A 65496-nucleotide genomic window follows, 5' to 3' on the forward strand; every position below is an offset into this window, starting at 1 on the left:
CGGCAGCCTCTCTGTTCATGACACACAGACTTGTCCATAGCTGCTTCTATACTGAAAATGTAAATTAACTACACATTGTCTATTTTAATTTTAAGATGATTTCTTTGATTATTTTTTTATAACCTGTTCAGATATCATTTGCAATGGAAATCGATAATATATATTCGGTGCGTGAGTACTTTTACTTTTAATACTTTAAGTACAGTTTAAAGTAAGTACTTAAGACTTTTACTTAAGTAGGATTGTTAATGTAGCACTTCTACTTTTACTTAAGTATATATTTTGCTGGGTAATTGTACTTTTACTTAAGCTTAAGCTTCAGTACCTCCACCACTGTTACTAAATAAAATGTAAATCAGTTTGTTATGGCATTACATGTAAAAGTACCGTGTGCTGTAAATCATGAGGAGCGTTGGGGAGGGGAAAAAAAGTTTGGGAGTCCCTACTGCCTCAGCAAACCACGCCTGTTACCGGGCGGGGTTTGCTGAGGCAGGAGTGCGCCCTCACCTCCCTCCTTCTCTATATTTACTGGCTGCCTGTCACAGCCGCGGCTATAGCAGAAGCAAATCCACTCTCTGCAGCAGCGCTTCACCTTTCTCCGCTATACCGTCTCCATCCCGCAGACATGGACCTGGAAGTGCTGATGTGCACGGAGCTTTCCACCCTCCACGCGTTTGCGCTCTAGCCGTGCGCTCTCCTCCCTCTGCCCGGCTCGAGACACGTATACGTCCCGCTGCTGACTAGAAAAAGGGGGACTGTTATTATTATTGTGTCGTCCGCTGAGACATCAAGAGGAGGACAGTAGAGACGGAGAGGAAACCACACACAGTCGTGACAGCAGAGGCCGTTTCAGGATATCGGTCAACTGAGAGCGGCTTTTTTTTGTCTCCTCCATCATGGCGAGTGACTCCCCAGCTCGGAGTCTGGATGAAATCGACCTATCCGCTTTGAGGGTAAGATGATGAGACCTATAATTTGTGTAAAAATGTTGAAGGGTGCATGTGCGCCTTCCTCCTCCTCCTCCTCCTGCTTTTTGCACCTGACACTGCTCCCTGAATAACAACCGGCGGCTGGAGAGCAGGGAAGGCTGCGAAAGGCGGATGTGTGGGAGCCGGGCCGCCACAATGTGTCAAATTATAGATCCAATTATATATATAGACTTTAACTAACATGACAGCTGGCTGAAGCCTTATCGGTAACAGGAAGGTGGGTGGTGTGTGTGTGATGCTGAATCGAGATTGTGGCTGTGATTTTTTTTTTTTTTTGCTGACCTGGATAAAGGGGTTTGTGAATCTCCAGCCTATTATAGCCTCATCAGCTTTGATTCAGAGGGGAATTTAACCTTTTTTGCCACACACTGCTGTTTCACATGACTTATGCTTTAAAGAGTAAAGTTAAAGTTATTTATCCACAATTTCCACCTCATAAACTTCTTTCCCCTTTTTCTAGTGTTATTTCCTGTGTGTGTGTTTTTGTGTGTGTACCTGAAGTCACTGTAGGCAGGCTACTCTCAATCCAAGCTGAACCCTTACATGCTGCAGTAATAGCCAGTTCTTTTGTTCATCCGGTGTGTGTGTGTTGTGGTTTGCAGCCTGCTTCGTTTGTGTTTATGCGTGGATACCCATGTTTTCACTTCACTGGGCATTATGTGTGGGTGTCTGCCAGGCTGATAAGTCACAAGAATAGAGGATGCTTGCACATGAGACAGACCTGTTTGCTGCTTTGAGAAACAAAACCACATCCCTCGCTTTGAGCCTGACACAGACACATAATGCAGCTGTTGTACGTCTGTCTGTATTTACCTGGGTTCACGTCTCTTCGGTTATATCGGCGTGTCTCATCTTCTCTGCCGTTGCCTGCTTCTCTTCTCTTTCATCTAATCCATCGTTTCTTCCTTTTTCTATAAATTTTCTCTCCAGTTTTTCCCCCCCTCGTCTAACTGTCTGACCAAGTGCATGTCTCCGTCTATCTGCCAGCCACTCTGTCTCTCAGCATTATCTCTCTGTGCCCTCCCTGTACGAAAAGTAATGAATCAAGCGTAAAAAAAAAACCCAGAGATTTCTATGATTAAGGTGAGTTTACACCAGAATGGAGGAGGGGAGAATGTGGAGGAGGACATGTCTGTACACAGGGAGTCTGCTCCTGTTCTTTCAGGGGCTTGATGTTCAGTGCTGGTGAGACAGAGAAAAAAAGGTCTATGAAAAGGTAATTCACTAGAAATGTGTCTTCGCTTTACATAATAATTAAGATGGGGAACAAGGAAAATTAGAATATGATTCATAACTTCCAGGTAAAAGTTTTCCAATAAACACACTTTGCCGGAGGTGTCTTGAGGAAACTTAAATTAATCCCTCAACATGTCTGAACAAGGCTCGCCTATTTACAGCAGATAGATGTACACACACACACACACACACACAGAGTCCAAGATGAGTGTACAGTCAACCACTGGACTGGCTAGACAGGAAGTAGGTCAGCTGGCTGTGATGAGGTTGGGGGGGGGGTGATTATAATACTGGCATTGGTGTTGGGGACGATGGAGCATTGTATTTGTGTGTGTCTGTATGGTTGGGGGGAGGTCGAGGGCCAGAGCTTGGTCTCAGACAGACACACACACACACAGAGTTGCACAAAGAGACAGACAGAACTGAGTGGGAAGTAGAGTGGAGAGAGAAGTGGCTTTTCATGTTTGCTGTCTCTGCACTTTTCACGTTACCTCTCCCACTCTTTTCATGTGCCTTGTCTGCGACATTTGCTGCTGTTGTGCGTCAACCCGCCAGCCCCCGTCAGCCGCAGCACCTGTATAGAAGCAGCGTGTCTCACTTGAGTGGGAAAGGCCATGCTTGCTAGAGGCAGGCTGTCAGTGTGAGCCGCTGTGAGACTGACAATGACAGCCAAAAGACCACACAAGGTCGAAAATGCTGCGGTTATTACACAGACAGTGGTTTTTATGTAAAGTGATGAGTACATACGTAGGTCAGAGGCGTCAAAGGCACGAGCTCATCCAGTCAGCTGACGGGAGCAACAGATGGTAAACCAGCAGGAAGTACAGCCACAGCACTGCACACACACACACATGCACATACACATACACATACTGGCATGAATGCGCTGTGCAGGGACTCAGGTGTGAGATGTGAGATAAAAGCGAGTGAGCAGGTGAGGATGAAGGGATAGTGACATGGTCAGAGAAGGACACAGTGGGAGGAAGCTGGAGCGATGGCTTCAGAAAGGTGTGAAGATAAATGTAGCTTTGAGAGACAGAGAGAAGAAGAAGAAGAAGAAGAAATCGACAGAGGCTGAGCTCCCGGGCTAAAGGTGGGGATGTGACCAGTGACTAAAGTAGTCAGAGGCGAAGACCCATCTCTGGAGCTTTCTCCCTCCCTCCCTTTCTATCGCTGTTGCCCAGTAAGGCCACATTCCTCGGCCCCTCACCATGGACGCCATAGTAACGGGGCCACAGCAGTGCCCAAGGCTTACACAGAGCTTATTCATGAATAGTCTATATACTGTATGGCAGTCTGTCGCTGAGAAATGCCCCTCTCCCTCCCACCCTCCCTTCCACTCTGCCTGCCTGCTTCAAGTTGACCTATTTTTTCCCCCCCAAGTCACTGATGGAGTTGCATTAAGACTTTAATTCTCTGAACTCCAGTGTATAAGTTGGTCTGGTGTACAGAAATAATTTAAACCCCAATTTAGCTTTTATTAGAAACTTGAGTTATTAGAGATTTTGGTTGTAGGCGGCAAGGAAGTACAGTATTTGTTAAAGGCACAATTTGTAAAGTAATGTGTGGCACATGCACATTGGAGCTTTTTTCGTCCACTATCCACCATGTAAACACTGATGTTAGGAAGAAGGTTTTTCTTGGAAATTTCTTGTATGCTTGCAGCAATGACTTATGCAAGCAAATGAAATTAATTCAAAGAAAAATTTCACTGTACCGGCCACATTGTTTGCCTTCTTGGAAGTGTATACACACCAAAGTAATCAAATCAAACGGTGATAATGCATTATATTCCAGCTTGCTTTAAAGGGCTTTAAGTAAGAGTATGCACAATGCCACACTCACTATGAGAGGAGAGGAAAAAAAGAAAGCCACACTTGATCTGAAGTGCTTGAAGGAATCATGTGCATGTAAACAACTCCATAGTAGGAGCTGAATCCCTCCATTGTGTGTGCGACTCACGTGGCGCTGTGCAACGAGGGAAGAAAGATGGATTGAAATGACAGAGAGGGAGAGAGAGTGACGGTCAGAAATCGAGAAGAAAAGATGAACGATGAGGGCGACTGAGGCATGGGCGCTGAGATGACGGGGAAAGGTGTGAGATGACAAGTTGGCAGAGATGGATGAGGCGAGAGGAGCGGATGGGTTCTCCGGCGTCGCAGGACAAATCCTGCAGCCTGTATCGTCTTCAGCGAGCTGTAAATCTGTGATTAAGAGTTGACTCGTGTTAATGTACTGTACATGTCTGGGGTGAGACGTACTGGGAATTAGGCTACCACTGCGTCAGGCAGTGCTGGTGAGCTATGTTGTTAAGTGTAAGTGGTTTTATAAGAGGCAGACTCGGCCCCAGCATGACTCCTATCATCCTCTTAGGGTCTCTAATTCAATCCACCTCATTTCTTTAAAACTCACTTTCTATATAGACACTAGCTGCACTCACCTGGCTGCTGTCTAATGAAACTATAAAATGATAATGGTACTATAGATACACTGCAGCCATATAGGATCATGATAGAGCTCTACAGTGATTAAGCCCAGATTATCTGCATAAAGTGGGTGAGAATAAACTGACAAGGCAACATGAATAGATTTTATGTGGGTACATGGACATAATATACCATAAACTATCAATAACAAGAATACTTTTTGAATGTTTGTCCTCCAGACCAGAGGGTTGTTTTCAGACATCAGGGGAAACTTAATTTTAAATATTCTCTGTCTCTATATTTAAAAAGCCAGCTGTCTAATGACGCACAATGTCAGCTCTAACTTTGTTTGTTGTTTGGAACTTGGCAGGTAGCATTCAGTTGATTATGTGTTTTCTCCCAAAAAGACTGAAGATTCCAAAGGTTTTATTTGTCATTTGTTGTTGCTCAAAAAGTCAGTTATATGAAAAAGTTATTTCATTATAGAAACACACCATAAAACACTATACAATAATAATAAAATGAGAGAATACTCAGCGGGACTGAATTGAAGATTAGAAACAATGAGCTGAAAGGAGCTAAAACACTGCAGAGGTGTGGCATCATTCTCTGTAAATTTAAGCATGTTTAGATCCCTCATTCTAAAAATCTAAGCTCAATGTATGTTGTTTGTGTTTTGTCTTCTTTGTGCGTGACATAGGTGCAAAATGTTCTTTTCATGAACGCACCAAGAACAAACTGCTCGGTCTTTTGTCTGTAATGAGTGCAGTTTGTTCTGAGATTACAGTTTATCCCTTCAGCATTTTGTGCCGCTGTGTAAATAAAATCTCACAGATTAGATCAGTGCCCGTTTTTTTTTTATCTGTGCCTGGGAAAATTCAATATTCACTATAAATTCCTTGTAAATGTATTCACACAAACACATGTGCTGTTCTTTTCTGTTTCATTTCATATTTTCTCCCAATTTCTTCATGTCACATGGGGATGATTTTGAAGGAAGTGATCCTGTGTACGAGTGTCTGCAGCATATGAATATCATGTTCCTGGTTATAAACTACCTTTGATCAGGAGGTTATGACCAACGTGACATTTGATCTGAGTGTGCCATTTAAAAGGATTTCTATGGCTCCTGGAGCTCAGACGGTGTGATTGGGTTTGGTTGTATTTTACATATTTGTCCTTCTGTGGAATCTCTTTGAAATGTTATCTGGTAAACATTAGCAGTGGTGACACACAAATGGTGCAGGATAGATATGTTTGTGTTCCTGCTAGGATATAATTATAAAGTTGACTGTTGGCCAAACAAACAGGAGTGCAGAGTGCTGCTTACTGTGCTTCTTAAAAAGATACGAGTTTAATAATTAACAGCAAATTCTTTCAGTCCGCCAGTAAGATCTTTGAGACACACTATGATTTACAGTGATGTAGATTTTTGGTTGTGAGTCTCAGTTGTGATGTTTCAATTAGAACCTCCCAACAAGTGTGTTTAAATGGGACAAAGTAGAGACATCTATCAACAGATAACATTATCACTTTGTTTTGTTGATCAGAAGATGCCTCTGTAACTGTGATGTATTGTGTTATTGAAATTCAGATGTGCAGATGTTACGATAGGTCGTGTTTACACTTGTGAGTCACGCACCTGATTTGAATGTCTGTTGTTGGTTGGTTAGATAAGAGTTTTATGTTAGGAATGTAAAGGAGAGGATTGAGGGTTAGGTTGCGGAACGGGAGAATGAACACAGCCAGTAAAAGTCCTCACACATGTTGTAAAGTGGCTTTCACAGAAGCGGCTGGCCAGCACTCTAAAATTCATTATTAATGTTGTATAAAGCTCATGGACCAATATTCACTGTTTGAAGAAAATAGCAGATTCACTGCTGGCTAAAGTTAGACGTACCCACGAAGAAGACCCAGAAGTCCAGAAGAAAGGAGGCGCACCATGTTTGATCAGTCAGAAAAAAACATGGTGCATGGTGTGTGTATATATATATATATATATATATATATATATATATATATATATATATATATATATATATATATATATATATACACCATGCATGCATGTGTGTGTGTGTGTGTGTTTTATTCTTCAGTCACTCAGCACTTTTTTTTAGTTGTATTACAAGCTATATTTAATGTGTTATTCAGCAGCATCATGCAGACACGCACTGTGATTCATCTGCCACCAGTGAGGTCACATGGCTGTCATGTGACCCTGGCAGAAAAACAAAATGAGAAAAGAGAAGGGGGGGGGGGATCTGAACTCTGAACCACACACACACACACACACACACTCATGCCGATGCACTGACAAAGCCTGGCGCATGCTGAGAGCTCATTCTGCAAGTGGCCTATAAAATATGAATGATATCGTGCTATATTTTTTATCAGCGAGCCTAAGGACATGTATGAACTGGAGCAGCAAAAAACGCTCTGTTTCTCTGTAGCCACAGCACTCATTCTGTGTGCCAGGCATTTAGCAGACCCTCGTGCATGCCGGTATCATGTGCTTGTGGTTTCTATATGCATATACATTTAAAGCATGACTTGTTTTCTTGGGTGCATGATTTTTTTTTCTTTACTGTTTCTGTCTGAATGTATAAACAGAAAGGCAGAGTGCATCCTTAGATGTGTCTTGGGAGTTGCTGTCAGAACTTTGTATGCACCTCTGAAAGTTAATTCACACAGCTGCCAACTCAACTGCAACACTCACTGCAACACAGAGAAAAAGGAAGTGAGTGTAGGAAAAAAAAATGCACCTGCTTGAGCTGAAGGCCTGGTAGCAATAATAATAGTCGCTCTCACTTTCTCTTTTGCTGGTGTAGATATACACACACTTATCTTCTCGTGCCCACTCATACTGGTTAGAACATTTGAACACTAGCCCTCATGTAGGAGTGTGTTTTTGGCACAGTGTGTGAGAGAGCGAGACAGCGGGAGGATGTACTTGAGACAGAGAGCGAGAGAGTTTGTTGACGTGTTTGTATGTGAGGGGAAAGTGCATGTGTGTCAGTGACTGCAGAACACAGCAGAGAACGAAGGATGAGAGGGGGGGAAAGGGAAGGAGAGAGCAAGAAAAGCGCAAGGCCCTGTCTTCAGAAGCAGCTGACAGGTTGACAGGTCTGCTGAGACCAACAAAAACAAACATTTAGAGACAGAGAGGGGGAGAGAAGCTGGGAAACTAAAAAGAGGGGCATGAACATTCAAACATGAATACAGAATTCAAAATGCACTTTTTCTGTTTGGCCATAATGATGTGTTATTTCAGGGTGAGGTGCAGCACGCAAAGATTTGCATGGTATGCCAGCATAGAAGGCTGAAAGTTCAACTGGAAATTTTCAAAGACGTGCCATGAATGTCGAGTTCAGAATGTGAGAAAGCGTCAGTGAAAAAGCGACTGACAGACTGTGAGTGAATGAGAGGTGCAAGGGGAGAGAATGGAGATGGAAACAGAGTGCATTTGTGGCTTCTCAGAACGGAGAGAAGAAATGAGATGAGGGTGTGAGAAGTGGGTATCATGTAATATCACCTCTTCTTCTGCTTTGCATGGGTCCCAGTGAAGGTCTACACATTAATGCAGCTTATTTAGGTGAATCAATGAAATTAGCCTCTGGCTTTGCTCAAAGGGCTTCCCTTTTTTTACAAGTCGGAAACAGAAAAATTCTTTTGATAATGGCATATTTTCAGCTCTGAAGTATTGACTCTAGGATATAGTAGAGTAATCTGCATTCCAAGCAAGCGGCAACCTTCGGGGCTCAAAGTGGAAGCCCATGCGGAAGTGTCAAAACTTGTAATTCACGCTGCAACAGCTGGGGGTTGGCTCCAAAAGCGAGTAATTTCCCATAGACTCCCATGTTAAAATGGCCGATTTCACAGCAGAAAAGAACATGTTTACAGCCTGGTACAAAAAATCGCTGTGGTCTCAGATGATAGGTTCTCTTCTAGTGTCAATTGTACGGGGGGTGAATTTTTTTACAACTCACTCGTTTCAATTGTATTCGGACTTAAAATTACGCCTAATTATGGGCGTTGCCGCTTGAGTGACAGACAGTTGACATATCACAGCGTGATTTTCCTGCTTCCACGATCGCCCGCCCCCCTAAACCCCGCTCGTGCTCCCCCTCTTTGTCCATATTCGGAATTTTAGTTGACGTGACGCTGCCAACATGGCGGCGGTCATCACGTCCCGGAACCTCCCACTGAGACAAAACCGCTCTTCAGAAACAAACGGGTGACGTCACGGAAGCTCTGTCCATAGTTTTTACTGTCAATGATTCCAAGCGGTTTGTTGTGCAGAGGTTTAAGCAGTCACGCTACAAAATCACATACTTGATTTTGCAGAAACCTAGCAAAGTAGTTTAGTTGCCTAAAACCACACATTGACTCACAGGGACAGAAAAATGAACATAAACAAGGAAGTAGTCATACGAGGCAGCAGACTAATGGAGAAGAATATAAAGATTAACACATATAAACGTGAAACTGAAGATTTTGCCGTGGATCCATGTAGCCATCACACATTTTGATGTATGATTTCCTGTATGAATGTTTTCAGCTCTGATAATATTCCTTATTGGCAGGTGTATAAATGTGAGGACACAAACGAATGAAAGTGACATTTACAAAACAGTGAGGATGTACAGAGAGAGAGAGAGAGAAGCAGCAGGACCTGGAAAAGAAGAGGGCCTCAGTGGTTCTGGGACTCATTCACTGTTGGAATGAAAGGAGTGCTGGAAGGAAGGACTCGTCCTGGACACTGTCAGCAGTGAAAGAGGGAAAGTGTAGATAAAAGAGTGTAAGAGAGAGAGAGAGAGAGACATAGATGGACTTGAAAAACAGAAGCTGGTGGAGCAGCAAGAGAGAGAGAGAGAGAGAGAGAGAGAAGGAAGGAGAGGGTGAATACCAGCTATTGTTGGAATGCCGTAGCAACATGCGGCAAAGAGGAAGGGGGAGGTGTGTGTTTGTGGGGGTCAATGGGTTTTATACTCTGTTTGAGCTGCTTCTTGTCAGAGATGCGTTGAGATCTGCGTTGGCAACCTAGCGACTGTGGGCTTAAATTATTAGTTTGGTTGGATGCAGGCCTAAAACAATCCAGCACTGCATTTCAGACCAGCGTATCAACACTTGGAGAACTCAGTAGATGGAGAAGTACATTATGACCGAGCTTAACAACCAGCAGTATTCAGAAAACATGCCGGATGTTGGAATCGTAGCTCGTTAGGAGGCTTAATATCCTTAATAGGAGGTTTACCATGTGTTTTAGCATTGCAGAGAAAGTCAATAGAAACCATGACAGAACCTCAGGAGTGCCTTGTGTATAACAAACTGTCATGCTTTTGTAGTGTTTGTCTAAACCTCGTTAAATGTCCATTGTGTCTTCTTGACCCTCTTCTTTTCTTTTACTTCTCCAGGACCCCGCTGGCATATTTGAGCTGGTTGAGCTGGTGGGAAATGGCACCTATGGGCAGGTGTACAAGGTAAGATTATGATTATTAGTATGTCATTCTGACAGCCTGCTCCTCCATCTTATCAGGGTTTTGTTTGTGCTTTTCAAGCAGCCCATATGGAGTAAAACACACTGAGACTGATGGAAACACAGGAGTACATTACAGGAGATAAAAGCAGCCCACAAGCTTAAAAGAAATGGAGCGAATGTAAAAGAGAGTAGAAGCAGAATCTGGGGCACATAAAACTACTTTTAGGAAATCTTGACTGTGTTTACACTTCTTTCTGTGTATCTGTGTTGGCTTTTGTACCCTCACCCCTCTAAATGACTGTGTGTATTTTAAGAGGAAGTGTTTCTCCGGGACACAGGAAGTGCATGTGCTAAATTAGTCTGCTGTGGTGACACAACAGCGGTTTTGGCTCCTTGCTGTCAGATGGACTCAGCTGCTTCCCCCACTTGTTTGAACAGTATCTCTCAGTCCACGTTACTGTCTTGGTTTCCCTTTCCCTTTGGTCATCCTCCTCTGGTCCCTGCTTCCTTTTCTCAGAGTGCAGGATGTTGATCGGGCCTGTGTCGCTCTGTTTAGTCACCTCTGGCGTGTTTAAACATATGTATAGCATGGACCGCATGAAAGCCCCCAGCGAGTGCACATTTTCTGTCTGAAAATGTGTGTGATGGACCAGAAAGTCAAGGTCAGGTGCTGATGGAGTGAAGCTGTTCTTACAGCTGATTGGACCAGAAAAAAATTCAGGCAGACGCCAGACATGCTTCTCCACGCTTCTAGAAATAACCTGACATCCTTGTGTGTGTGTGTGCTTATTTGTAAGGGACAGAAAGGAGGAAAATACACAGAAGGAACAGAGAACAGGAGAGTTATGCCTAGCCATTTATTGCTGACTTGGCTCTCTGCTGTCTTGGTGAAAGTCACGGCTCATTTACTGGCTGACATTCAGCCGGTCCTATACATTACAGAGCCATGGAATTCCTGTAGCAACAGCACTGGCCTGTTGGGTTTGAAGCCTATACAGCTGATCCCCCACTGCTTTGTGATTGAATGTAATACATACATACATATTTCCTCCATTTTTTTTCTCCATAAATATCCATATTTAACCCTCTTAATTTGCCTTTTCTGCTTTTGTTTGTCAAGAAAAATACATACCTTTGAATTTTGTGAGCTTTTTGAAGACCTAACACATATTTTCTGCCCCGACAGAAACACACATCAGGCTTAAAAGGTAGAAATCGTGGTAAAAATGTTAGCAGGTTCCCCCCGGGGATCAATAAAGGATTTCTGAAAAATGCTTTAAAAAGCTGCACGCTCAGTGCTGTAGAAATACAGTGATACGCAAGAAAATATCGGACTCACACATACAGATAAGAAGCAGAGCCACTTGTGCAAAAAAAATGCCATCTATTTTTTAAATTTCTCATGCGGTTGAAATCCCTCGCCTAAAGAGCATCAGCGTCTTGCGAGCAGGTGAGCCTGTGACTCAGTGAGATGATAAATTGACCTTCAGCCTCCTGGTGGGTATTAGGGAAGTGAAATTGCTCTGTCTGTCCCTGAATCATTTTTAAACACTTGTTATATCAGACAAATAGCACACCAGAATATGATTGTGTGTGTATAGCTGTGGAAATGTGCAGTATTCCCGTGTGTGGATCCGTCTGTGCGCCGTGCAGTTAGCACAGGTGGAGTTTGAATTTTTTTTTTTTTTTTTTGCTCAGATGTAAAGATTAGAGGCAGGCAGGCTGCAAACAGGAGTTTTACTGCTCGCTTTGATTCCAAAAATAAATTCAAGTTGCTCACTCTTCTGTGATCACACACTGCGAGTTAACAAGTGAATGCCTTGATATGGTTTTTTTTCCACACCGTTTTTTTTTTACGGACATTTACACATCGTTATGAAATAAACACAATTTTAATTTTAGAGATAAAAATGAAGCCCTAAATGTGCAGAAGTGTTACTCCTCTGGTCTGCTTAGTTACATCAAATGATTTCAGATCCGTCACCTGTGCTTGCTCAAGAACTCCCACCCTCCATGTCTGACTGCCTTCACAGAGTGAAGGTGTTCAGTGACATGCTTCATCATAAATGTCTCCTGATTACTCATTATCAGTGGTGGAATGTAACTAAGTATTTGTACTTTGTTACTGTACTTAAGTACATTTTTATGTATTTGTATGTTACTTAAGTAAAAATAATAGTGTGCACTTTATACTTTTACTCAATTACATTTTGCAGCTGTTATCTGTACTACAAATTTTAAAACGTCTGTAGTTACAAGTACATTTATGAATATAGTTGTGTTCATACAGCTGTGCTGGACTCTACTGCTGGACTTCTCTTGTAACTTCTCTTTACAATCTGATCCGCAACCAATTAGTTCGGCAGTTTCGCATTAAAACGAAGAATATGAATCATCTTTGGAAGCTATAAAACGCTAAAAGCATCAGCCAATCCTCCGGGTGGAGCCTGCGCGGAGTATTGGCTGGTTGTCGCTCTCTTCCTGCTCTGCGCTCACCAGAGAGGTACGTGCATGATGGCCGAAGTCACAGACCGCAGCTCGTCTTCAGCTAATGCGTGTCCATGTGATTGGAGGTGTGGCTTCGGGGTGAGCTCCGAGAGAAAGGGGCGTGTGTTTACTTTGGAAATCTGGCCGACTCTCACTGAGTACCTTTAAGATGATTTCTTTGATTATTTTAACCTGTTCATGTATCCTTTGCAATGGAATTTGTACTTTAATTAAGTACCAAGCTTCAGTACTTCCTCCACCACTGCTCATTATGTTAATTAGATATCAGATCAGATTAGATCAGATCGCCACCCTAACCTTTACAGGTTTCAGTGTTGGTCGAGACTCCCATTTAAGTGGTTAAACTCGTTTTGCTTCCTGTTTGTCAGGTTGCAGGTCATACATCAGCTGCCACAGGAAGTAAACAAAGTGCAGATGTGTTCATATTAATATAAGCTCAGTCATTCTGAACGCTCTGTTTTAAAGAATTTAACTTTAACTGAAAGAAGGAAGAGCGTTTGTGTGTGTGTGTAAATATATTTCGGCTACCTTTGAGCTTACTGCAACTTTTATGAGCTTGTTGGATGGAGTTAAAAATGCATCAGCTACAAGTGAAAAATGGCAGCCTTTCCTTAGCTGTTTGCATGTTTGACATTTCATTTTTGATTAAATGAACAGATTTCCTTTAAAACAACAACAAAAACAACATGGTTTTTTTTTCCTGATGCAGAAACATGACTTTAATACCCACCCCTGTTCTGCTGCAGTAGGTTTTACACTGTGTACTGAAGCCAGTGATATGTAGCTTTGTGTGTATCCATGCATGCTTTTGTGTGTGTGTGTGATATTAATGGTCCACACAGTGTTTTATGTTATTGGTGCTAGAAGGCCAGTAATGTCTGCCTGGTAGCCAGAGATAACAGGTTTATCAACAATTCCATTACCCCGTCTAGTTAAATGATACAGATCTACTCCTCTGTGCTCTTTCCTCTCTCACCATCTCTGTTTTTTTTTCCTTTCCTAAAATCTCATCTCAATTAAAAAGAAATGTCATAAAAAGTTGTTTCATGATGTTTGTGTTGTTGCTGCAGTTTCCCTGTCAGCAGAGGAAAAAAAAAAGACGAAGTGATAGATGAATAGCCACCAAAGTGAAAAGATAAATTTAGCTCTCAGCCTCCCTCTCTCATCTAACATATCAATGGCGGTTCTGTTTCATGTTTTCATTCCTCTTGTCTGTTCATCCCACCTCACTTTTTCATCCTTTTGCTTTTCTGGATTTCTCTTATCAATATATAATCACGTTAATCTGGTTTCCCCTGTTTTTTGGGTTGAAACTTCCCCTGCGAGCTGTACTTAAGGGAGCAGCCCGTGCCTACAGTATGTGTATATATAGCTGCTACTGGCTGCTTTAAAAGGGCCATAAATAGAGAACACGGGTAATGCTGAATAATTAAACACATTCTCTCTCCACTTCCCTCCCTCTTCATCTTCCACTCTCTTGCCCTCCCTCTCCATTTCCTCCTTTAGCTTTGTGTTGTCACTCTTTTATCATCTGCTCCTCCATCAGTATTTCCACTCTTTTATTTGTCTCTCTCCTACACTCACTATTTTTTTTATCATGTTTTTGCTTTTGTTCTACCCCCCCCCCCTTTTTCTCTCTCTTTTGCTCTGATGCCTGTGAATATTTGATGGGGCTTGTGGGAATTGCACTTCTCCGAACTGAGGAAGCTCTCCTCGCTTCACACGGTACCACAGCGAAAGAAAGGAACGATCACCATCCCTGCTCAGCCATTGGCTGAAATGCTGACAGACAGGACACCTTATTGACTGACAGGCGTATTGATTGGCTAATTGATTAATCACAGCTCCTTGTCATTCCCATGGGAGAAGTAATTTTTCTGCCTGATGAATGCAAGGACATGTTGAGAGGGCAACTAATCATATCTCGGTCACAGGAACACTAACGCGCGCACACACACATCCACAAACCTGTGAACGATGGCACATTCTGCTCATTGTCGCCTTGGCTTTGTAGGCAATAAACCATTTCCTGTGTTTGTGTAGATTCTTGTGTTTCACATACACTTTGTGAATTTGCAGGGAAGAAGGAAAGCAATCTTTGATGACAGAAACCATCCACTCTGCTCCTCTTCGGGCAAAGTGCTTTATACACTCTTTAAATATTCACTACTCTGAAAGACACACACACACATGCACGCTCACACACACAGTGGAGCAGAAGTGACAGTTGGGGACCTGGGCTGTATGGGCTTTTTATACTATATGCTCACCCACTGTGACAGCAACTCTGCACAATGAGCAGCTGTGAGGTTTCCATTTAATGCACTGCTGTACAAATGAATGTGTGCAGAATCATGTCCTTGTTTCGCTGTGTATGTTTTTCAATGCATGTTTCAGTTATTTTAACACTGAACAGAGTGCACCATGTAAGCAGAGGCCGTTACAACCTCACTTGACAACTTCTCCGATGTCATGATAATCTTGTTACCCCGTGGCAATCCGGGATCGAGGAATGTAAACAAACAGTCGGGGATGTAGATTAGGATTAGAGCTCAAAGACATCCTTCATCCTATTAACCATTCACACCTGTATCTAGTCTCTTCATCTTTTTTCTCTCTGTCTCTGCATCATATTGTTTTACCTGCAGTTCCCTGCTCTCCTCTCCTCCTCCTCGTCTTCATCCTCCTCCCTCCCTCCCTCCCTCCCTCCCTCCCTCCTCTGCCCTCTTAAGAACTGAATAAAACTTCAAAGTTGTTTTTTTTATCTTCGTTATCTGCTGGAAGTCATGGTGCAAAGGACCATGGGAGATTTTTCTCTCTGCATGCTTGCCACAGCCATCCCTTTACCACACATATGGACATGTGCGCACACACACACAGCATATACACCTCAAAGCTTGGCTTAAAAGACTCTGCAAAGGGTTGGTTAGATGGAGTGACTTCATTTATTCCTCTTGTTTGATGTTCCAAACTCCTTCGGCTAGTGTTACACAGCAGGAAAAAGAGAGCAAGCAAGCATGCATAAACAGTTTGTATCTCTTTGAAAATAGTCGTGATAGATTAAATTAGTGGCAGCTTCACAAGTCAGTGGTTGGTACTTTATACAGATTTTTTTACCATAAATACTCGACATACTACTGTGATTATTACCTACATAGCTCACTAACCTAATGCATAGATTGATTCAGTTCGCATATCTCCGCAGTTGCAGATGTTGATAGCATTAAGTGTGATATTGCCAAGCTTTCTATTCCTATTCAAGTCATAGTTCTGCAAATCTGTATTTTTAGAGGAATCAAATAAGCTGCTGAAAAGTCAAAAGTAGTGTTTAATATTCATTAAAAGTTTGCACAGTGTGAGGAATTCGATGAGTAATCTGATAATCTGGACTAAATATATTTCAGAAATACATATTCTTTAATATTAAATATCTGTATAAATGGCCAATTTAAAATGTTTTACATACATGCATTCTGCACTTCATCCATATGGACTGAAGAAGCATGATATTTTCCTTCAACTCTTTAGTGTTAGTGTAAGGACAGGAAGCAATCTCTTCGCAATTTATATAATGACAGTGACAATTATGTGCAAATTACACTCCAGCTTCATCTCAGTCTGCATAACAAGAGAGGACTACTCATCCCCTAAAAATATATGCATTATTAGCACTAATATGAATGCTGTGTGAAGCTGGAAGTGCCTGCAGGCTGCAAGGCTCATGTAGGATTTGTGTTGATCTGTATGTACAAAAAGTGTTTTTGTGTGTGTGTGTGTGTGTGTGTGTATATACTACGTGTCCCTAGTGTAGGAGCATTCGTTTACGGTGCAACTCGGTGTCATTGGCCCTCTTTATTGCTGGATTTTTGTTGTTTGTCTACACATTTTAATCTCTGGAGTCCTTATAAATGAACTGCGAACCGTGACTGAGGTGATGTTGCTCGTTACCGTGGGAACAGCAGATGTGCTCGTGCTGCCCATGTGCATATACACACACACGCATTCACACCTGGCAGTGTGTTCATTAGCCTACATTAGCCTCTCACTCTCTCTGTCTGTCTTCCCCAAGGCCACACGCCCCACTTACCCACAATGCACTCCTGCCACCCAGGCCAGAGTCAATTAGCCATGCCTGATGTCAATAACAATCTCTCATTCTCTTTGTTTCTTTCTCATTCTGTCTCCATGATTTCCTGTCAGATCCAACACATTGATAATGTGCACTGTACAGAACCATTTAGGTTTTTCCCTACCGCATAAATTACTGTTCGTCAATAGTTAAATCAATAATCTATACCAGCCCTGACTCTCTTCTTTCCCTTGTCGTATACTTTTTCCACAGCCTTGTTCCTTGTTTTTGTTTGCTGCTCTCTTTATATTCATGTTTTCTGTCCTCCTCCCATATCTGCACTCAGCTGTTTCTTCCCATCTCCCCCCCTCTCTCTCTCTCACCTTCAGTCTGTACAGTAAATCAGCTCGCCTGTTCATTTGACCTCCAGAGCTGCTGGAGCATGATGCCGTTGTGCTGAACCTGCCGCTTTGCCTTCTCAATGCAACCCTCCTCCTTTTCCTCCTCTCTTGCTGCCTCCTCCTTCTCCTGTTGTTATTGCATGTCTGCTTATTCTGGAGAAATTGTCGCATTCATGAGAACAAAAAAGAAAAGCTGGGAGGTTAACAACTTTTATAAATGCTTCCATGTGGTTGGATACAAATACCATTTCATAGACAGGATCATCAGGCTAACCATTTGTATATTTGTTTATATGCGAGGTTGTGCTTCAGTTAATCTGGGTCAACCCTACAATAAACAAGTGCACATCCATCCAGCGAGTGTTGATTCTGCCCCATCACTTTAGGGGTTGTATGATAATGATGAAGACAAGCTGTTTTTCTATTTTCTCACCTCACACACATATCCACTTCACAAATATCATATTAAAATTAATCATGAGTGAGTCTCCCACTGATTTATTAATAAAGGCAGTGTTTGCAGAGTTTTAATGTGGCCGCATTTGTGATTATTTAGCATTCTAAATCCTTTTCCCAAAACCAGATTAGTCTGTTTCCTTCACATTTGTCTTTCTGCCTGCTTGGTAATTAGCTTGTTGTGCTGTAAGCAGGCAGGTTAATGAGCAGCTAGATTTCAGACTGCTGATAGATTATTGTTTTAATAGGCTTTCGCTGATAACACCAGTTCATTCAGAGTGGAATCAAAACTCGCCGGCTGGCTGGCTGACGCAAAATTCCAGTTTCTCCTCCCTGCAACACATCAATAAAAGCCCTTTGGACTATTCTACAGATCATTGCCCTCATCTTTCTTCCTCTCATCTTTCTTTCATCACCTCCGCCTCACTTTTTTAACTACCTTCTTTTACCACAGCTCTCTGCTTGTATATGTTTCTCTCATCTCCTCTGCCTCTTGTTGTAGTACAGTACGTTTTCTCTCTCTCTCTTTTTTACAACTCTTCCTGTCTTAATCATTCTCTCCTCTTTCTCGGTTGAGTGTGAGAGCGGCCCCGGGGTGCTTCTGTATTTCCTGTGTAGTGCGGTGGTAGATTGGAATGGAGGCCTTTGTCACTTTTATTTACTGCCTCGCTGATTCCACAACAGTATGTGTGGGTGCGCGCTTGCTTTGTGTGTGTTTGGTGCGCGTGAGCATGTGTGAATGCAGAGCGATTGCAGGTGTTTGAACTGCAATGAGGTGTGTCTGGGTGTATTGCCCCCTGTATTTCCTTCCAGCAGAATTGTGTTTGTAATGTTTGTTAGCCGATAGTAGCTTTTATTCTGCATCACAGCTCGCACAGGCTTTCTGTGTCTACAGACTAGAACTGGTGATACGATGGATTGAAACACCCGTTGTTTGAAATCCTTAAACCCTGAAACAGCTGAACTTCAGTTTGTGTGTGTGTGTGATGCTAGCCTCCCTTAAGGATCTGCCTGTCAGAGAGAACTGACAAAAAGAAAAATGTGTAGGGTAAAGGCCCGGGGGCACATCCCATAGCTCACTTCTTTTTTATGATGCTTGTTACTATGCCGACAGTTTCAATTTCAACGCCAGGAGACGATGCTTAGATGACAATGAGTCCTTTGCTGATGTGTGTGTGTGTGTATGTTTATGTGGATTACCAGGATGATGCAGATTAGGATTATGGTGTGACCCATTTCTTTTTTCTTTTTTTTTTTTACGAGGATTTGGCAACACAATCTGGCATGGTTTAGTGAAAGTGTGTTTGTTGTTGTCTTCCTGAACGCTTAGAAGAAACAGACATTTTGTGATCTTTCTCTTGACAAATTGCTACTCTTGAAGATTATTATGTCCATGCTAATGATTCAAGTGGAATCAAATATGCATGCAGGGCTGAACTGGCATCAAAGTAGGCATGACATGCCTACATGTAATTTGCACATGACATGTCATTGCCAGAATGTTCTACTTGAACACATCACATATTACTACAGCCAGCAGCCAGCTGGTATTTACATTCTATACCTACATAGCCTGAATCTTGTATAGTGGAAACTAAAAAGTAGCCATGTGGTAGTGAATACATCTGCTCATTGAGAAGTAAGATTTGAATACCAATTCAAATTCAGACCATCAGGCTACAGAAAGACATCAGTCTTTTGATGAAAGTCCCAAGTTTCTACTTACTGGACTGAAACCTGCAGACTCACCCAATCAATTCATTTGTCATGAATGAAAATTTGGATGGCTCCCTCTGACCTTGCAGCTGTACCACTCTCTCACTTCTTCCTCCTCTCTCTCTCTTCACCCTGTGCCTCTTCTTCCAAATAAAACCTCTCACATAGCAGAACAATAGTTACTTATTCCCTGTCCTCTCCCTCTGTGTGTGCGTGTGCACAAGATGCGTTGTCTATATATTTAAGCGTCGTGCCCACTGTAGAAGACTGTCGCTATGCTACGACAGGAAGTGTCCTGCATAGTAAATGCGTCCGAGCGGGGTTGGGGGGGGGGGGTCTGTGTAATTGACTTGGCAAGGGCATGGATGCACACACAAACAAGCTAAATACACACAAGCTGCAGCAGTATTACTTTCTCACATGCACACGGATGCCTTGGGTATTACGATGTATGCCAGCAGGTTGCATTACGGAAGTGATACAGTAGCAGCTTTGTCTCTCCAAGCTGAGAGTGATGGTGGAGGCTTCCCTCCACAGCCTGGAGTGCGATATGTGTGTGTTTGCTTCCATTAACAATGAGCTCCATATACACCCTCCATATCATCATCACACATGGCCTCCTTTTCTACATCCCACATCATCTCACACATCTAAGCACTGTGGGTACCTTTTATTTTCTACAGCCTGCAAGTGCTTCACAGTGTTTTACCTTAACTTGGCAGGCGCTATTAATCATAATTATGTGGCGATGATAATTAGTGAAGTTGTGTCAGCTTCCCTGTTCTTGGTGCACACGGAAAATGGAAAATGAGAGATGAAAAGGTCTGCGTTATCAGACCGTGAAGCAGTTTTGCATATCAAAAGCATGATGTATTATCTAAAGAGGAAAGGAAGGCATTGTATTAAATTTGAGGTGCATTATGCACTTAGTGTATCATCACAAAGTTGGACCAGTCATCACTAATTTCTGGAGTAACCAGAAGCATGAATTCCACAGATGTGTTTTTAAAGATTTCTCATTGCTCTTATTTTGTTTGGAGTATCCATCAAAAAAAAAAGACGCGCTCTCCATTTTACCAGCTTATACAGTACTGGCACCTGCAGCGATGATGCCAAGTAATAACTTCTTCATGATGTGGATGCCTGAAGGCTGATTGGAGATCAGTTAGCTATCAGTTTGCTGTCTCCATCACAGCACGGCCATCCAAGCGGAACAAACATAGTCAATTTGGTCCGTTATCACTCAAACACACCTGGCCTGGCAGCATCACAGCTCCTTGTGTATATGTGTGTGTGACTGACAGATGCTTTGCTATCGTATTTGGTCAATATACTTCCACAGGATTAAATAAAGCAAAAAAAAAATGTTGTTTGGACACATGAAGATGTTTTCCTTAATTGAAGCTCCCAGTACAGTCGTGATTTGTGTGATACTCGGGCTCCTGTCAACACACCGTGGTTTGCAGAAGCTGAGTGAGAGTGCTGCATGAAGTCCTGTGTTTGTGTCATATTTGCTTGTCGTATCGGCATTAGCGTTCAGCTCAGTCATGTTCATGTAGGACCTGCTTTTCACAGGCCACTGGGCTGAGCTGCCAGGCATGAGCGTGAGAGACGGATACAGAAAATACATGAGACAGGCAGAGGAAAAGTAAGCGAGACATTTGGAGTGAGGAAGGGAGAAATAATGAAAGGGCATAAAGAGGAGATTGTGAGAAGTTAAGAGGGTTAGATAATGAGCCAGAGAATCAGAGGGATGAGAGAGAGAGAGAGAGAGAAACAGATCTAGGTCAGAGTGGCAAAGCAGTCAACAAACGAGTGGAGGAAGGGATGAACACGCCTGTGAGGCTCAGAGCTTCTGAATGGGAAGGATCAGAGAGAGAGAGGGAGAGGGCTATGCCTATCAAAAGGAGAGAGGGGGGGATAACAACATTATTTGAATCCTTCTTCCATTATTTATCATCATCTTTGCTGCAGCTATCAATGATTCTTATTTTTGCTTAGAGCAGTTGTTTTGGGAAATGTGCTTATTTGACTTCTATTGGACAGATCAATAAGAGTGACACTTATTGGAGCCAGATAAGGTGACGATGGAGCATAAACATCATTGACATCAATTTCCAAGTGGCCAACAGGGGGCGACACAAGTGGTTTTATGAAAGTCTGGCAATTTCCTAATGAGATTATGGTCTCAATAGCTAGTTCTAATCTTTAGGCATGATTCCATCTCGTAAATCATAGTCAGATTTAGATTAAAAAGGTATGATAACGTGAGATTACAATGTGATTGACAAGTCACTATTGTATGGGCATATTGTCTGTGGGTTCCCAGTAATATCCTACATTATAGCAGCTTATTCACTAAGGGTTACTTAGTGACCCTTCTTTTTTCACTTATTCCAACATCACATGAAAGCAAACACTGACTGAACATGTTAAACCAAGCTTTCTCCTTGCTTCAGACTCATGACTTATTGAGGAAAAGGCAGATTTATGAGAAATATGATGACATGTTCACATAACACACTAAAATACAACTGAGGGAAGAATACATGGTTTAAGTTTTTACTATTTTATCACACATTCTTTTCAAATTTGCCCTTAAAATATGGTTATGACATGCGATTTTATTCCATCCTAAATGCCATCTTTGAATTTGCAAATCAAGAGAGGACACAAACGTGAGCAGAGATGAAGATGAGCAGACTGTGGTAATTCCTTTCTGTGGTCATTTACTTTATTTGACATTACTGCTCCCACAGTAAAGGAGAGATGGAGGGAGGGAGGCTGTCAGGTGCTTGGGAGTAATGAATCTTTATTCAGCTCTGATGATATCCATGTCCAATATCTATTTGACACAGTCTCCCTCTCACTCTCTGATTCCTTCAATCATCCTCTCTCCCTCCCTCTTGGTGCCTTTGTGTGCACATGTGTGGGTGTTTGCAAGACGTCTTATGTCTGTGTGAATAGTAGAAAAAAGGGAGATCTTTTTTGTATTTTCTGTGTGTGTGTCTGTAAGTGTGCATGTGAGAGTTTCTGGTTTGTAAGTGGCTGTAATTCCTTTGTTGGTCTTGAACAAAGCCGGTCCTTGTGCTTGTTGGAATTGGGGCAGTCTGATCCTAATGAGAAATCCCTGGTCAATCTTTGCAGCTCTTTTACTCTCACAGAATCTAAACTGTGTTTTTATGTGTGTGTGTGTGTGTGTGTGTGAGAGAGAGGCTGAGCACAGTGTTCAACCTTCCAGTGGTGCTTAGTTTGCATTGTGTGCTGCTGGATTGTGACACAATGAATTATCATATTAAAACTCAAACTTTCTTTTAGCAATAAATCAGCAAGTTTAAAAAGTTCTTTCATTCCAAAGCAGCTGCTTAATGAGAAATTCAATGATAGTATTAAAGTTGCTTTATTCAGGGACCTCCGTTGTTGCCATTCATCTTGTGGGAATATACTAAGTTTACTAGAACTCATATTTAAAGACTGCTGATTCATATACAGCACTCAACCTGTTCTGTCATTCATATGTGAAGAGGTGATATTTGTAAAACACGAGTGCAAAAGGGCCAAGCTGCTCTGCGTTGTACTGTAATTTCACAGTCCATAAAGGCATGTGCACCCTCACGAGCTATTCATCAGGTTAAGTGTGTTTTGGCAAGCCTGTTGTTGCAAATGATCTGCTTAAACAACATCAAAACACAACGTGAAGCAGTGATAATGATATAGTGCAGAGGCTGTTCTCTTAAACCACAAGGCAGACCAACTTTAAGCCATCATTTGGTCCCATTCCTAGCATTGCATTCCATGCCTGCGCATTGGCTGCAACACTTGTTATCAGAACGACCCTTCAATTAAAGCCCTCAGGAGGTGCTTTAGAGCCAGACCCTTAATGCCATCTGGTTTATAACAATTCCACCAGGAAAACAGTCCTGCCCTTGTTTTGAGTTTGAGTGTGTGTGTGTGTTGTGTCTTTGCTTGTGTGTGCATGCATTTGTTTGTTTGTGCCACCGCTGCTAAGCTGCACTGCTCAGACTATAACATGCTAATCAGTCGAGTCCAGACAGGTGGAAGTAATAGCCGTCAGTGGTTTTAGCATCTCCGGCCCTGTTAGCTTCATTAGTTAATCACAGCCACAGATGCTCTGTTGCAAATGAAACACTCGGGCCTTCCATTTGCCCCTGAGCTTCCAATCTCCTGGCTCTTCGCCTCGTAGCTCCCCCAGGCACCTGCATAGCCTCAATATTACACAACAGTCTGCTCTGTGAATTGGTATCTGTTTTTGCTTCTTGTCCCACTCCTGTGAAATATTTCTCTATAATAAATGATGTTTAACAGATGTAAAATAACCTGAAACAATAAGACACTTACATCCAAGAATGTGTCTCTGACATTGCTCTGTCCTCTCTCTTTTTTTGTCTCCGTCTGTGCCTCTCCTTCTCTCCTTCCACCAGGGTCGCCATGTTAAGACGGGGCAGCTGGCAGCCATCAAGGTCATGGATGTCACCGGGGTAAGACACGCACATACGTGCACTCTGGCATTCACTCACACTCACACACACATACCCATGCAAAGAAAATCATCTCAAGTGATTATTCCACCGTTGACCATGTCATCTAATTACGAGTGATGAGTCAGTGCTGGTGTGTGTGTGTGTGATGTGGCAGAAAGGAAATGAGGACAGGCCTATTGCCATGGTAATATTAGCTGGAGGTATTAGGACAACAGTGTGGTCTCAGGCGTGTCTGTAAAGCAGGAGGGAATCTCAGCTATATTTAGAGATTCTCTCACCCTACGCCTCTCCGTTAGTGCTCAGCTGCCAGCAAAACAATGAAGGACTGCAGGAATTAATGCAGCGAAGGAGTGCTAATGAATGAATGAATCAATAGGAGCATGAATGAATGAAAGAAGCTGAGCATGTGCAGGGTGCAGGGTGTATGAGCAAAAGAACAGCTGTGATTAGCAATTCATTAGTGAATTGAAATGAGTGTATTAATTAAAAAAGTCTTTTATGCAAAATTGCTAACTTAATGAGTCGCTACTGTAAAAAAAATTAATTTACTAAAAATGAAACTTTCAAAATTCAATTAATCAAAGCACAATTTTCTGATATTGACAAATGAGAAATATAACATTTTTAAGTAATCAGCTGCTACCGTAACAACTTGTTTGCAGCAGTAACCACCCCAAAAAAGCAAGTAATTAAAAAGTAATGGTGCTGTTGTGGATAATTTAGGGCCCAGCTGTGTGCATTGACACAAGTGTTTTCAGAATTTCAATGGACTGGATTCTTTTTTGCACTATCAACATCCCATTAACATTTTAGCAAGGGCACAGACAGTGTGTGTGTGTGTGTGTGTGTGTGTGTCTCATGCCTGTTGATCTCTCCGTTTTGTCAGGATGAGGAAGAGGAGATTAAAGCAGAAATTAACATGCTGAAGAAGTACAGTCACCATCGCAACATCGCCACCTACTACGGAGCTTTCATCAAGAAAAACCCTCCCGGCATGGATGACCAGCTTTGGGTATGCCATATTTTATATAATCTGCGTGCATGTTTTTTTTTCTTTTTTTCTCTGTGTGAGTGTCACCGGAATATTAAAAAAAAGTGAGTGTTGCATGCAAAGATAGCGTTGCATACTCATGCACACTGCAATGGAATATGTATATATACTCAAAGTGTATAAAAGATGTGAATCAATGCGTGGCTGACTGCAATAAATCATGTGTTAACGTGATCTAAGGGAGCTCTCTCCTCTCTGAACCTGCAGCATTCATCACACAACAATAGACGGAGGACACGCACAAACATATGCATACACATACACACACAGTAGCCAGATCTACTGCCTGCATAATTCCCCTTGACTCAACAGCTGCTGCGGCTGAACGTTAACTGTATGTTAGTGCGTCCTCTTTGCTTGTGTGAGCATACATACACAGCCTGGATGAGAGGAGTTTGGCTGCTATGTGCCAACTTCCCCTCTCTTTTTAATCCAGAGCGATGATTAAGGAAACTTGAAGCAGAGCCAGAGCTGACCAGCTGAACTTTTGACCTCCGATTTCCATGGATGAGGAGGAAAAAGGACACAAGAGGTGGCCTTGATTCATTCATGTGATCTCATGACGATGTCGAGTCACCTGATGCCAGTAGTTTCTGTGGTCTCTGTGGAGTGCGGTTTCATAAAGCGTAGCAGGATCAGCAGCATGGCTGTCTGTTCATGTGTGCTGCTTGTGTTTTGCTCTCTGTATGTGCCGTTTGTTTCCATCACAATGTTTATAATCGTGCTGAAAGATCTCAGCGTCATAACCGCTGCATAAAAAATTTTGCAGGACAGTGATTTTGACAGTCAAGCATTATTGGATGGAGAGTTCTAGCTACAAACACAAAAATGTTGCAGATACCTAATAGACTGTACTATGAAAATAAATAGAAGGATTCCTGCATACTCTATGTATAGATTAATATAGATTTGTTGTCACAGGAGTTGTTTCCTTTTGTTTGAACAGTCATTAATCTGCCTTGTTCGTGTGCATGTAGCTCGTCATGGAGTTCTGTGGAGCTGGCTCAGTGACGGACTTGATAAAGAACACAAAGGGCAACTCTCTGAAAGAGGAATGGACCGCTTACATCTGCAGAGAGATTCTCAGGGTGAGTAGCATGAAACAAACAAAAAAAGGAAAAAGAAAAAGCACCTACAACAGTTTCGTTCCGGCAACCTGCTTGTTGTTACATCCTTGATAGCAAAAACGAACAAAAGCTATTGTTGTAACCAGAAGCAGAGGTTAATCAAAGCAAGCGTACACTTGTCGAGCCAAATTTTCTAGATGTACATATAGATAAGTGGATCTGTTATTTTTTAAGGTCAAGGAGGATTTACACCTGTTAAGAGTGCACTTATTATTATTGGCACAAGCATTTTGCTTGATAGCAAGATACTGAATCTTCATGGGAAATTGTACTCCATTCCCTCACACCTTATCTCTGTTATCTGTTATGGTGGATTTTGGATGCTAAAGGGCTGCGGCGGCAAGCAGAGAAGTGGCAATATCACTGCATCTTGTCAGTTACATGCAGCACCGCCTGAACCATGCCAAACAGTGATTTCTTTTCAACCCTTTTTTTCTTTTTCTTTTTTGTTTTGTTTTTTTTTGTGTGCCCTGCATCTCTTGTCTCATTTAGTTTTTTCTGCTTTGTCTCTTCTGGCAGCCTTTGCCTCTGTCCTTCACATTAGCATACTGTCTCTGTGTTGTTTTCTCTGTTTCTAAACATTTTTGTTTGTATCATTTCTCTTTGTCTTTTAAAATGTTTCTCCACAAAATAAGTTCAAAAGTGTGATGTGCTAATCATCAATGCTTAGTGAGGGAGGTCAAGGTCAGGTGCATATATGCAACCTTGGAGCAGCTAGTTTTGGAAATGAACTCTTCATGTCCTAATAATAATATTCATCCCTTTTTTGGCTCATTGCTGCAGTGGCTTTCTTTCACGTCTTGTCTCTGTCACTGTCTGCAGGGTCTGACTCATCTCCATCAGCACAAGGTCATCCACAGAGACATCAAGGGACAGAACGTCCTGCTGACTGAGAACGCAGAGGTCAAACTAGGTCAGTCTGTCATCTAACCCCACTTGATAAAATGGCTTTAGGATTGGGAGGGCAGCAGGAGGTATAAAGTTTCAGATGGCTCAGAAGTGTGTGTGTGTGGCTTCTTTTATGCTGAATACCAGCCTGCTCATCTCTTTCTGTCACTGGTCATGACGCAGACTGCTGAAGATGGGACTCTGTCCCTGTTCCCTCAAAGCCCAGTGAGGAGGGGATTAGTGTGTGTGTCTGTGTGTGTCTGTGTGTGTGTGTAGGTGGGGATTCAGTTTTTTTGTCTTTTGTTTTTTTCGTGGAACTTATTAAACCCCCTGTCCCCTTCTTTGTGTGGTTGTGCATTTGGTGTGTAGTGGACTTTGGAGTCTCGGCTCAGTTGGACAGAACTGTAGGAAGGAGGAACACATTTATTGGGACCCCGTATTGGATGGCACCCGAGGTTATCGCCTGTGACGAGAACCCAGACGCCACATATGACTTCAAGGTAGATTTTCGTTCCTCTGAAAGCGCATACCCCACCTCTTACTTTTCTTTCCCATAACCCTGAGAAATGATGCTTGTTTTCTTTCAGAGTGATTTATGGTCACTGGGAATCACAGCAATAGAGATGGCAGAAGGAGCTCCACGTATGTACCCAGTCAATAACCTACACCTCTGTTGCACATCAATCAGATCACTGTAATCAGCAGGCGGATCATTTTTCAGTCCCGGTTCCTGCAACTTATCTTAAGCCATCATTTTAATGAAGGAGTGGATAGAAAATTGGTTGTCAAATAGCTGGGCTGCTGCCCGGTCTATAGTCTTTTATTCATTATCTTATTCCTGGAGGTGCTTGCACACAAGTTGAACCTCACAACTTTATTTCATATTTTACTCCAGCACTGTGCGACATGCACCCAATGAGAGCCCTCTTCCTTATTCCACGCAACCCTGCCCCCAGACTCAAGTCAAAGAAGTGGTGAGTGTGTGTTCTTATAACCGGCGTTCTTGGTGTTTTTGCTGATTTTCAGAATGCATTTCTAGTATGCAAAATGTGTTTTTAGGTCAAAGAAGTTCCAGTCATTCATAGAGAGCTGTCTGGTGAAGAGCCACAGCCAGAGACCCAGCACAGAGCAGCTCCTCAAGCACCCGTTCATCAGAGAGCTGCCCAACGAGCGGCAGATCCGCATCCAGCTGAAGGACCACATCGACCGCACCAAGAAGAAGAGAGGAGAGAGGGGTGAGTGTGTGTGGCGGGTTCATTGAGGGTTTATATATATTGACAGACAGGAGTTGGCTGCAGTAGCTGCAATGATCTACTGCCATATACAGTATTAGTGGTTTTTAATCATTGAAGTAAAGTTAGTCACATTGTGCATTTTACCACAGCAAAGAGCTCATTACTGCTTCTTGCTCGTTTTAATGTGAAGCAGCATCATTAAAAGTTTGATTTACATTACGTTCACTATTTCATGATAAAAGCAATAACATCTACTGGTACTACACCATCTGAATTATTATAACTGATAACCAACGCCTGCTCAGTGCGGTTCTGCCATGATTTCTCACACACACAAACACTGTAAACACACTTAACTGCATGAAAAAAGACCTGCAGCGAGGGCGAGATGTAGCACACCTACTCTCTCACGCGCACAGCCCCCGTCACATTCGTGGTTCTCTGTGAAGCAGGAAATAAAAGTGACAGACTTCCATTAAACTCCACATACCCACACTGAGTGATAGACTGACACACTCGTACAGAACAGCGCCAGTAAGAAGCGCATTAGCCGCTTCAAGAAACAACACTCTGCAGGGCGAACGTCACAGTGATGTATAGAAATGTCTTGTCATTGTAGAGACTTTTTCCAGCTGTCACTTCGTCACATTCAGAGGACAGGTCCGTGTGTGTGGATGTGTCTCAGGAAAAAAAAGCTTCTGTGCTTTAAGCCCTGTTTGAAAGAACTCTAAGCTAATGTTCTCCACCTCGCTACACACAGTAAAATTACAATTTATTCTCAAAGTGGCTAAAAGAAAGTGCCTTGAAGGAATAAGGATCTGGAAATGCCACAATCGTGAACAGATTGGTAATGAATAGAGGTAGCTCAAGTGAAAAATTTAAAATGCTCACTTGGGTTTTATGTTTTATTCCTTCCCCTCATCCTTCTGTTTATCCACGTCAGATGAGACTGAGTATGAGTACAGTGGCAGTGAAGAGGAGGATGAAGAAAGAGACATGGGTGAACCGAGGTCAGTGTTTTCACAAATTTACAAATATTAATCCAACACATAGTTGACACCCTAACTAACTGATGCACTGTTTTTCTCTTCTTTTCATTGGCACATTCTAGCTCCATCATCAACATCCCTGGGGAGTCAACCTTGAGGCGAGACTTCCTGCGCCTACAGCTGGCAAATAAGGAGCGTTCGGAGGCGCAACGGCGGCAACAGCTGGAGCAGCAGCAGAATGAGGAGCACAAGCGCTTACTGCTGGCTGAGAGACAGAAACGCATCGAGGAGCAGAAGGAGCAGAGGAGGCGGCTGGAAGAGGTCAGAGGGAATGAAGGGTTAAAGGGAAATATCCAGCACGAGTAAATATATATATGGCATTTACATATTTCCTGTGGGAAATACACCACACATATTCTCCCACCCCCTGCACATACGGCACATTTGGCAATAAACCTCAAAATAAAAAAAGAATCTTTCTAGTTGTAGATGTTTAAACTTCCAAGGCTGGACATTTCTTTAGAGGGGAGAGAGATCGACACACACACGCACACACACACACACACACACACACACAGCCTTTTCCTCCTGTGACCCTCTCTTAGTTCCAGAGAGCAGGTTTACAGAAGGAAATCCTTAGCCTATAATCTGTGCGCTCTCTCTGGGTTCCCACCAGGGTTTGCTTCCCAACGCACAGCTAAGCACCATGACTCGACTCGACTAACATGACCCTGCCACTGTGGGCCAAGTGTGTGTCTATGAACCTGTGCGGTTGTGAAAATTCATACATGACCATTAGAACATGAATATATAACGTGTTTCAGAAGATGTGAAAAATAAAAAGGAAGGAGATTATTAATAGGCAAACGTGTTAAAATCAGAGCATTTTTCTAAGATCGCTGTTGATGTCTTAATTGGTGTGGAAGCAGTGTTTTCGTCGTGGGGTGATTGTGATCTTCTTCTGTTTTCCTGACAACAGCAGCAGCAGCGTGAGCGTGAGCTGAGGAAACAGCAAGAGAGGGAACAGAGGAGACGCTACGAGGAAATGGAGCAGCTCCGCAGAGAGGAGGAGAGGAGGCACGCAGAGAGAGAACAGGTTCAGACATTTGCTAATATATTATCTTCAAACTCATATTATGTAGACAGGCAGTATGGTGTGATGCCACAGAATGGTGTTCTATGGTGACAGCTCGAGTCCTCAAACTCCGGTTTGTGTTTGTCTGCTTAAATCACCTTCAGGGCATTTTTTGCTTAGTGTTTTTTAGGGCCACAGTTTTAGACACACAAAAACTAATCTTATAATTTTCCCCATTCTTCTTACTGTCATGGAACGTTATTATTTTCAGCTCTAGCGTTATGCCTGGAGAGGTCCCCTGGTGCATTGTACACAGTGTTTACACATGAGTGCAGATGATCAGATCAGAATCAACCTTTCATAGGTTCTATAATGGCCCCTTTTCTTGAATCCTTTTTTATACTTGGTCCCACACTTGTACTTGTTTTGTTTCTTTCCGTGTGTGTCTCTGCTCCTCTCTTTTAACAACCCTCTGTCTTGACCTCTCAGTGAACTCGAACTCCTCTCCTGTTCTCGCTTTGTCGCTCTGCTGTCTCCCTCCCACACGTTTCAAGTGTTTTGGAAAGATATCCTCAAACCTTTTTGTCTGTCATTTTAACCTATTCCAGTGGATTTAGAATTTGGTCTTATTCACTTCTACTTTCTTCTTACTATCATCTCTCTTTATTCACAGCCACCTCGAGAGATTATCTTTTCTGTTTCTGTCTGTGTCATTCTCACTCTGTCTGTGAGAGGGTGTCAGATTTTTCTCTCAATCTATTTCTATCTATCTCTCTGTGCCGACATGCTGCTCAGGAGTATATCCGTAGACAGCTGGAAGAGGAACAGAGGCAGTTAGAGATCCTCCAGCAGCAGCTACTACAGGAACAGGCATTATTGCTGGTAATGGCAGCCCTCCCACGTGCTACTACTGCTCCCCATCTGTGCTGTGTGGTCCCTATCCCCCAACTGCATGCACCCAAGTGGCAGTTGTACCGAGGTATAGAAATCCACAGTTGGAGCCTCTCAGCCTGTTGGTGACAAAAAACAATGAAGCTGAAATGATGAATTGCTTCTTCTTCTAATGCCTGTGTTGTGAATTTATTCATATCACTGATTGCATGTACAGTGCCATTAAGTTGGCTGGATCTCAAAAGATTCCCTGAGGATGCGGATATATACTGTTTTGGCAGAGGCATCATGTTGACCCAGACAAATAAAAAATATTAATTGTGTGATTTTCTCAGGGCTTCAGTCTTGTCAAGGGAAACAGTTGTGCTTTGTAAGTGCAGAGAATAACACCATGTGCCGCGTTGTATGCTCATTGCATCCAGAAATAGCCCAAAGCAGAGTTTGCTAAGAAACCTTTTGAGATCCAGCATCCATGTCCCTCAAGCCCTCAGTCACCTGAACTTAGGCTCCCCCACTTTAAACTACCCCCCCTTCCCACACCTCCCTTACTCTTCCCTGTCTCATATTATTTGCCTTTCTCGCCATCATCAGACTCACATTTTCGATCGTATGTGTCCTGTATCTCCATTCACACGTCACCATTCCTTCCACCAGGAATACAAGCGTAAGCAGATTGAGGAGCAGCGGCAGGCGGAGAGACTACAGAGGCAGCTCCAGCAGGAGAGAGCCTACCTGGTGTCTCTACAACAGCAGCAACAGCAGCAGCAGCAGCAGCAGCAGCAGGAGGGAAGGCAAGCGGAGAAGAAACAGCTTTACCACTACAAGGACGTCATTAATCCAAATGACAAGCCTGCCTGGGCCAAGGAGGCAAGTCCCAACATGCATGACATACAAAGACGTGCATGCTCGTGTTTGATAATATATATTTTATAAGATGGATGCATGTTTTGGTGATGTTCTGCAGTAATGTTTTGAAAGTCATCCTCAACCAGTGGCCTTTTTGTGTTGTGGATATCTAATTCAACAGGTCTTACAAGAACCAGCAAGGAAACTAATGCAGAAAACTGGACTCTTTAAAACACTTGTTTTGATAATCACAGTGTGACCTCTGCTTTGTGTGTGTTTGTTCTACTGCTTACCCTCCTCTGACTCTGATTTCTAGGTTCTGAAGCAGCAGCATGCTCATGGTAACTCACCCCGCTCCCAACTTCGACATCACCAGTCATTCAACCAACCAGCTTCATCCTCTAGCCCTCAAGGCCAACCCAGAGCTCAGGCCCCTAAGCGAACACCATCCCATGGTGCCCAGCTCCTCTCCACCCACCTCCCACATATATGTATTTCATTAGAACCTGGGGAGCACCTAGATCCAGGGTTGAAGCAAGAGATAAGTCAGCAAGTCAGAGAGCTCAGAGCTCAGAAACTCAGTCAGAGGGGTCGTAGTCCAGGTCCCATTCAGGAGCACAAGGCTCCTGAAAAGGGGGCTAATGTGGAGCCAAATAAGGAGGGTTCTGTTCCGGTGCCAGTCAGCCAGTCTAATCAAGTACTAAACCCCTATCTTGCTGGGCCTAGTAAGCAAAAGGAGAAGCCTCGAGACAGACCTCTATCTGCCCCAAATCAGGCAGCCATTCAGGGGCTGCTGTCTTCTGACCCACAGCTTCAGCCTCTTCCTCAGTCTTCAGGACAGGCTCAGAAACGCAAGTCTGCATCTAAGCCCATTTCCAACCCCATGGTCAAACTGGTTAGTGGCCGTCCTCGTGGAAAATCACACTCACCCTGTCGTAGAATAGATGTAGACATAGAACCTGACTTTCAGGGGGGGTGGCACAAAGGGATGAAGCCAGCTGTCAGCCAGGAGTGCCTTATGGTGCCCTCGGACATGGAGACTTTTGAAGACACTGACCCCTTTTCTCAATCCTTCCCTGTAAACTCTCTTTTTAGACAAACAAACTCCTACTCACCTAACCCCTTTCTCCAAGTTCCTAACAATACCTTCCTGTACCCTCCTTCTGACAGGCAGAGGAGAGGTCAAAGACATGAGCAGAATGGAATTAGAGGTAGCACTTCTATGTGTGACCTAAGTATGTCTGCCCCTGCAGACTTTCTCAGATCACACCTGGCTAGTTCTGGTCTGAAGAACAGCTGCTCAACTGAACACTTGGCAGCCCACCATCCAAGCAACCTACCCCCTTGGTTGGGCCTTTCTCCTCGCACCTCTCCACAAAGTTCACCCTCACCTTCCCCAGTATCCTCCAGATCAGAGTCCAGCGGCATCTTCTCCCCTCCATTCTCTCCTGACAGCCCTTGGTCCCCCTTGGCCACCGAGTCTTCCCCAACTTTCTACGCCACCCTCATCCTGCCTGACCAGACCCCCATGCCCATCATCATCTCACCTGCCACCACACCTCACTGTTCCCCGCATGGTTCTCCTTTTGGATCCCAGATTCAGATCAGATCTGTTGGAGCGGAGTGCTAGACTCTCCCTCCAAAGCACATGTATATAAGAACACACATACTTTTGTACTTCTATTTTTGTAATTGTAATAATACATTTCCTAGACATTAAATTACAGATTGAGTCCCAACTGCTGATTACTGGTTGATGTCAAATGAAGGTCTTACCACCAAATTCAAATTAAATATGTTCTTATTTCTCAGAGATACATTCTTTTTCAAGATTTCCTTCACAAATGTAGAAGTACAAGATGATGCGTAGTGTACATACTGCTTATAGTAAATATACAATTTACATTCATATTTATCACCTAAAATTACATGTGTTTTGTCATAAGTTGCATTTTACCATATGTTTTCCATATGTTCTACTGGGATCCAAAAAAGTGCCCATGTACAGTGATAGTTTTACATAGATTTACAGGTAGCTTAGGTTACAACAACCTTACCCCAATGCCCTACCCTGCCAGCCCCTTTATGACCCTTTTCACCCAGTGCCCCACAATCCACCATGGTGAGCCTGCTCCTAGGCATATTGGGTACCATGGGATCAAGGAACTTCCCACCTTTCTTTTAGGTCAGTCAACCTGCTGAGAGAAAATTCCAGCTTGCTGGTGATGGGTGCTGGCCAGGTGGTGGTGGTGGTGGTGGTGCTGGTGGGATCCTCCTAAAAAAAAACCTTCGTCATCCATTGCTTCTTCTTCCTTATCCTCTTCTTCATCTGTTCACAATTAACTCTTTTTTTCCTTCTGTAGTAGAAAGAGTTTTTGGGTGCTGCTGGTGGTAAACACAAAATGAAGAGCTACCCAAAAGGTTTTTCTTTAGTCTACCTGTAGTAATCTCTGTATTTCTTGTAGGTCATTTATGCTTACCTTGTTTTCAAACTGCCTCCACAGATCAATGCAGCAGTACTTCTCCTGAATCACCCACATTTTCTTTTAAATTGACCTATAGCTGCCTTCAATGGTTTTTCCATGTAAATAACTAACAAAGTATTTGGGAACCTTTCTGCTGCCGTAGCTGTCAGAGCAGTAGTTGACCTCCTGGCAGGAGGAGTAACACAGATTTGAGAAATGACACAGTATTGCATAGTTGTTTGAGCCCAGGTCATAATCTTGAATAATCCTGCTAGATTATGAGCTCGTGTGGAATTACAGAAATGCCTCCAAGGGGGGATAGTTCTTGCTGCAAACACATTTGGGCTATTGAAACTATGTCCTGATGAGCCATGACTCAACCCTCAACCTACCACTGAGAAGATTTTTTGGAAAGAAAAAGTGTGATGTTGGCAGCTGAGAGCGATTTCTTGGAGCCTTCTCTTACTGCACAGCAGATAATCTGATAATCAGATTACACTGGGCAAGAGGAGCATTCTGCCTTGTTTAGTGTGTTTTTGCATTGACACATTCCTACAATTTTAGCAGAAACATACACAAATAATGAAATGTGGTTTTGTATGTGTCCACGCTGCCTTTGCATGTACTAACAAATCTATTATTTCAATTATTGCAAGTGGTGTCTGCAGAAGAAGATCGGGGCTCATTTTCGTACAGTGCAGCCATTACACACTCTTACTCATCAGCTGTTTGTGGGACAAAGAGAGACATATATACAACAATTGGAGGGTAGGAAAACAGTCAGATGGTGATAAGGAGTCAAAACTGCCTACGTGCTGTGCCACATATCTTCAACTTGTCAGTTAAGAGCGTCTGACACAATTTCTGTGGAAATCTGGATTCAGTTCAAGTGTGTATTTGCTCACACCGTTAAAACAGGTTACAACAAGAAAGACAGGACTACCACAGAATCTGCCAGCAGCAGTGTTGACATGAGACGGATAAGAAAACGGGTTCATTAATTAAACAGTCACATTGTTGTCCCACAGAGCTGAGTGATGTATAAGGGCTTGCAGCAATGCATGAGATGGGAGATCTAGCTTGGTGATTGGTTGTGCTGTGTGCTGGGCTGTGAGTGACAGTGGTATGTGACCTGTCTCAGGTGGAGGAGCGATCTAAGCTGAACAGACAGAGCTCCCCAGCGCTGCAACACAAAGTGTCCAACCGCATCTCCGACCCCTCCCTCCCTCCCCGCTCCGAGTCCTTCAGCAGCGGCGGCATGCAGCCCGCCCGCACCCCACCCATCCACCGCTCCATCGAACCACAGGTGTGTGTGGGTGTTTGTGTGTGGATGTGTGGTGTGTTTCCTAGAGACCTGTTTTTACAAAGAAATAATCACAAACCTCTTGCTCCTGGTGCCTTGCCTTTAAAAGTTCAAGCCAATATATCGATCAGTCTGTGTTTTTTGTCTGTCTCCTTTCTCTCTTTCTGTGCTATCTCTGTTTTTCTCCTGAATCAATTTCCTACCATTGTCCTTTCTTTCTCTCCATATATAAATTTGTGACTTTGCATTAACCTCACTCCATCTTTCCCTCTTTCATCCTTCTCATCTTCTTCCTCAACCTCTTTGCTTTCTTCAAACCATACGCCATCAATCACTGTAACTCTCTTGTTTTTCTCTCTCCCATCCATTCATCTTCTTCCTCTCCTCCCTCTACCTCTGTCCTTCCCCCTTCACAGATGGCTCACCTTGTTCCAGTAAAGACTCACACCAGCTCCATGTCTGGCTCTCAGTCTCTGCAGGATCAGACAGGCTCAGCTCTGAGTGAGAATGTCAGTGTGGGCTCCCCCAGGCCCGAGATGCCCCGTCAGAACTCAGACCCCACCTCTGACACCCAGGGACCTCCACTGCGGGTTGGTGTCAGGGAAGAACGTGATCGGGAGAGGGACAGGGACAGGGATCGGGACAGAACTGCTTGGCTGAGAGAGGAGGACATCCCACCCAAGGTTGAGAATCACAATGAAAACAAAGGACTAAATATCATATAACTTAACAGCTGGCAATTACACAATTAAAGATTAATTAATAAAAAAGCTGACTTGCCCCATCACAGTTGGTGTTAACTGTTAACCAGTGTAACCTTAATTCCATCACACCCACAAATAACCAATCTTGTGTGTCCAGGTCCCCCAGAGGACTACTTCCATCTCCCCTGCCCTGGTTAGGAAGAACTCTCCTAATGGAGGAGTGGGTCTGGGTCCTCGTGCAGGTTCTCAGCTCATACGTGCCAGGTAAAGCCTCAAGTAGATAAGTTCTCACAAAATGCATGGTTTTATGTAATTAAATTTGACCAATAGAATATGGTGATTGCAACAGAATCTTCCATGCTTGCATTAAATACTAAGTAAAGTGTTTTTGGCCTCTTTCAGTAACCCAGACCTGCGGCACTCAGAACTGTCTTTGGATGCCATACTGCAAAGAACCTCCTCCAACTCCTCATCTTCCTCCTCTCCTTCATCTCAGGGAGGCTCAGCTGAGAGGAGAGGTATATAAACTCCCACCATAATATGCATGCATACATTTAAACACCTAATACACATGTGCATTTGCATGTAAGCCATTAAATAGTAGCTTATGCAGACAGAGAAGCGCAAAAACATCCAAGTGCACTCACACGGCTTCAGAGGCTATCAGCAGGACATTGTCAGTCGCAGTTCTGCTCTGATCAACCTGTCTGATGTGCCCTGTTACACTCAGCCTCCGGAGAGATAGAAGAGAGAAAATGAGAGCAGGAGATGGAGAGAGGCGTAGAGGGATGTGTCAAACGGCAAGCCAGAGGGATATCTAAGATATGCATGGAGCTCCCTCTGACAATCACATGGCAGATAGGGAGGGTGAAGATGTGTTTGTCATGTTTTTTTTGGGATGTGATAGAAACATGCAAAATATTCTCTGACATTTAACTTTTGGATCCCACTGCTAACCGATTTTCTTTAATGTTTTTTTCTGATAGGTCAAACCAAGCAGGAAGGATCTCCTCCAGGAGCCAATAAGGAGGCAAAGCCCAAGCAGGAGGAGGGTCGCGAATCAGCCAGACCCAGCAGACCTGCTGTGAGTCACAGAACACACAGAGTTCACTTTCTGTCACAGCGATCCCACCTCTCTGGGAATCTTTACAAGCCTCCCCTTTCTTTTTTCTTCTATTCACCTGCTCTTTCTATCTTTCTCTGCTTTCATCTTTTTCTCCTTCCTTTCTTCAGAGTTATAAGAAAGCCATAGATGAGGTTAGTGAAAATCGAGACCCCGTTCCTCCTTCCTCTATATCCTGGTTTCCCTTAGCCTCCATATTTAAAGCCCCTCTTTTTCCCCTGGCATGGTGGAGTTAGATGGTTTCACAAGGCGATGACTTTCCCCTTTGACTCTGAAGTATCGGGGTGTAATGGCAGTGCATGTGTGCTTCTACACACATACACTACCTAAGAGAGTGTATGTGGATGTGTGTATGTATACATGCATGTGTTGTGTGCGTGTGTGTGCAGATGTGTGTATGTTAAACTGCCAAGTACCTGAACAGTCACTGAATCTCTTTTCCTGTTTCTCTGTTGTCATGGTTACTGCTCAGGAAGAGCTGGTAAGCACACCGTGTGTGACGGTCCTCTCCCCCCCCCTCCGTCTGCATGATTTGGTCTGATCCTTGGGGTGATGGGGAGGGAAGGGGAGTGGAGGAACCAAAGGCCTGTTGGCATGGGGGTGGGGGGAGGCGGAGTAATTCTGCACTCCAGTACTGCAACAAGCTTATTCATCTCTCTTTTTATCTGAATATAAGACATGCGCTGTTAACGATATTTGCTTGTGAGCAAATAAAAGTGCTGTCTATGATCACATCAGAAGACAAAAATGTAAACAAACGGCTAAAAGTGCTCTCATGTCAGCACTTTTGTTCTTTAACACTTGTGTTTACAGGCAGCGAATGGTTGTCAATTTGTCATGATGCTGATGGGTTGTCGTGCTCTTTGATCCTGTTGGTACCCTTTGCCCCCTTGTATGTGATTTGGTCCCACTTGTTGGGTTCTGGCACAGAACTGATTAACTAAATGTTATCTTCTGTTTTTCTTCTTCCGTCCATTGTTGCAGGATTTAAGTGCACTGGCTAAGGAACTCAGAGAATTGAGGGTAGAGGAGGGAAGCAGGCCTCCAGTAAAGGTAGGATGACTTTTCTAAAATGATAGCGATGAGTAGGTGTGTTTAGTCTCTGACCAGTGGTGATCATAAAACATGGATTTTGTGCTCTGGCTAAGGTGACGGACTACTCGTCCTCCAGTGAAGACTCGGAGAGCAGCGATGAGGATGGGGAGACGGTGGGGCATGATGGGACTGTTGCTGTTAGTGACATCCCGCGCATCATGTAAGTCATCTGTTGTTTTTATTTGATGCCTGACTCTTCACTCTTCATTTATAACTTGTGTGTAATTTAGCAGATTTAAACGATGGTGTGTGTTGTAGGCCAGCAGCGCAGACCGGTGGTGAATCTTATGGAGGGCTGACAGAGGACTCTCTGGGAGATGCCTATAATAACTCCAAGGACAGTACTCTAGTGATGAGAGAGGTGACTGATGAGAACACACATTTACACTCTTCTTGTTGTTCTTTTCTTTCCTGTGACGTTTCCTTGATATTGACATTCCCTTCCCTCGTGGTTCATAGGGAGAAGAGAGGAGGAGAGGTGGCCACACGGAGAGTAACGGGTTTGGGAATCACAGTAACCACGGCAACCTGCCTGACCTGGTGCAGCAGAGCAACTCTCCATCGGCTACACCCACCACAGCGCTGCAGGAACTGGGCGACATGGCTGAGGTCAGGCCCTGACATGTGCACATCAAATAAAGCCTGTTTTATGTTCTCTGGTTAACAAATACTCACTGTTTGGTGTTTTTGTAGTTTGGTGTGGGAGGGTCCAAATCGTCATTTACCCCATTTGTTGATCCACGAGTTTATCAAACTTCCCCAAGTGAAGACGACAATGAAAACTCAGCAGCAGGTAGGCGTGTAATGTTTTTGTTTTTAGCAATAAACAGCTACTTATCAGTTCTCTCGGTTCTATATTTTTGCACCTGTCAAGTCATCACAGTTGTATTTATTTCTCCATCTTCCACTGTGGTATCCTAGCCATGTTTGCCAATGAGCTGCTGAGGCAGGAGCAGGCCAGACTAAATGAAGCCAGAAAGATCTCTGTGGTGAATGTGAACCCTACCAACATCAGACCCCACAGTGACACACCAGAGATCCGCAAATACAAGAAACGCTTTAACTCTGAGATCCTGTGCGCTGCACTCTGGGGTGAGACGGAGCATTGTTTTCTACTCCCCACAACACACACAAACAAAATCCTCTTTCCTTTAACATGCCCATCTTTGCCTTTCGTAAGACTTGTGTGTGTGTGTGTGTATGTGCTTTCAGGTGTGAACCTTCTGGTGGGGACAGAGAATGGTTTAATGCTGCTTGACCGAAGTGGACAGGGGAAAGTCTATAACCTGATCACCAGACGGCGCTTCTTGCAGATGGATGTGCTGGAGGGCCTCAATGTGCTCGTCACTATATCTGGTTGGTACAATATTTATACTGTGTGAAGTGCATGCTCATATCTGAACATGGAATGTAGCTCATCTTGTTTATGTGCGTGTTTACTCTCTCTCAGGGAAAAAGAACAAGTTGCGTGTCTACTATTTGTCCTGGCTGAGGAACAGAATATTACATAATGACCCGGAAGTAGAGAAGAAGCAGGGCTGGATTACCGTTGGTGATCTGGAAGGCTGTGTGCATTATAAAGTCGGTAAGAATCTTTGGAATTTAATATAAAGTTTTTAGAACAAGGTGGGGATGTGTAATTCACACACACACCCTATAACTGCCTGAATGACGAGGAGAGGCTCCTCTCAAATGGAGCAATAATTTCTGCTTTTAATTTGTTGTATTCCTAATTTTGTGTCTTTGTCATCTCTGCAGTTAAATATGAGAGGATCAAGTTTCTAGTGATTGCGCTTAAGAACTCTGTGGAAATCTATGCCTGGGCTCCCAAACCCTACCACAAGTTCATGGCCTTTAAGGTACAAACACACACACACACACACACACACAGTTATTGTACATGCAGATTATGTGCAAAATGGAAATATGACTATATTGGTTATCATGTCTTTCAGTCATTCACTGAGTTGCAGCACCGCCCCCAGCTGGTTGACCTGACAGTGGAGGAAGGCCAGAGGTTAAAGGTCATCTATGGCTCCAGTGTGGGCTTCCATGTTATTGATGTGGACTCAGGCAACCCCTATGACATCTACATCCCCTCGCATGTAAGTGTAGGGCTAATGTTTTTTATCACGTGCGTGTATATTTCTGTGTGTTTGGAATGAGCTAATACAAAGTGATCCAGTGAATTTTATATCTAACATGTCAGCATTTTCTTTTCCATACATTTTTTGCCTCATTACTCCCCTGCAGTTATTATAACTCATACAAGCTAGGTCAGAGATTTCCTGATGTATGCTTGATTGCAAATCAAGTTAGGTACTTGCGGATGATTCCATGATGCTCACCAATCACATGCTTTTACTCAAACCGATCAAATGTGATTCAGAACGCTCGATACAGATGTGAGGAATTATGTGTGTGTGTGAGCATTCAAGGTGATGATACACACACTTTAAAGAGATGCATCACCATTGAGTGTTTTCCCACCTTTCATCCATGCTTCTTTTCTCTCTCCTTCCCTGCCAACATCTCCTCCAGTGTGCCAAACAGATGAAGGTGATCAACCCTTTAGACTAGATCAATAGTTGTTTAGTAAACCCCCCTCATAGTGGATGCACAGCAGCAGTGCGTGTGTCTGTGTGCAGTCAGGTTCAGTAGTGTAGAGATTAACAGATAACTGTGTGTGTGTGAATAAATTCTTCTCACCCACAGCAGACATAAGATGCTCTGATAAAGATGTTTTTTACTGCCACCAAGATATTTGCTTTAACAACACAGAATCATGCTTTTAACTGATTTTTATTCAGACATTTTATTCCACATTTTGTAATGCAATTTACTTCCTGGATGTAGGCAAGTCAGTGTGGCAATAAGTACATCCGGAGTTCTTGTGTAAGTGCAGTTTATTGCGGGGTAAGATGAGTTTATTTCACTCCTTGTTGTGCTCCTGAACTGTAGTTTTATTTCTCACGCTGTAGCCTGCCGGCACAAATAACAGGGTTTGTCTCTCTTCAGTTTGCACAGATCGAAGCTCCTTGTGTGTGTTACTGTTTCATTTTTGTTAATTAACCTGTGAGAAAAGTGTAGTTGTTTGCTTTTTATATAAAAGTGGTCTAAACATTTTGAGCCACAGATATTCGTCAGCTCTTCATCAGAAAAACAAAAAGCCAAACAGCCAGCCACATCAAATTCCAAAGGGGAGGACTCTGATTGAACGCTGACAGATTAATTCATAGCCTGTGAAACGTTTGCGTGTGTTTGTGTGTCTGTATTAGATCCAGAGCCAGGTGACGCCCCATGCCATCGTGGTGCTGCCTAAGACTGATGGAATGGAGATGCTGCTGTGTTACGAGGATGAAGGCGTCTACGTCAACACCTATGGTCGCATTACCAAGGACGTGGTGCTACAGTGGGGGGAGATGCCTACCTCTGTTGGTATGTCCCACCCCCAGGTGTAATTTATTGATTTATGAACATTAAAGTCATAAAAATCAACAAGCCACTGTGCGTTGCTATCCAAATCAGAAGTGTGGTGAGGGCTCTTAGTTCTGTGCTTATGGGAGTTTAATTTTAGGTTTAATGGAATTAAAAACAATCTGAAGGTCTCCAGAGCTGCTTTGGAAGAAGCTTTAATGTGAGGGTAGAGAAAATAAATGAGATGAAGAGAGAGAGAGTGCTGGTTCATTTCTTGTATTATACTGGCCTCTTGTGGCAACTGGAGGTATTGCGTATTTTAGTGCCTGTAAATGATGTGGATGATTGAAGTCTATATGTTCAAAGGGCAATGCTTTATGGGTAAAAAAGAAAAGAAAACAAAATGCTGCACATCCTGAAGTCATGCATGAGTAGGTTTACATACTAGGCGTCATTGGTGAGTCTGTGTGATCATACGTTCTTTGCGTTTTCTCTTTTTCAGCCTATATCCATTCTAATCAGATTATGGGCTGGGGTGAGAAAGCCATAGAGATCCGTTCTGTGGAGACGGGTCATCTGGACGGAGTCTTTATGCACAAGAGAGCCCAGAGACTCAAATTCCTGTGTGAGCGGAACGACAAGGTAACTCACAGTTGACTGTAACAGTGTGAATCCAGTCACATACAGTATTATGTAGAACATGACCCTGTTTCTATGGCCTGTTTCTTCTTGACACAAACATTGATGAAAGTTTTTTAATGTCTTCTCATCCAGGTATTCTTTGCATCCGTACGTTCGGGAGGTAGCAGCCAAGTTTTCTTCATGACACTCAACAGAAACTCTATGATGAACTGGTGATGTCTCCCTCTGTCCGCTCTGCCTCACTCTCCCATTGGCCAGCCTGGCAACTCACCTTTGGCCTCATTGCACATCTCACAAATGACCCGACTGACTGAAAGGCCACAGAGGAACTCTTTTAATACTGAAGAGACTAATATGGTGTAGTAAAAAAAAAAGTTATTTTAGAAAAAATAACAAACTCTATGAAGAGTCAGCTTATCCTAGATAAAGTCGGGTCATGTAGAAGCCATTGTTATTCAACTGACTGGCAAACTGGTGCCACTGACTTTCCAAATACTTCCCTTTTTTTCTGTAAGTCTTCTTCTGTAATTCATTTATGTTTCTCCAAACAGTCTACAACTACAGAAAGACACCTGCAGAGACAGGAGGAGCGTCTCTCTTCATCATTTTGTCCCTTTTTCTTGTCTGATCACTTTTTCATTCCTTTGACACTCTCTGCCCGTTCACCTTTGATTCATGTGTGGGCTTCTTTCTAGGAAACTACAGCACAGGTGGAGGCAAAATCTATGAATACAATTTAATTTCAATTTAAATATACAGCGGTGGGCAGCTGAGAGATGATAAATCTGCTCCGGATGGCGGCGACGAAAGCCGTCAGCCTGATTGATTTTCTTTCTCCATTGCCTTCCTCCTCCACGTCCTCCCCTCGTCATCATTTTGTGTTCTGATTTACAGTTCAATCACATTTTTACTGATAGAGATGTGCTGAGACTCCTTCTCACCATCAGGTGGTTTTAACAGTATGCAAAGATAACGTCCGCATCCCTTTAAAACAAAATCTCTGGTCCATCCTGTCTTGTTCTCTCTCCTCCCCCTCCCCCTCCTCCTCCTCCTTCAAACAACATTGTCACCCTCTTCTCACTCGTACGTCTTTAAACTCTGAAGGTGCTGCATCAGATATACTGTAATATTAAATGAACAATGAGAGCTTCATCCTGCTACTTTCTGTTCTTTTCTGTTTCTGTGGAACAGTTTGGAGTCAGCCAGTCCTTGAAGTTTGACAAAAATGTACAGCACATCTGTGTGTCTGAAATCAGGAGTGTGTGACCGTGTGTGTGGGTGTGTGTTTGCGCAGCTTTGTGTGCATCTGTGTGTGTAAATCATTCAAAATAGGACATTGAAATCAGTGTCCAGCACTGAGTCGAATAATTCAGTCCGTGTGTGTTGACTTTTACTTTAACGCCATCAGCATCGAGTGTGTTCACATGCAGACTTATGAGTGTGAAGTTTATTAATTGGTGTATGTGAACAACGTGCATTTAAAACAGGCAATATTAGTGGTTTGGTTTTTGATTTCTTTAACACTGTTAGACTTTGGGCTATTCACAGACACAGACGTGTGGCTGTAGGAGATATGAAGATGCATATGAACAGTTCATCCTGAGTACGACCTCAACAGGATATGAGCTACTGTTCCAAATACTGTACGCATGTGAAAAGCACTCGGAAACTTTTTGAATCATGGTTCTTTCCTGATTTTTGGCTCCTAACTGTTTGTACAGTGCCTAGCATGATGTAAGCAAAACTTAAAGGAGGCCAAACGATTATTGCTCACATGATAACTAATATATTTTTTGTCTGTACGGTTGTATTCCAGTTTTCATTTGGGGTAGGTCATTTTGTGTGTGTGTGTGTGTGTGTGTGATTATCTAACTTTAACACATTACAGATGATATTTTTCTCCTCTAATGGAGATGTACATTAACAAATTGATGACTTGATTTATTCTTTGAAAGGAGAAGCTGAATATGGTTTGATAAAACCTCTCCATTTCCCTCCAAATGCCTTGTAGAGCTCATGTCATAAATGCTAATAAATGTTAGATTTATGACACACTATTGATGGTGGATTATATTGAAGAGAAACATTATGCAAATTGTGTCTTCTGCAATCACCAGGAAGAGTTACTCCAAAAGGGGGACAGTGGCAGGTTTTCACATTTTTGTTGTTGTTGAGTTGGTATTGCTTCTTTTTGCATTGGCATCCTGCAAACTCTTCAGTCTCGATTCAAATCCGAAGTAGTGGCCACTCACTGTGCTGCAGAGTCACTCCATCCAGCCAATTTTAACGTCGCCAAGAAAATACAATGACGTGAAAAGCTGCTGGATTGGTTACAAGACATATCATATGTATGTGTTTTATTTTAATTTTACGTGACACCCCCTCCTTTAAATAATACCACCACCTGGAGACCGGCTGGGGGCAGCACATGTAGCAGACAATCACAATAAACAGTAACACTACAACAGCAGGGTCAAGGCACATTAGGTATCAGCAGATTTTGTAGTAGTTTAAAGGCTGACAAAGAGTTAAAGTTGTGTGCATAATGTGGTGTTGTAGAACCTAAATCTTGTGCCATCTTTTTGGAGTAACTTTACTCTTAAATACTGCAGTTATGTCACTAAATTGGCAGTAACTCATAAATAAAGGTGATACAAATAGACACAATTCCCCAATAATTAAATGCTTCCTTGTTTATTATGTTAAATTATTGAATGTTGTCTTCAAGGACTTTTTTAAAGCATCCATACTGTAGCTGTTCATGTGCAGCTGATCTCTGTAAAAGGGGAGCAGGCTAACATTTTAGCAATAAAGAGCCGAGCTGAACAAACCACTGTCTTCCCAGTGTGTGTGTATGTGTGTGTGATTAATGACTAGGGGTGAATGGGGCATTATTTTTGTTTGTCCACTCTTCCCATGTTGGAAAGCAGTCATTTACACTGAGAACTCTCCTTTCAAAGATGAAACCACTGTATTCTTTATTCTGTTTAAATCTTGTTTTCTTTATTTTGAAAGAGCATTACTAATGTCCTGTTTTGGGATTTATTTGTTTTGTAAAAGAGATGCTGTAAGAGAGAAATAAATGAAACTAGCATTACGTGTCTGGAGTGTTACGTGTTACGTGCAGAATATGTTTGCGAGAGAGAGTGTCTGCCTGTTTTGCAAGCATGTTCATCTGTATCAGCTTTGACCCTCAGACTTTGTCCAGTCAAGTATATCATTAACAGTGTGGATGAGAGTCAGAGATAAAGCTTGGAAGAAACTGTCATTGTAAGAATAAAAAACAACAACAACTCTGAGGAATGAAACACCCTGTCAAGAAGTGATTTAGCATTTTATTGATAACTGCAATATATAGTATGTCTATATATTGCCTATGATTGAATGAACCTGCATCAAACCAAAGTCCGAGTATATTCACCATTGTTAAAATGCTATTGCTTCCTTGCATTAAGAGAGAAAAAGTGTGTGTTTGTGTCTGTGTGCCTGAAAGGTGAAGGCGACTGATTCATTTATCTAAGCTGTAGGTGTGTGTGTACCCATGTGCATGCGTATTTTTGTCGATTAGTGAGTGGATACAGCGTGATCAGGCATGCAGCTTTCATTGATCATTACCAAGGTCCTGGCTGACACTCTGGACTCATCATGGACACGGGAAAGGTCGGATAATTCTTCAGGTTTTTACTTAAACTTTTTTTTAGTTTTGATTCACTAACTTATAGTTAAATATTATACTATCTCCCCTAGATAGTGTAATCACTGTTTGTGAAACGTTATATTTAGTAGATAAAACTGAAGCTTTAGAACTAGAGGACATATCTGCTTGTCGTGTTCCTCTCTGCTTCCAATGATACATAATTCTAAGTGTTGCAACATGTTTCATTTGAAGTATTGCTGTTACTTCTATATGTATGCATGCTTAGAATTGACAGAAATTGAGCACAATGCTATTTTTAAAAAAAGAATTTCCTGCATTTCTAAATGCCCTTTTATTTTTCCAGCTGCTTGGCTGTTTAAACACCCTTGTGTGCATATTAAAGGTGTGTTTATTCATGCGTGTGTGTGTTTGTGTCCTTTTTAAAACTCCTGCAGCAGCTTACAGGGACACTGGCTGTGGCTGTGTTCACAGCAGCTCTGGGGTCCCTGCAGTATGGCTACAGTCTCGGAGTTATCAATGCACCTCAGAAGGTAGGCTCTGTTTCCATACTAACTGAATCATTGAATGGCTTTTGCATATTAATAATTTATTTAACCAGGACTAAGTTGCTAACATGATGTATGTACAAATGACTTACATAAAGTAGACAACAGTCTTTTTTTTAGTGTCAAGAGAATCAAGTTTCCTGGAAAACTTCTGCAGGTTTTCTTGTATAGCCAAGTAGAGTTTCATATGCAGCTCAGGAACCTGTCTGCTCTAACAAATGCATGTCTTGTAGAGTGGCAGAGTAGTGAGAATATGCTGATGTCTCCTGACAGTTATCTTATAACACTGCATGGCTCACTTTTATTCCTGGTGCACTTTGTGTTTTTTTCTTTAAAATGCCAAAATATTCACCCAGAGGATGCCACAAAATCTTCTCCAGCACCACTAACTTAATTTCTTACTTTGTTTTTAGACTGCATTTCATGGATTTTCGGAAATCTTACCTTCTTTGTGATGTTGTCATCTTGATGATCTATCTGCATGTTTCAATCATAGGTCATTGAAAAGCATTATGGTCGGTCCTTGGGGGTGTGGTCAGAAAAAGCTGCTATACTATCAGAAAATGGCACAGAGAAATCCAAGCTCTTGGAACCGGGACAACACCCTGACGTGATCATGTATTGGTCTTTGTCTGTGGCAGTCTTCTCCATTGGGGGCATGCTGTCCTCCTTCTTGGTTGGATTTATTGGAGACCTGAAAGGAAGGTCAGAAAATAGGAATGAAATCGTAACATAAGACAGAAATGAAGCCAGTATGAGGAGCGTAATCACATTATTGTCATAAATGCTCTCTCTGTTTTACAGAGTAAAGGGCATGTTGATGGTCAATGTTCTGGCTGTAGCCGCTGGACTGCTGATGGGTCTTTGCAAAATGTGGAAGCCCCACATCATGGTTATCTCAGGCCGCGCTCTTATGGGCTTTTATTGTGGTACATAAACACACATCTTTGATTAATACTTCAATACAAAAAAATGTATAATATCCAGCAGCCATGTTATTATAATGCATTTTTGAAAATAGAAAGACTTCATATTTTAAAGTTAGATGACTCTCTGTGTTTTTAGGCCTGACGTCTGGACTAGTGCCTATGTACATTGGAGAGATTGCACCCAAAGCCTACAGAGGGGCTCTGGGAACATTACACCAGCTGGCTATTGTCATAGGCATCCTTATCAGCCAGGCGAGTTACACTCACACATGCACAGCATGGTCGTCACAGCACTCTGAGCATATAACCTAAAATGTTTTAAACTGTAGGTGATAGGATTGGACTTTATACTTGGTAATGATGAGATGTGGCCGATCTTGCTTGGTCTGTCTGGAGCTCCGGCAATATTACAGTCCTTTCTGCTGCCTCTGTGCCCCGAGAGCCCGCGCTACCTTTACATCCTACTGGGAAAAGAGCAAGAGGCTCGAAAAAGTAAGAACTATACCCACAAAAACTCTAAATTCTGCTTGTTTTTTCTCCTCCTGTGGTCACTTATCCAAACACACAGTCGGTATTTTGGTGCTTTTTCTTGAGCTGGATGAGAAAATCAATAGCTTAGCGTTCTCAGCTAGCATGGCTCTTTGTTTTCCTTTTTTTGGGGTGAGTGTGTTAATGTGGTGCAGACCCTCCTAACAATGTGTTTAACCAGAGAGTGGTTATAGTTTGGAAGATTATGTACGTAAATTAGCAGATGGGGACAATTGGTTTCCCCTGTGTGCACTGGTTGGATTGTTAGATTGCAGTATCTCCAAGGGAGGGCGCTGTGGCTGCCTTAGTCCAACCCCTGTGTGTTTCCTTCATCAATTGTAGGCCTTTGATTCTCCTGGTGGATATAGCCAGTCTCTTTTTTTTAATGTAATCTTCATTTATAGTTAAGATAATAAATTAATCTGTGTGTTAGGTTGGTTAGGCTGGTGATTTATGCAGATTATTGCCTTTTTTGTTCCAGGTCTGCTTCGTTTTAAGGGTGCATATGACCCAACACCTGATCTGGAAGAGATGAGGAAGGAAAAACAGGAGGCAGACAAGGAGCCTAGGATCTCTATCCTTTCTTTGGTAGGTCCCCAGAAAGGAGGAAGTGTTATTGTTCAACAAACTGTCAAACATTCTGCATTTTAAGCAGCAGGTTTCAAGAATATTTCAGGTTTAATATGCCTGAAAGTAAAGAAACAATGCAGAAACGTTGCTGATAAAAAGATCCCATTATTGACTTAAACTGTGTTAAACATGGATAAGAGGAAGGAAATACACTCAGCTCAATAATGTAAACAAAAACATATGTGAGCATTTTGCCGGTATTTGACAACATTCTGCTGTTCTGTGTTGTCTCCCAGATCTGCTCGTCCGTGTACCGACAGCAGCTGTTTGTTGCCCTCATGATGCACCTCTCCCAGCAGTTGTCTGGCATCAATGCAGTGAGTGCCACAATCATTTCTGAGATCTTCTTCATGGGTGATCTGTTCTTTTACTTCCGACTTTGTTTCTAAAAAAATCTTTCCGTCTTCAAGATTTTTTACTACTCCACGGCTATCTTCTCTCGAGCTGGCATCGGCCAGCCTGTCTACGCCACGATAGGAGTCGGAGTTATCAACACAGTTTTTACCCTGGTGTCAGTGAGTAGCTTCACCTTACACATATGGATCCACACACATAAAACTCAGCTAAACGGTGTTCTGTGTGTGTTTCAGGTTGCGTTGGTGGACAAGGCCGGCAGACGCACCCTGACTCTGGTTGGTCTGGGAGGGATGTGCTGCTGTGCTGTTGCCATGACAGTGGGCCTCAGATTTCAGGTTTGCTCAATCAAGTGCCAGCAGTGACATCCACATTGTGCATGAGTCTGTGTGCACTTTGAACTTCCTTCTGCTGCTGGACTGGGTCTGATCTGCAGTAGTCGTCTATATTAAGGCATTTTATATTATGGTATTTCATAGCAGCTTGGACATGTTCATGTTATTTAATGTAGGTACCACTGAACTTGTTCGCGGCAAAGATGTGGTAATAAGAGAGCGACAAATAGGTTGTTGGATGGGTTTATATCCATGTTGCTGGATGACTGTATCTCTTGACATGTTTTTTTTTTTGCCCTTCAGAATGAATTCTCGTGGATGAGCTATGTCAGCATGTCAGCCATCTTCCTTTTTGTGAGTTTCTTTGAGATCGGTCCTGGTCCTATTCCATGGTTTATAGTAGCTGAACTGTTCAGTCAAGGACCTCGGCCAGCGGCCATCGCTCTGGCTGGCTGCTGTAACTGGACCAGCAACTTCATCATAGGCATGACGTTTCCATACATACAGGTAGGAGGAAGATACATGTGTTTACTGTAAACACGTGAGACTCCTGCATTGCAACTAATGGTATTTTTATTTCTCATCAGGCTTGGCTGGACAGCTATGTGTTCATCCTGTTTGCTGTGTTGCTTCTTGGCTTCACAGTCTTTATTTATCTCCGGGTCCCAGAGACCAAGGGCAAAACTTTTGATGAGATCGCTGCAGTCTTCCACAGCAGGCGTGGGAAGCCCAAAGACAGTTCTGAACTGCAGCAGCTCAAAACATCATCAGACGCTTAAAACAGCAGCTATATGCTTGAGTAATCTGTTTGTGTCTATCAGTATTGAAATGTGTATCGTACTTTTATCCATCAGTATTATAATTACTTGGTGAGTTTTACACAGGAAAGGGGAACTATGAGACTTACATTTAAAAAATGAACACTGCAGTAACCCTTTTAATTCCGTTATACATGGAGAAATGTTTACACTTAATCAAACTTTAGACTTTTAGTTCACTTGTTTTTCACTTCCATCACTCCCATAGCAACAGATTTGAGCATCATCACCACAAATACAGGATTAGGTAAAGTCAGAGATGGTATTGTGCTCTGGTGGCCCATGACACTGCTGTCTTTTTTCAAGTGTGTGTTTGTAGAACCCTAAACAAGAGAGGCAATAAAAAATTACTGAGACAATGTGTTAAACTGAGCTTTGATTTTTATTTGCCATTTAGATATTCCAGCTGTATCTGTAGTCTGCAGACACTTAATTTGTAATAAAACAAACTGCTTTAATCATCCCCCAAACAAAACAGCAAACATGATTATGTTTCTAGTAAGATTCATGCAAAGACCTGTCATGGTTGGGCAGAGATGAAATTTTAACTCAAACCAGAGGATCTGCTTTTAGACAGATCTGTTTGCTCAGCTACCCAGTCTCTCTTACACAGCCCCCAGCAACGCCCAGGGACTAATTCATGACTAATAACAAGTGAGCTGTGTCGGCCCTTCCCCCATAAATGCATTTTTTGCCCAAAGCTATAAACAGACATGAGCCAGAACACACCTGGAAACACTGCAGGAAACTTGCAGTGCCTTACCCTCCAAGAGTGAAAATAGCAAATTCATATTATGATACTGTAAAAAATATTTCCTGATGGAAAAATAAAAACTGAGCTATGTGAATAAAACCTCAATCTTTTTGTCTAACAGGTGTAAGTTACTAAACTAATTTTCTATCAATTCACAATTGTTTGAAACAAAAAACAGTCCTTGAGTCAAGTTCCCTCGATTTAAACTCTTGAATAATATAAATAATATTCAAACATTTTCTACTTTGCAAAATAAGAGCTTCATATTTTTAAATTCTTAACCGTGTTTCAGTAAATTAAATTCAGATTGCAGATTCTCCAGCAATTCAGAACAATCCTTCACGGCATCAGCATTCAAAGCAATGCTTCAGCTGCAGCAATCAAACTTGTATTGACGTTATCAGACTCTGAAGGCCTCATTTCTCTGTCGCTCTCTGTGCAGGTGTTATATATTCTGAATTGCTGCAGAATCATTCCCATGTAGAGGATCATCGCTATCAGCCGACCTCTGCAAGGAACATATCCTCTCCTCACATCAGGCTCCACACAATCCTTGCCATTCAAGACGATAGCATTAACCATGTCTGCCACCTCGCTGGTAACTACGAATGAAAAGATGTCTGTGGTTGAGCTGCGGACTTCTTCAGAAATGTCCAGAACGTTGGCAAACATCTGAGGACAGACAGCTCCATCCCCACCAAGGTGTGCTGTTACCCTAACAACAATCCATGGGTGACAAGTGACCTGAAGGCCCTGAATTAGTTATATAAATACATTTCTGAATGAGTTAGTAGTTAATAAATAGAAAGCGCCTGTGCCTTGGGAAACGTTCGTCTTTGTGGGTGTAGCCCACATCCTAAAGTCACATATTTAGTTTGATTGCTGCAAGGCAATCAATCCCTTGTTCTTCTCTTCTTTCTTCTTCTTTCTTATTCTTCTGTACGTATTTTGGCGCAGCGTATCTTCAGCATACATTGATCGATTTCAGCCATTCAAATATCAAAATGTTCATCTCATAGAGGACATTCCGGGTCAACTTCAGGTTTGGATATACTCACTTGACATTGCTCTGTTCTGATAGTTACCATTTACTTTTTTGTATATGGTTTGAAATGTCATGCCACTTTAGCTTCTCTCTGCTGCTGAGGATTCTCTGGTCAGGGTGTGGCACCTGACCATGACCCCAGAAACCAACAGTGTGGAGGTAATTGGTCTTAGGACAGAATACAGTGATTGTTTTCTCAGGCAATTTATTGTCCTCCAGGGTTAATAGATCATGTGTTTTTCTCTGTTTTTAGATTGCCCATTTGCATAATGAATGTGTGACAGATACACAAATCTGTGGCGCCAAGTTCTGTGACGGCAATGGATATGCGTTCGCAGTGACAGGCTATGACCTAAGTGAGATTATCCGCTATGTACAGTCATAGGTGTTCATCAAAACTAAGTGTTTGAATGTTATGTGAATGATGTGTATTTTAGAAGAGGCATTTTAACCTGTGTTCTGAAAAGGGTTGCATAGCTACCCTGTAGTCAGGGTATAGTACTTGTAGGCAAAGAAAAAACATGTTCAGCCAGTTTAAAAAATCCTTTTTGACCAGTAAGGTTCATGTAAAGAACAGCTATGAAGTGCAGAGACAGAAGGTGGAGGTTAATGTTTAACTGAAACCAGAGAATCTGCTTTACACACAGACCTGTTGAGCCCCTCTCTTCTACGCTCCTCGGGACTAATTCCAGACTGAATAGAAGTTAGCTGTCAGACATGTGACATGTAAACACATTTTTGATCTAAAGCTTACAAGACATAAGTTCAATATTGATTTTACAAAAAAAGATAGCACGATGGAATGGCATTAACATTTGATGGAGAGTATAAAGTCAGCTGTTTCTCATTCATGGGGCTTTGACCTTCTCTTGTGTTTTGTCTCAGGATGTTCAATAGGTGGCAGTAAAACACCACGTTTTAGTCTGTCGCCTTTGTGCAGTTTTTTTTTGTATGGGAAAAAGTAGAAGGAACATTGCATTGACATTATACAGGTTGCATCCCTGCATGTGCATACACCTCATGGGATCACAATATATGATGTCCATATAGACTCCATAATCCATTAAGACCCCTGTGGACATTCTCCCTCTCCTCCAAAAATGTTTTACTGGGATATGCTGGACTCGTTTAGGCTCACGTAGAGAGCAAAGCAGGGATTGTGGAGGGGATTGTGTGAGGTTTTGTGGTCCATTCCACAGTGCTTCAAACCTGTTTATCCAGACAGAGAAGCCGCTGGATTCCTGGTTGATTTTCTGGGGAGATGAACCAGTTTGAAATGATTTAGAGATTTGATGGAGTTTCGGGGTACAAGGCTTGTCTTGTAAGTCAGGAAAATCAGTACTCCAAACACACACATTGGCTACAGGGTACATCAACAGTGGAGATAGGGTCAAGCATAGATGGGGCCTTTGTGTAACTGCAGGACCTATTTCTCAAAACAGCATGAGATGAGGAGAAAGAAGAGATCAAAGCATCAGTGTGAACTGTGGGCTTTTATTGAAACTGTATGGGATTAAGTGTGCTTGTGTGTGTGTGTGTGTGCAAGAAAGAAGAGGAAATATAGAGCTCCCTTCAGCTTCTGCCAGCTGTCCCATGTGTGCATCATTCCTCTTAAAAATGGGCAGTGAAAATACTACAAATGTGTCTTTTATTATGAAATTACCAGTAAATTCACCAATACAGAGCTAAACTAAGACAAAACAATGTGGGCAAATCCTTCTCACTCTGCCTACTGGTCAGGGAATCCAAACATGGACTAAGAGGTGAGCATTTATGGAACTGACGTGGGCGAATGACACCAAGCCCATCTACCAGTCAGAGTCACCATATCCTCATGCATGGCTTTCTGTTTTAAAGTGTGGGATTTTAACATAGATGTCCATAAGGACTGACTCACTTTTATATCTGGCCCAAGTGGCCATTCAAGGAACTGCAGTTTCGGAACATCTTCTATACAGATTATTACTCGGGATTTCTATTTCAAGGAATTTCAGCAGGAATGGTGGAGGACAGTAGGAGGTGTTTTGCCTTTTCATGTGCATAGTCCCACTGAGAGAGGATCAGCAGGGAAGGTTTCTGTATGTGTGTGGGTTTTTGGCTGAATTGTAGTAGAGGAATGGGAATTGTCATGCAGACAAGTGATCAAATCTCTTAGTTTTACATACTTACGTACTGTAATTCTATTTTTATTATAATATTGTAGCAAAGGGTGCTCTAGGAGAAGCTGGTGGTTGCTGGAGAGTGCACATTATGAAACTGAAGCTGTTTTGAATAATGCTGGTAGCGACTATAGGGACATCAGCTCAAGTTTCATTTCAAGACTTCTCTTAAGTTCAGGTCAAGATCAATTCAGTGTCAAAGTCACGAGTCTGGCATCTTGTGCTCTGCTGTCTCTGTGTGAGCCTTTGCACATTTTTAAGAGGCTGTGATTAAACCCAGAAGGTCAGGGGAAAACGTCGGTCCTCAGAAATAGTTATGCGAACAGATGTGTTCATTTGAGAACGGAGCTCACAGCGTGAAGTTTCTATTTTAGCCGACAACATTCTGTACACTCATACTGCTGTGAAGACTCATCTGTCTTTGAAAACTGAGATGGGCTATTCCACCAAAGAGTTAGTCATGACTTCATAGGCAAAGAAAAAAGAAAAAAAATCTAGACTGGACTGGTTTTACCTTTATAGAATCTGACAGGACAAAAGATCGCCTCTATACGTGCAACTTCAGTGATTGTATTTCCTTTGTCTACATTCTCTTACAAGATTTAAAAAGCAAACAGAAATCTCATCTGCTTCTTCTTATTCTTTAACTCTAAAGATCTACATGTAAGGTAATGTATCAATACAGAATTAAATAAACAGGAAAAAAACAAATCTAGTTTCAATCAAAGTTTGAACATTGAGACCGAGGCCTCCTGTTATGTTAAGCTGGTGTGCTGCTTCTGGCCACCTGCTTCCCTCTGGCACTGCTTTGAACTTCCTTGTGTGTATGACGAACAGTATATTTGTAAGGGCTTGGTTGACAAGTAGTTGGAACGCTGAAAGGTTGCGTCCGACATCTGGAGATTGACTTCAGCAACAAGAGCTGTTGGGCTGGGTGGGTCAATATTCAAACCAGATGAGGACAGTGCCTCACAGCCGAGGAATATAAACACTACTGTTTGTGTCCTATTTTATGTCAATCTTATGTCTTTTTTTTTTTTATTAATGACACACAACTAGCTACTCTGTGTGCTGTCATTATTCCGAGTTGTTGTTGTCATTATTTCCAGTTTTATTTTGAAAAGTTAACTTGTGCATCATTGTGGGTTTTACTTCCTGTCTTGATTCTTTTCCCACCTGTTTGATCCGCACTGAGTGTTTGAAGCTCAGCTTTGTCCTTTGTTAGTTTTATTTGTCTAATTAACATGCTTTTACTTTGTGTTGATATCTGTAAGTTTGCCAGCTTTAAAATACATTTAACCATGTTTAGTGCATGTTGGTCTTCTAAAAACAAACTCATTATGTGAAAATGTTCACACTCAGCAACCATTGTCTGTTTTTTCCTGTTTGAGTTATTAGTCATGCTGATTTAATGAGGTAGATAAGACTCCAGGGACCTTTTGGAACTTCTGTAGGAATGCTGATGCAATGCTATCGCAGTAACACACAGGTGTCTCTCCGCTCTCCTCCCACTCTTATCATTTTCCAGGACAGATCTGGACCCGCCAGACAGCTGCTGAGTGAACATGTTACATAAGAAGAAAATAACACCCTTGTGTTTATGTGCAGGGGTGTTGTGGTTGAGGGTGTTGTGGTTGATGTCTTGCTAAATAGTCATGAGATTTTTGTGCATATTTATGCTAAGGTGTTTGTTTATGACTAGAAAGAGCATTAAAAATAAGAAAAATATTAAATTGAAATGTTATTCAACATTTATGCAAAAGCCTTGGAGCACTAGTGTGGTGAGATGCATAATATTTGTATTATTTGTTTGGGCCAGTAATTAAATGTATTTCTTTCCATTGCTTCAGCACGTTGCTCTGAGAAGAGTCTGCAGTGAGACCCACTTGTTGTGTGCTGTTTTGTGTAGTCTGTATTTTGCACAGCTCATTCATGTTTTGTCTCCTCCCTGAGGATAACACCATGAGAAAGGGTGCTTGCTGGTGCTGATGCAGATGTCCTCTCTTATCACAGCAGTGCCTGTAAATGGTGACACATTCTGTACAGTCACTCATTTCCAATAATCAGCAGCTGGATGCTGTGCTGTTGAACTGACTCAAACCGTGAAGAATGAGGAAGATACTTGAGACATTTGTTTATTGATATGCGTGGAATGTTTATAGTAGCTTTTGATGCCCTTTGAATTATTACGGGTATGACTGAGCATACGTGTGTGTGTGTATGTACCTGTGTTACCACGCATTTTTCAAGTTACACTTCTGTGTGTGTGTGTGTGTGTGTGTGTGTGTTTGAGCGACTGTGTAATGTGGTACATATGTTCTGTGTGTTTGTAGACCGAGGACTGGGAGCGGTTATGAAAACAGTGTTAGCTAGAGTACAGTTCTCCTGGATCACAGGTTACAGCGCCGGGGGGTTGTGGGATAGGCTGGGCCGCTGTGGGGAGCGGATAAACCTGACAGCGACTCTCTGAATGTGTGTGTGTGTGTGTGTGTCTAACCCCAAAAGAGCGGGAAGAGAAGACATGATATAAAGCGGAACAAGCTGTTTTCAACCCAAATGAAGTCACAGCAGTTTCAACAAGGATAGATTACCAGTTCAAACTATGTAATGATCGGTCTGATTGATACCATGTTTGGTAACAATGAAGACTCTAGACATGTCGAATGGTTGCAGCTGGCGCAAAAAAGGGCACAACCTGTGGTCCCTAGTTGGCAAAGCATAGATTTCAGGTTTAGTAGTTGGAGTTGGTCAGATTAATATTACATTTTGGCAAGAAGTGACCGAAGTAAGATTATGTGTAATGATCTGAACAATGATGTAATTGTCAAAATTAGTAATGCCATTTTTTGGTTTAGTCCCAGCTGTTAACACAGTCAATAACTTTGAATGATGTACATGCAGTTTTATTTGTCTACAGCAGGTGGTGCCATGGGAGATAGGAGATGAGTTACCAGCATGTACAGCCCACAGGCAAACATGGGAAACAGTGTTATTGTTTTATTGAAAAAATCCATGTAGCAGAAACAGCAGCACGATCTGGTCGAGCGTTTGTTGACAAATATTGAGATGCAAAGAGGTTTTGTGTTTTTTTTTTCGAGCCTATAGGGAAATTACATCCCTCGCTACTTATTCACCCCAAACAGGCTTCTGCGCCTCATCTTTTCTACTCTGCAGGTTCAGTTCGCTGCTCTGTCACCATGCATGATGCTCATAATCCTTTCCCTCTTTTTGTCATCATCTGTCTAAATCCTCCATACTCTGCCTTGTTGTCTTATCTAATGCTCTCTTTTTTCCCTCCAAACCTTACAGCTCTTCACATCTGGGATGCACCTGTCCTGGTGAGAGGTCAGTTTTCCCATGAGACTCAGTTTCTCCAGGTTCTGGAGATACTCTTTAGCTGTGGTTTTGGGATTTTAGGAACTCAAATGGTTACATTGAGGGCAGTGCTGTGTAGTATGCATACTATGCTGCGTATCCTTGTCAAACAAAGCTCATGATGTCATATTTTTAATGTTGGATATTCAGCAGTTTTTGGATGCCAAATCTGGAAAACACAGAGGTGCATGCCAGTTCTTTGTTGCTTTGCTGCTGAAATATAGTAAACTTTAACTTGTCTGAACCTCAAACCTTAAAGAACTTTATCCTCTCCCATTATAATTGATAATAGTTGCTGTACACCTTACCAGACAACTTCATTACTTTCTACAGTCTGCTTACATGTACAGTATTTCTATATTTCTGTCTGGATCATGGATTACAAGTTGATTTTGTGTGCAGAAACAATGCTGAGTATTCATGATATAATCCTGTGCATGTGTATAGAAGACTTAGCTGCTGTATATGTGATAGGCTGGATCATCTTTCGAGCTGCTCTGAATCACTGTGTCCAACCCTGGTTGCCGTGGCAGCAAGAGGACTAAGGGATCTGACCAAAAATACAACCACATAAATCTGCACTTAAAAGGGAGCTGTCCTGTTCCTCAGCTTTGTGTGTGTGTTTCAAATTTTTGCCTGACTCTGACTCTGAATTCTACAGCTATGAACTGATGACAACAGTGTCTCTGTGTGTGTGTTTACTATACACAAGTTGACACTAATTTGTAGTGCCAAATAATGTAATTGAAGAAAAGCCTTTTCTATTACTTAGTATTAGAAATCAATGCAAACAATATCCCGCCCTTTTCTATTCCCCTCCTTTCCTTTGAAATCATTTCCTAATGGCTGGGCCAGAGAACATAAAACTGACAACCACAAAAACAGAGAAGGGGTTATAGGGGGGGTGGATACAGCCACTTGTTTCTATTAAACCAGGGCCAGGGCATTGTTCTCTGAAAGGAAAGATACGACGTAAGATGCTTTATTGTGGACCAAGACCTGCTGCTTCTTTTGCTGCCTGTGTGATTACAGTGTGCTAATGTAGCTAATGTCATAGCTCTGCACTTGCAGTCGGAACGGTGGAAGTCACACGTTGATTGGATCCTTGCACTCTGCCCTCTCTATTGTTAAGCTGCCAATCTGTCTGTATCCGACAATAAACATCAGTTAGAGTGTGTGGACCGGAGGTCACCGAGCAGCCTCTCCTTCACTTTGTTCAATAATAAACATCAAGCAGGGTGTTGCAACAATCTAAGATGCAAACACATGCGCGCACTCACATGTTCAAAGGTCAGCGTTCTGATGAGGTCTGTGTCACTTTGTGTCTTTTTCCCACAGCGCTGGAAAACGTGGGAACAGAGGCACGATCTGATTAAATGTAACACAAATACCTTAAATCCTCTAACCTTCAGTCTCAGTGATTTCTACATTATTATAATCTATGAAAAAAAACTTTCACCAAACTTTTTTCTTTTTCAAAAATATATTTTGGTCAGAACTTCTTTTTTTAATGCAACATAAATGATGTGCAATGTGTGTTAGGGCAAGATGTATGAAGAATAACTGGTCTTTTGTGATCTTTAGTTACTTTAATTCCAGGCCAACAATGCACTCTGTGAATTTTACTGGGACGTTGGGCGTGAGAGAAGACCTTCCTCGGACAAAGTGAGGGATTTAGTAAGATACAATGGATGTAAGGATGAAAGAGAGTGCTGAGATGTTTGACTGAGAAAGAGGGGAGAAATGTCAAGGGGCTTGACTTCTAGTGTGTGAGAGACCTAATTGAGTTAGAAGATACCGACATGTTGTAGCTGTAAAATATAAGGAACTACTGAGTTTCCAGTAGAATGGCATTGCTGTGTTCCAGAAACACACTCCCTATGTGTTATCTGTTGTGAAATATGTTGTATCAGTTGTGTTTCAGTTGTTACTTTTCTCTTGTCAACCACTTTTCTTTCCAAAATATTCATTCCATCCTGTCAGCAATGTGATATATTTAGACCCAAAGCAGTCAGCATTTGTAGAAGATTGTTTAGAATACTGCATGAACTTGTATTTGTGCATAAAACGAAGCAATTTGTTTGGAGGCCATCTCTCATGCAAAGCCATTTTCTCTCCATGAATGCGGATCAGAATTTGAACAGGGATATCGTTCTGTGTCTGATTGTATTTGTAGAGCAGAGTTATTACTCTCTGTCTCTCTGTGTTTGTGGAATGAGGCGGACGTGCATGCGTGTTATATCAACACGCTCACTATGAACATTACGCTCGGATCCAAAACATGTTTTTCACTACTGTGTACAGGGCACACTGGAGAGAGAGTGGGACAAAGAGCACACACACACACACACAGAGCAGTTGGCGGTAAGATCATACAATCCACCAGTGGTCTTGCTTATTTTGGCCTCCATGTCTCTCTCTTTGTTATCCCTCTCTCCCTCTCTCCACCCCTTCACTTGGTCCATCTTCTCTCCTTACCCAACGTCTGGCTGTCTTTTCTGCACGATCAAAGACCGACCCCTCTGTGTGAACACTCATTTTCATCATATCATGGAACAACAGAAGTATGTGCATTACTCCCAGTACTCCCACTTTGAATTTATGCACACACACATTCTCTCTCTCTCTCTCTCTCTCACACACACACACACACACACCATGACTTGTGTTTGCTCTGAGGTGTAATGGATAGGCTTTGGTCCAGATCTATATCTGGTTTTTAATCAGCAGACAGAGTGATGAGTCTCTGGAGAGAGAAGACCGTCATTTTTTCTTTAAATTCTTTTTCTCTTTCGTACTTCGTCACTTTCTCCTCTCAGTAGTCAGCCTCGAGCTTAAACTGACTTCTGGCTCCCTCTATAAAAACAAAACCTTTTGGCTAATCAAATCCGCACCATCTGTTCTTCAATCCCTTCAAACTTTCCCAACTTGCCATTTCTTCAGTCCCTGCTGCTCTCACTCAGTCATACCTAGAATAGTAATATTGAATTTAAAAGTTGTTCTACCCAGCCGACAGCAGCTGTAATTTTGGCCGGAAATAATTATTTTGTCCTGCAATCCTTCCTGCACTACAAACCTGTAAATTGTTGATTTAGTGGCTCACATTACTTGACCAAGAAATTATGCAAGCTCCTCTATAGAGGAGCAAGAAAAATACTTTTTTCTTGTCTAGTTTCTCTTAGAAAAGACTGTCCACCTTTGCCCTCTTCCCCCTAAATCTCGTGTCTTTATGCTGAGAAATGTGATGCACATACTATAAAGACTTGAATATGTCTCACCAATCTGCACACAGGTGGTGGTGGCTAAGGGTGTAAAGCACAAAGAGATGAAAGGCTGCAAAATGTTTTCAAGCAATTATTTATTAAGCTCAGATATCTTGTTGAATTGCTCTCACATATGCTGGACCTATGAGCTTCTACATGCTGCTGTAGCTGTGTGAGTTTCTGGGCTGTGGCAGAATTGTATTTTCTTCTTAGTAAGATGAACATTGCACTTCCTTCGCCAGTTCAAATAAACCAACTACTTTATAATCAGACGGAGCGATCACAGCGCTGAGACAGGCAGGTATGTGCACGCTCAGCACCTAGTCTGAAAGGACACGGACAGACGTTAATTATTTGACTCACAAGAAGCTTCAACCACCCCAATCACAATAATGATTAACCTTATGGCAATTTGTTTTCTGTAACTGCACAAATCCATTTTCCTCTCAACTCCTACTTCCACTCTCATAATGTCGTTATTGTGGTTGGCCTCCCCTTGAGCTCTTACAACAGAAGGAATAATCGAGCCAACAATTTTAACATAATATGGTAAATTATACCATGATCATGATAAGCAAAAAGGGAGATCCAAGCCTTTGCTGCAGTTTAATAACACGTCTTTGTCTGTGTGTGAGAGGAATCTAGCACTTAGCTTTGGTGATAGCATCTCAGCTTGGCACTGTGTGAGTGTCTATTGTTGTGTATCATTGCCAGGCAAGTGAATTTTTAATATATTTTATGTACTTGTATATAAAAGTCAAGTGTGTATTTTTGGTCATGTTCATTTTTGGGGGGTATTTTTGTATAAGTATTGTATAAGTGTGTGTGCTTGGTTTGGCAGGGTGTGTGCTGTTGTGGTCCAGCCTCTGTGCTTTTACGATGTTTATCAGGCAGCTGCTCGGTCCAGCATCCAAAAGATCAAAAATAGAGCCGTTATTCTAGAAAACTGTGCGACTCTGAGATAGTATTTCACAAACACACACAGACACACATGCACACTCTGCCAGTTGCTTCTGTTTCCAGCACTTTCTCCCTCTTTTGAAGCATTCCTCAGTCTGAGTTGACCTTCCAGCTGAGAGGTCAGATAACATCTCGGGGGATGTACTCTACCGGCTGAATTTTTCTTGAAATGTTGACTTTGTAACAGTAATTGGTTTGAATAGAACTTCATGGAGGCATTTCATGAAAGGTATTCACCACAGATATTTCTGTTTTGGAGGCTTGTGGGATTTTGCTTCCCAATATTTTGGCTTTATTCCCTTCTTTGGGCTTTCTTAAGGAATGAATGGACAGGCACATACAGTGCAAGTACAAAAAATTCCTGACATGTGAGTCTTGTGTTTATGGAGTGTGTATGTGTGTCATTATCTAGGTCCTGTTATTTGTTTTCAAAGATAAATGCATGTCAAAAAACAACCCCTCATTCCTTTGTTTCTGGCAAGAAAAGGTCCACTTTCACAGATATTGGACTTTTATCCAAAAACAGCAACACACACACACTGAGAGTTACAAGTCATGTCTCAATCAATGTAAGCTGATCTTTGTCATCTGCTTTTGGTTTAGATAAAGCCCATTTCTGGACTGATTTGATCTAAGTTCACCCTGTGGTGTTTCTATTCCTCCAAGCCCTATATGAGTCACTGCTTTTCTAGCTGTACATCATGTGTGCGTACACATACACACACACAGACGCACACACGCACACACACTGTTTACACCGGTAGTGAAAGAAAAAGAGATATTTCCTGCACACACTCTTCCCACTTGACCCTGTGTTTCACTATGTTAATCATTTCCTGCTGTATAATCCAATGAAACGGTTGAATTCACTGACTTATTAGATTAGTCAGACTGGTGTCCATGTTGGGGAAGCAACAGCAGGACTGGATCTGGACCCAATTCAGTGGAGCAGTGATTTCATTACAAAGTCAATTTCATTTTATGAAACCTATGTAAATTCTTTCCAGCTCAAAATCTCTTTTTTTGTCTTGTTTAACCATTTGAGTAACAGATGAATGTGACTCATTTAGTGAAGAGGAAAAACACTCTTGATGTTCCATGCTCAGCTTCTTCTCATTTAACCTTTGGCCCCCACAGTGCATTCCCTTCACCCCGGGAGCAGCCATAAATGTTTTCCTCCTGTAGGGGGCCAGAGTTCTAATGACCCCCAAGGCTAAAGCAGTAATTAGACATGTGGTGGTGATACGCAATATTAAATGACATGGCTGCGAGTGAGAAGCAGCCGCTGAGTTACCATAAAACTGCTCCAGAAAGAATGGACCAAACAGGGCTGCAGTAAATCCTCCACTTTCTCCTTCCTCTGCTGTTTGAAATATAAAGTTCCCCCTTTCAGCTCCCCTCCAGCTCCAGTTTAACAACTTCAGAGCATTATTTATTTATAGACCTGAATGCAGCACTGGTCTGCGATTGGCCTGTTGTCATTTTTTTGTTGGCCTTTCTAATCTTTACTGTGTTTTGTACTGTTTTGTACTGTGTATTTATGCCCCCCCCCCAATAAATAAATAAATAGTAAAATACAAATAAAAATTAAAAAGACAAGATGGTGTGGAACATGAAGGAGTGTGATACTCAAGAGAATGTGAAACAGAAATAGAGAAGATGTAGGTGTTTGCTGTCTGGCTCTGTTCTTTGTAATGAGATCCTGTCAGCTCTGTCTGTTTTCCCGCACCTGGCTACAGGGGGTGGGTGTAGGCCTGAGAGACAGATGTTGAATGAGCCATTCTCTCTGTGCTATTATTGTGTGTCTGTGTAGTAGAGTAATGATGTTGGTAGATTCTGAGTGTGTGTGTGTTCAGCTATAGAGTTGTGCTGTGTGTGTATTTGCTCAAGTCTTGTACCTCTCATTAGCTCCCTATTAGATGAGGACAAACATAAGCAGCCGACCTTTACAGCCCATCCTCACCAGTGAAACGTAACGATGCGGTCAATATCTCAGTCCTTGAAAATGGAACACGTGTCCATGCTTCTCTATACGGTTGAGAACTTGAGGGGAAAATGGTGATGGAAATGATTTTTCTTTATGAAATGTCCCTAATGTGATGTATTTGTTTGTTGATCTCTTCTTAACCTGTGACCTCCTTGTCCACATCTAAATCCACTTCAGTCTTTTCCTCTAAAAGTGTAAATCATATGTCCACAGTGCCGAAAAAGGGAGAAGACAGAACCAGGATTGAGGCCAGTTTAGTTTTACCAACCAAAGATAGGCATATATATTGTGTTTAAAATAACCCCAGCCATCCCATTACCATCCTCGTCTAAGAAGTGGCGTATGCATGTCTACGTGCGCACATGATGGAGAGGACATTGTGTCATCAACCAGGGTAAACACCGAATGAGTCACGGCTTGCCTTGGGTGAATTTCATTAACAGGAAAACGGCATCTATCTTTATCTCAGCAATTTATAAGCAAGACGAAGAGATGGGCCTGGTCATAAGAAGGAAGGAAGGAGACTGAATGATTTAACGACGTGGCACAAGAAAGAGAGCAGAGTGGGGAAGGGTTCTGTAAATAATGAAAACAACAGAATAAAAAGGCATCAGCTGTGTTTTGTCCACATTTTTTTTGTAAAAGAGCGGCCCCTCCCTATATCCTCTGTCCCCATGGTGATGTGTATGTGTGTGAGCGCGGAGGCAGACATTGAGATTAGTGAGAGCACATCTGAGGAAAAAAATAACAAGAGAGCAGAGACTATGTGCAGCAGACCGTGTCTCCAGACTATCAGTACAAATTACTGTATGCCTTCAGTAAAGTGGTCATTTTCCCCAAAGTACAATTGGTAAATTATTATTTCCCCTTTCTGACAGAGCACTTTGCAACACTACTAGATTTCTACAGTTTTATACAAGGCATGCGCTACTATCACCCCAGTTTCCATAGCCATAGACACGTTATTTGTAATTGTGGTAAGTCATAGACATAAACAGTCTTGTTGGTTTGAACATGGCATGTCTGGGTACACAAATTTGGCATTAATGACATATCAAATGTGCATGCAGTAAGTGTTTTAATAACTAACTGGCACCCTGACACACCTGTACGTAGTGCTATACACACAGTTACCATGGTAACCCCCTTTTTTGTGCTCTGCACATCTCACCGTATCACCAGATCTGCAACTGCATTACAAAAAGTTGAAGGCAATTAAAAAAGGAACCTGCCCTCAAACACACCCATGCTGACACATACACACATTTAATGACTCTTCAGCCCAGTGCAAACCAGTCCAAACTCATCAGCTTCAGAAAATGAGGACATGATCTTCATGGAGATATAAGATTTTCATCCAGCAGCTGTGAACTCATTTTAGGATTTCACACAAAAGCTTCCTCTGTGAAAATAGATCTTAGATATCTTTAGCTGGAAAATGAACAACGTAGCATACAATAGTAGTAGTAGTGTGTGTGTGTGTGTATGCGCGTGTGTCAGAGAGAGAGAGAGAATGATGG

The 65496-nt window shown here is 42.3% G+C and overlaps 2 protein-coding genes across 7 annotated transcripts; both read left to right on the forward strand.

Annotated features, from left to right (window-relative positions):
• The first annotated feature begins 544 nt into the window (after positions 1-544).
• On the forward strand, positions 545-58389 carry tnika (TRAF2 and NCK interacting kinase a). 5 transcript variants are annotated; one of them, XR_003669442.1, is made up of 33 exons: positions 545-953; positions 10069-10134; positions 23726-23782; positions 24672-24797; positions 25814-25924; positions 26786-26876; positions 27221-27351; positions 27439-27493; positions 27747-27825; positions 27911-28086; positions 29030-29096; positions 29198-29396; positions 30055-30171; positions 31696-31908; positions 35494-35658; positions 36072-36338; positions 36517-36623; positions 36762-36877; positions 37346-37443; positions 38467-38535; positions 38631-38737; positions 38836-38938; positions 39037-39186; positions 39271-39370; positions 39499-39669; positions 39790-39933; positions 40028-40162; positions 40336-40436; positions 40533-40682; positions 41856-42015; positions 42497-42636; positions 42769-44494; positions 58376-58389. XR_003669442.1 is itself a non-coding variant. In XM_028394972.1 (33 exons), the coding sequence occupies exons 1-33, from the start codon at positions 897-899 to the stop codon at positions 42850-42852; spliced, it is 4491 nt and encodes a 1496-aa protein (XP_028250773.1). In that variant the 5' UTR covers positions 545-896; the 3' UTR covers positions 42853-45733. The 5 variants fall into 5 exon arrangements, 4 of the variants coding, with proteins under 4 accessions (XP_028250773.1, XP_028250770.1, XP_028250771.1 ...); XM_028394972.1 differs by lacking the exon at positions 58376-58389 and adding an exon at positions 32204-32782 and having other exon boundaries at positions 42769-45733; XM_028394969.1 differs by lacking the exon at positions 58376-58389 and having other exon boundaries at positions 42769-45733.
• Positions 46212-50801, forward strand: slc2a2 (solute carrier family 2 member 2). 2 transcript variants are annotated; one of them, XM_028394974.1, is made up of 12 exons: positions 46212-46296; positions 46729-46824; positions 47336-47544; positions 47644-47768; positions 47905-48020; positions 48098-48260; positions 48778-48884; positions 49163-49243; positions 49337-49441; positions 49517-49618; positions 49919-50122; positions 50203-50801. In XM_028394974.1, exons 1-12 carry the CDS (start codon positions 46282-46284, stop codon positions 50392-50394), a joined length of 1515 nt encoding a protein of 504 aa, XP_028250775.1. In that variant the 5' UTR covers positions 46212-46281; the 3' UTR covers positions 50395-50801. The 2 variants fall into 2 exon arrangements, with proteins under 2 accessions (XP_028250775.1, XP_028250776.1); XM_028394975.1 differs by having other exon boundaries at positions 46238-46296; positions 46732-46824.
• Positions 58390-65496: the final 7107 nt, after the last annotated feature.

The sequence above is a fragment of the Parambassis ranga genome, chromosome 22 (assembly GCF_900634625.1).
Source record: "Parambassis ranga chromosome 22, fParRan2.1, whole genome shotgun sequence".
NCBI classification, from domain to species: domain Eukaryota; kingdom Metazoa; phylum Chordata; class Actinopteri; family Ambassidae; genus Parambassis; species Parambassis ranga.

Bases quoted from the DNA above. Each gene is read 5' to 3' on its own strand.
- slc2a2 (XM_028394974.1), top strand. The intron at 47,769-47,904 runs GTACATAAACAC...CTGTGTTTTTAG, and splicing joins TCTTATGGGCTTTTATTGTG to GCCTGACGTCTGGACTAGTG. The intron at 50,123-50,202 runs GTAGGAGGAAGA...ATTTCTCATCAG, and splicing joins TGACGTTTCCATACATACAG to GCTTGGCTGGACAGCTATGT.
- tnika (XM_028394972.1), top strand. From the start codon at position 897: ATGGCGAGTGACTCCCCAGCTCGGAGTCTGGATGAAATCGACCTATCC. The intron at 23,783-24,671 runs GTAAGACACGCA...CCGTTTTGTCAG, and splicing joins AGGTCATGGATGTCACCGGG to GATGAGGAAGAGGAGATTAA. The intron at 24,798-25,813 runs GTATGCCATATT...GTGTGCATGTAG, and splicing joins GCATGGATGACCAGCTTTGG to CTCGTCATGGAGTTCTGTGG.